The sequence below is a fragment of the Ipomoea nil genome, unplaced genomic scaffold (assembly GCF_001879475.1).
Source record: "Ipomoea nil cultivar Tokyo-kokei standard unplaced genomic scaffold, Asagao_1.1 scaffold3314, whole genome shotgun sequence".
Lineage (NCBI taxonomy): Eukaryota > Viridiplantae > Streptophyta > Magnoliopsida > Solanales > Convolvulaceae > Ipomoea > Ipomoea nil.
Window position 1 is genome coordinate 2222324 of NW_017619742.1, and position 72089 is coordinate 2294412.

Genomic DNA, 72089 nt, shown 5'->3' on the forward strand with positions numbered 1-72089 from the left:
ACTTTTAAGACTTATATTATAAAGGTAAATTCTCATTAATTCCCAAAGGTATAATATAAGAGTATGGGCTGCTATGCCACACCTGAGCTAAAAAACTCAGGTGCACAGGCTAACTATCTAAAATCCTCAATAATGTCAATACATAAGCATAACACGCAGGGCGAAAGGGAACTATCTACTCTACGCTTCCAATCTCTAGCGCGCTCCCGTGTCTACTAATCCGTGCCTGAAAGCCAAATATATCTGTTCAGCGAGAGATGCTGGTAACCCACTCCAACGCGTTGAAATATATTATAGATAGATATATATATAGATATACGAAAACCATTTTGAAGCAGGAAGATATATACTTAAGAGACACTAATTTTAAAAGCTGGGAATAGACTCAGCAAATAAGAACAACAAACAATAATAATCAGTTAAGTAGAGATATCATCATAAGGAGTACACATTTAAGTTCACAGATCACTTTCCAATTCCAAAACACATCATCATCCAATCACCATTCATATCACATAATCATTGATGGCACCACGGGACCAATCGCATGCCCCGAACATGAGGGTTAATGCTTATAGCATTAACATGGCCCCGCAGCACCCTACCTCAGTACCGCGGTACGAGGGGAGTTGATCGCAACCAACCCTTTGAGAACCGCTGACGAAGTCTACGTCGGACCACGATCCGACACACCGCTGACGCACACAGTCGGTGGACCGTGATCCCCTTTACAAGGGGGGACTTACGACCCTACACACCGTCGATGCGCACAGTCGGTGGACCATAGCGGATCAAGCCCGGCTTACCGCTGAGCTATACTCAGTCGGTGGGCGAAGATCCTCGAACACTATGGCCCTACACACCGCTGTCCCACCATTCGGTGGATCGCAGCCAGTCGTAGCCCTACACAGCGCCTGATTACTCAGGTCGGTGGACTACAGTCTTCCTCGGCTTATTGGCCCTACACACCGTCCTGGCGCGTTCAGGTCCGGTGGGTCATAGCACCGAGGCCCATATTTGGACTTGTAGTCCAAGAAGTGTATCAATTTGGCCTTAGCCACTTCTGAGCCTTAGCTCAGGAACAATCCATTGGCCTTCAGCCACTTCTGACCCTTCAGTCCGGGAACAATCCATTCGGTCTTCAACCGACATCCGAACCTTAGTCCGGGAACCACCCAATTGGCCTATAGCCAAAATGGGGGATCATGCAACACATAACACGTAGGAGCACGTAATAGCACATTTAGAGGGGAAAGACATATAAATAAACTTACGTGTGATCATTCACATACTAAGAATAATTCCTAAGGGCTCATACAACTTCCTCCTAGGTCTACGGGTTACCAATTCAACTAGCATGCGATTCCTAAGACTCTTTTATCCTACGAAGGGTACCTGAAACATCAAACTAGACTCAGGCACGACAAACGGGGTCCGTTGGGACACCACGGGGGATGGGGAACAACAAACGGGGAAGCCAGGGACCCGGGGTGGGGTGCAGACCAGCGGGTAGCCGGTGGGTGGGGGTCACCCGCCGGCTGCCCGCTGGTGGGCACTGTTCCGGGCAGCGGGTTGCCAGCGGGCAGCCAGCTGCCCGGTGGCTGCCCGCTGCCGGGCAGTGCCCTTTGGGCAGCGGGTAGGTGGTGGGTTCCCCCACCCCCATCTACCCCCCACTGACTCTTTACTCGTATACTCGTCCCGAGAACCTTTGTGGAACCCGAAACCTTGCTTAGACACTTTTAAACGCAAATAATGACATCACGTAAGCAATTAACGGATCAAAAGCAAGAATCATGTAGGACTTATCCTATTATGACTTCTAAATATAAACAACACCCGAACATGCGAAATCCCACCCAAATATAAATCAAGATCATCACAATACAAATTTCCAATCCAACCTAGGGCTCTAATCTCACCCAAATCATCAAGAACATATTTTATCTTTAACATCAAGAAATATCAAGATCCGTAAAGAATCGTCATATCATAATCAAGAACTTCTTTTTAACATCAAGATCATCAAGATTAAGAAAGCATATAAATCATCTTATCAATCATCAAGAACATAACATCATTATCATAGAAGAATTCAATCAAGACACAAGAATTTAGAGGGAGGCCAAGGAAGGAAATTATAGCGAAGAAAATAGGTTTTGTTGAGACATGGGTTTCCTCTTAGCCTTAATTAATCATCCCTTGGCTATTAAGGTCATTCCCTAAGATTTCTGTCCGTTTTGATCTCCCTAGGCTTGGTGGTGGGGAGTCCCTTGGGAATTCTTGTGTGATGATATCTATTGTGGTTGATTTCTAGGTGCCTCCTATGTCCTTATATATATATATATATATATATATATATATATATATATATATATATATATATATATATATATATATATATATATATATATATATTTAGGAGTCCTAATTAGGGTCTGAATGGTATGAGTTTACTAATTCTATTCCTTATAGGACTAAGGACTTGTTTTAGGGATAAGGGTTCATGGTCCATGGTGGACCATATTAGTTAATTAAAGAGAATCCTAACCATAATCTGAATAGTAAAGGTATACTTTCTTTATTTCTAATAGGCTTATGACTCTAGTTAAGGCAAGGGTCCACGATCCGTGGTGGACCACATTAATTAATTAAAGGGATTTCTAATCAAATTAAATCCTTTTTAATTATTATTAATGGAATTAATTAAATAATTAATTCGGGATTAAAGGCCATAACACACTCCCCCCTTACAAGAAGCTTCGTCCCCGAAGCTTAGAAATCATTTTGGGGTAAAGAGCCCGAATTAGTATAGTAGTTTATAAGGAAAGTATCGTATGGGAAATATATACACATACACATATAAATTTACTGGGTTTAAGCCTAACTATTGTTCTAGCAAAATGCACTAAATAACAAGATTACGAATATGCAACACACAATACGTAAGTTTTACGGGTGACTAATACATAACATAGAAGTCTTTACACATGGCATGTTCTTTATTTAATTATTTTATAATGATTTAACATACAGGATCACAAGTTGTACCGAACATATAATTATTCATGTACCTAAATGAGAGGCAAATACCACGGGGGTGCATCCTCAGATAGCCACATAGTTATTATAAAGTATATATGCACACGTATCAACACAGGCGAACTTCATTTACGAATGTATGTAGGATCTATGTCTAATCTTTGTGTTTAGCAGATTATACCAAGTATTCACAGTTACGAAATAACAAGCTTATCATGTATGATAATTAACTATTTATGTTATATGCGAAACCCGCAAGTTGGCATGCCTATATATGTTTAATGGTAATTATGCTAAATATGCAATTTCTTAAGTCTATAGGCATAAAGTGTGAAGGCATGTGGACCTATTTCAAGTCTTACATAATAACTAGTCCTATGGAATCATAAAGCACACATATGTATTATTCCTCATGTTAGTCTAGGACATGATTAACAATTAAATTCACGTACCTAATATCGTGGCATAACCAAACTTTTGTCATATAAATTCAGGAAGGTTATAAATCATATAACAATTTTTCAAATAGCGAAAGTTAGGTTGTGAGGAAAAGATTGTAAGTAATTAGGAGGAAGGCTCTTGCTTCTTATGGGGTAAATAAATTCTAGGGAGACAATAGAATTAGGATCTTCATTTTGTATATCATGGATATCGGTGGGTGATCACATAACAAGTATTGACACTTATATGCAGATTGTTTGTAATTAATAATATTGTATATATGTATAGTGGGATGCCTTATAACATACTGTTTTTTGTCTAATATGCTTTGTATATGTACATGAATGCGTGTAAGTGTGTATTTTAACATAAACGTGTGAGCTATGTGATTTGTCATGTAATGCACATGAAAAATATAAATTTCGACCTATAGTTTGGACCATGCAATTTGCATAAAGATATTCTTTAATAATTACGAGTAAGATAGCCTGGGTCCACAATTACTAAAGGTTTTGTCTTGAGAAATCACACAAGCACTTAGGGAAATTAGTTTTATCTCGGTGGTAATTAGATTTTAGGTAGGCATAAATCTTACCTTTAGGGGCCCGAAATACCTAAACAACTTAGAGTTGAAGACCCTTGATTCCTAATTCTTAAATCAATTGATGACTTGATGGTGAGGCTAAAGTTTTTAGTCATTTAGGGAAGGTAGGAGTGGTAACAGGGAAGTCATGCGAGGGGAAAAATGTAGGATTAGGGTTATCCCAGGGTATGTGTATATATATATATATATATATATATATATATATATATAAGAGTGATGTAATTTGTATGGAACGATATTTCAGGGTTAGGATATGCTAAGGGCAAGCTTATAGGTGTGCATAAGATTATCGTAGCTAGGGTACATTTGATGGTTTGGGGGCTAGGGATTTATTGTATATATTGTAACAATTTATATGAATACGTATGAATAAGGGAGGATGTTCTATAGGCTCACAAGTTTATCTATTATATGTATATATATAAGCATACAGGGACGTACCGTTTATGACGCAACCATGAAAGATTTAAGATTAAGCAAGGTGATTAGGTTTAGGGTGCAATAATAATGAAAATAATAATAATAATAATAATAATAATAATAATAATAATAATAATAATTTGGTGTAAGTGTAGCATATGAATGTAATTGGGATTTACTAGATATATATATATATATATATATATATATATATATATATATATATATATATATATATATATATATATATATATATATATATATATATATATATGATAGGAGTTTTAGGGGAATATATTTTAGAATAGTAGTGATATACCTATTTATGTATAAATGTTTGTTTAGGGGGGTCCTTGTCTTAGTGGTAGAGGGTTCTAAACAAGGTATTGGAAGCCTGTGGTCTATTATGCAACAGGGACCAAAGCCTAGAGGGATAGTTTAAGATAGTTTGGGGACACAATATATTTTTCCAAGGATAATTTCTAGATGACCACTTGGTTTAGGTTCCTCAGATTTCTATCGGTCTCTCTCAGATTGATTTTCAGGTCAAAACTTAATATGCAATGTATTCGAGGTTTTAGATTTCTAAAAACAGAATCAGTCCCTATAATTTCTATGTAACTTATAAATAAATCAATTAGGAGGATAATTCAACTTTCATGTTCAAGCATTTGATTGTTATTTACATGTTAAGCACATAAGAAGTATCAAGGAAGACACACAAAGGCACAATGGATCAATAAAAATGAGAAGTCAAGAAAACATACCGGACCAGTGGGCGCGAGGTGGGCGGTCGACTGCCTGTCAAGTCCCCACTGGGATGTGACAGTGGGCACGTGGTGGGTGGTCGACCTCCTGCCAAGGCCCCACTGGAACGTGACTGTGAAGGAGGAATCACTTCGGGAAAAGCCCCGCGAATGCACAATTTTAAGTTCAAGGAATTCCATACTTATGTGAACAACGAAAGGGGTTTGAATACATGGAAAAACTCAAGGGATCACGTTATTAATAAGGAATATGGGAGGCTTCAGTTAAATATCATAAGGATCCCGCGCCCCATTCTTTCTCTTCTTAATTAAAGCTATGTTCCCCAAAATTTCCCTATGTAAGTACTTATCGGGCTATTTAGTGAGTTAACTATATTGGTCAATTATGATTAGGATAAGTGAGCCCTTATAAGTTAAATAAAATTACAAATTGCAAGTTTCAAAATACTTTATCAAGTATCAGATATCCGAATAACGCATGTTTGATCAAATAGTTAAGCAATAATATGCAGTTCCTAACATGGTCTAAAATCAATTAGGAACATATATGCTCAAACAAGTATGATAATCGAAGAGTGATAAGCAACAAAGCAGGTAAAAGCATGCAAGGACATAACAAATTCCTAGGGCCAGTATGTGGAATGAAGAGTCAGTGTGTTGTACCCTTACCTTGATGTGATAAGCGAAGGGGGAAATACTTTAAATTAATGTGGGGTAAAGTGAGGGGCGGTTATGTGATGATAGGTAGGTTCACAATCTCACCGCGCGTCCAAAGATTCCTGAACCCTATGTTCCTAAATACCTAGAGTTCAAGCCTAATGTCCTAAAGTCTGGTCTTAAGAGTCTTATCCTAGGGTCAAGCTTAGGCTCTGACACCATCTGTAACACCCCGAAATATTTTCAACTTTTAAGACTTATATAATAAAGGTAAATTCTCATTAATTCCCAAAGGTATAATATAAGAGTATGGGGTGCTATGCCACACCTGAGCTAGAAAACTCAGGTGCACAGGCTAACTATCTAAAATCCTCAATAATGTCAATACATAAGCATGGCACGCAGGCCGAAAGGGAACTATCTACTCTACGCTTCCAATCTCTAGCGCGCTCCTATGTCTACTCATCCGTGCCTGAAAGCCAAATATATCTGTTCAGCGAGAGATGCTGGTAACCCACTCCAACGCGTTGAAATATATTATAGATAGATATATATATAGATATACGAAAACCATTTTGAACCAGGAAGATATATACTTAAGAGACACTAATTTTAAATGCCGGGAATAGACTCAGCAAATAAGCACAACAAACAATAATAATCAGTTAAGTAGAGATATCATCATAAGGAGTACGCATTTAAGGTCACATATCACTTTCCAATTCCAAAACACATCATCATCCAGTCACCATTCATATCACATAATCATTGATGGCGCCACGAGACCAATCGCATGCCCCGAACATGAGGGTTAATGGTTATAGCATTAACACGGCCCCGCAGCACCCTACCTCAGTACCGCGGTACGAGGGGAGTTGATCGCAACCAACCCTTTGAGAACCGCTGACGAACTCAACGTCGGACCACGATCCGACACACCGCTGACGCACACAGTCGGTGGACCGTGATCCCCTTTACAAGGGGGGACTTACGACCCTACACACCGTCGATGCGCACAGTCGGTGGATCATAGCGGATCAAGCCTGCCTTACCGCTGAGCTATACTCAGTCGGTGGGCGAAGAGCTGTCCCACCATTCGGTGGATCGCAGGCAGCCGTAGCCCTACACACCGCCTGATTACTCAGGTCGGTGGACTACAGCCTTCCTCAGCTTATTGGCCCTACACACCGTCCTGGCCGTTCAGGTCCGGTGGGTCATAACACCAAGGCCCATATTTGGACTTGTAGTCCAAGAAGTGTATCAATTTGGCCTTAGCCACTTCTGAGCCTTAGCTCAGGAACAATCCATTGGCCTTCAGCCACTTCCGAACCTTCAGTCCGGGAACAATCCATTCGGTCTTCAACCAACTTCCGAACTTTAGTCCGGGAACCACCCAATTGGCCTATAGCCAAAATGGGGTACCATGCAACACATAACACGTAGGAGCACGTAATAGCACATTGGGAGGGGAAAGACATATAAATAAACTTACGTGTGATCATTCACATACTAAGAATAATTCCTAAGGGCTCATACAACTTCTTCGTAGGTCCACGGGTTACCAATTCAACTAGCATGCGATTCCTAAGACTCTTTTATCCTACGAACGGTACCCGAAACATCACACTAGACTCAGGCACGACAAACGGGGTCCGTTGGGACACCACGGGGGATGGGGAACATCAAACGGGGAAGCCGGGGACCCGGGGTGGGGTGCAGACCAGCGGGTAGCCGGTGGGTGGGGGTCACCCGCCGGCTGCCCGCTGGTGGGCACTGTTCCGGGCAGCGGGTTGCCAGCGGGCAGCCGGCTGCCCGGTGGCTGCCCGCTGCCGGGCAGTGCCCTTTGGGCAGCGGGTAGGTGGTGGGTTCGCCCACCCCCATCTACCCCCCCCCCCCCACTGACTCTTTACTCGTATACTCGTCCCGGGAACCTTTGTGGAACCCGAAACCATGCTTAGACACTTTTAAACGCAAATAATGACATCACGTAAGCAATTAACGGATCAAAAGCAAGAATCATGTAGGACTTATCCTATTACGACTTCTAAATATAAACAACACCCGAACATGCGAAATCCCACCCAAATATAAATCAAGATCATCACAATACAAATTCCCAATCCAACCTAGGTTTCTAATCTCACCCAAGTCATCAAGAACATATTTTATCTTTAACATCAAGAAATATCAAGATCCGTAAAGAATCGTCATATCATAATCAAGAACTTCTTTTTAACATCAAGATCATCAAGATTAAGAAAGCATATAAATCATCTTATCAATCATCAAGAACATAACATCATTATCATAGAAGAATTCAATCAATAGGTTTTGTTGAGACATGGGTTACCTCTTAACCTTAATTAATCATCCCTTAGCTATTAAGGTCCTTCCCTAAGATTTCCGTCCGTTTTGATCTCCCTAGGCTTGGTGGTGGGGAGTCCCTTGGGAATTCTTGTGTGGTGATATCTATTGTGGTGTGACTTCTAGGTGCCTCCTATGTCCATATATATATATATATATATATATATATATATATATATATATATATATATATATTTAGGAGTCCTAATTAGGGTCTGAATGGTATGGGTTTACTAATTCTATTCCTTATAGGACTAAGGACTTGTTTTTGGGATAAGGGTTCATGGTCCATGGTGGACCATATTGATTAATTAAAGAGAATCCTAACCATAATCTGAATAGTAAAGGTATACTTTCTTTATTTCTAATAAGCTTATGACTCTAGTTTAGGCAAGGGTCCACGATCCGTGGTGGACCACATTAATTAATTAAAGGGATTTCTAATCAAATTAAATCCTTTTTAATTATTATTAATGGAATTAATTAAATAATTAATTCGGGATTAAAGGCCGTAACACGGGGTGTTACAGAAAACGTATAATGAAACCTATGCGTGGTCATCCACATACTAGGAATGGTCGTAAGGGGTTCATACATCCTTCACCTAGGTTGCGGGGTACCAATTCAACTAGCATACAATACACAAGACTCTTTTATCATACGAACGGTACCCAAAACATCAAACTAGACTTAGGCACGATAAACAGAGTCTGTTGGGACACCACCAGGGTCGGTGAAACATCAAACGGGGAAGCCAACATCCCGAGTTGGGGAAGAACCACCACCCGCCGGCGGTAAGTCTCCGGGCAGCGGGTGCCCGGCGGGCAGTCGTCTGCCCGCTGCCGGCGACGCCAATTTGGGCAGCGGGTAGGTGGCGGGTCCCCCTACCCCCACCTACCCCTCACTAACTCTTTTTCAATATTTTGGTCCCGAGATCTTTCGTGGAATCTGAAACCATGTTTAGACACTTTTAAACACAAATGACAACACCACGTAGTCACATAATGGATCAAAACCAAGAATCATATTGAACATATCCTAACATGACTTCTAAACATAAATAATACCCGAACATGCGAACTCCCACCCAAATATACCAAGAATATCACATTACGAAATTCCCATTTCAACCTAGGGCTTTAATCATATTCAAATCATCAAAATCATTGTTTATCTTCAAAATCAAGAACATCAATATTTATCAAGAACATCACACAATTATCAAGATCCTCTATAATCATCAAGATTATCAAGATCAACACATAAGATCATCTCATCAATTATCAAGATCATATCATCATCATCGTCATAAAAGATTTATCAAGACACAAGCATAGAGAAGGAGCCACAGAAGAAGATTATAGCAAAGAAAATAGGTTTTGTTGAGACATGGGTTACCTCTTAGCCTTAATTAATCCTCCCTTGGCTATTAAGGTTCTTCTCTAAGATTTCCATCCGTTTGATCTCCCTAGGCTTGGTTTTGTGGAATCTCCCGGGAATATTTTCGTGTAATATAACTATGGGTGGTAAGGGTTCTAATTGCTTTCTAATCCCCTATTTTTAAAATCAGGAATCCTAATCATAATCTGAATAATAAAAGCCTACTTTCTTTATTCCTAATAGATATATAGGTCTAGGGTTCCTAATTAGAATCTTACTAGTAAAAGGTTTACTCTCTTCATTCCTAATAGGCTTAAGACTCTAGTTTAGGCAAGGGTCCACAATCCATGGTGGACCACATTAATTAATTAAAGGGAATCCTAACCAAATTAAATCCTTTTTAATTATTATTAACGGTATTAATTAAATAATTAATCTGGGATTGAAGGCCGTAACACGGGGTGTTACAATCTTAGCATACATGACAGAAGGAAACTCAAAGCTGAAGCGAAGTACTACTTCTGGGATGAACCTCATCTATTCCGAGTGTGTGCAGATCAAGTTATTAGGAGATGTATACCGGAGCAAGAAGGGTTTGGAATTGTGGCAGAATGACACAAAAGGAGTTACGGGGCCACCACTCGGCTAACTGTACAACAAAGAAAATTGTTGGAACCAGGTTTTTATTGGCCGAGCATATTCCGCGATACCCAAGCATGTGTGAAATTTTTTTTATCGTTGCCAGCGGGTCGGAAACATCACGAAACGAGATGAAAAGCCTCTAACGTTCATCTTGGCGTGCGAAGTTTTTGACATATGGGGATTAGATTTCGTGGGGCTATTTCTGGACTCAAAGGGGTTCAAGTACATTCTAGTAGCGGTTGACTATGTTTCAAAAATTGGGTAGAGGCCGAATCATTTAGAACAAATGATGCCCGGAGCGTGGTCAAATTCATAAAAAGACTCTTTGCAAGATTCGGAGTTCCAAGGGTGATCACAAGTGATAAGAGAATACATATTCGAAACATCCCAATGGCAAAGATTCTTCAAAGACATGGGGTTCAAGTAGGGAGACGTGCCTTACCACCCCCCAAACAGGCGGTCAAGTTGAGAATTCGAATCGGGATATCAAAGCCATCTTGGAAAATACGGTGTCAAGACAATAAGCTCGATGATGCACTATGGGCTTTTCGGACCGCATACAAAACATTAATCGGAACTATACCATACCAGCTAGTATATGGAAAATCGTGCCATATTCTAGTTGAAATTGAGCATAGAGCATATTGGGCATTGAAGAAATTGAATGAAGATTTACAATCGGCTGGGAAGGAAAGGCTATGGAAACTTGATGAGCTAGAAGAATGGCGAATGCTTACCTATGAAACATTGAAATCCTACAAGGAGAGAACAAAGGAATACCATGACTTGCATGTGAAAAGAGGGAAAGAGTTTAAAATTGGTGATCAAGTGTGTAACACCCCGAAATTTTTAAAATTTTGAAGCTTATATAATAAAGGTAAGTTCACATTAAATCCCAAAACGTAATATAAATAGTACAGGGTGCTATACCACACCTGAGCTAGAGAACTCAGGTGCACAAGCTAACTAACTAATATCCTCAACAATGTAAATGCATAAGCATGGCACGCAGGCCGAAAGGGAAACTATCTACTTCTACGCTCCAATATTCTAGCGCGCTCCAGTGTCTACTCCTCTGTGCCTGAAAGCCAAATATATCTGTTCAGCGAGAGATGCTGGTAACCCACTCCAACGCGTTGAAATACAATACATATAGATATATACATAGATATATGAAAACCATTTCGAAGCATGAAGATATATCCTGAGAGACTCTAGCTTTCAAAACAGGGAATAGACTCGACAGATAGGGATAAGCACAACCAACAGTCATAATCAAGCATGCACAATTCACAAGCGTAGGGAACAGATTCGACAGATAGAGATAAGCACAGCTAATAGTCATAATCAAGCATATACAGTTTACTAGCGTGTATCCTATGGTCACGCTTTCATAGCAATCATAACATCAAACCATCCATATCTCATCACATAGCACACTTTGTTGGCGCCACAGGACCAATCGCATGCCCATACATGAGGGTCAGCGCATATAGCTCTGACACGGCCCCGCAGCACCCAGCCCCGTATCGCAACACGGAGGGGTCGATCGCAACCGACCGATGAACCGCGGCTCATCATAGTGTTTGATCGCAACCAAACAGTGGACCGCAGCCCAAGAGTAGTCATCTGACCTCAGCCAGGAATATGAACCGCAACTCATGTAAAACGTTTGATCGCAACCAAACGGTGGACCGCAGTCCAAGAGTGTAAATCTGACCGCAGCTAGCTTCTGAACCGCAGCTCAGGAATAACCAATTTGATCGCAACCAAATTGGGGTATCATGCACACATAACACATAGCAAACACATGCAACCCACATTGACACATTGGGAAGGGGGGAGAAATCGTATAACGAAACCTATGCGTGATCATCCACATACTAAGAATAATCCTAAGGGGTTCATACTTCTTACACCTAGGCCAACGAGATACCAATTCAACTAGCATGTAATATATAAGACTTATTCAACCTACGAATGGTACCCGAACATCAAACTAGACATAGGCACGATAGATGGAGTCCGTTGGGACACCAGGGGGGTCGGGGGAACATCAAACTGGGAAGCCGGGATCCCGAAGTGGGAGAATTTCCAGCGGGTAGCTGGTGGGTGAAGGGTCACCCGCCGGCTGCCCGCTGCCGGCGATGTCCGAACTTGGCCGCGGGTAGGTGGCGGGTCCCCTACCCCCCACCTACCCCCCACTGACTCTTTTTCACAAATAACGCCCCGGGAACCTTTGTGGAACCTGAAACCATGCTTAGACACCTTTAAATGTTATTGACGATAACACGTAGACAGTTAACGGATCAAAAGCAAGAAACATACGGCACATATCCTATCATGCTTTTTAAACATAATTAACACCCAAACATATGAATTCCCACCCAATATATCAAGGATAACACCATACGAGTTTCACGATACATCCTAGGGCTCTAATTATATTTAAATCATCAAGAACGTAATTCATCTTTTAACACTAAGAAACAATACGATTTATCAAGAATATCACACAATCATTAGGAATCTAGGTTTATCAAGAATATCACCCAATCATCAAGAATCCCTTTCCATCATCAAGATTATCAAGATTACCCAAGAAAGCATAACATCAATTATCAAGATCACACCGCCAATATCATAAACGAATCATCAATACACAAGAATGTAGAGGGATTCCTAGAGGGAGATCATAGCTAAGAAAATAGGTTTTGTTTAGACATGGGTTACCTCTTAGCCTTAATTAATTCCTTGGCTATGAAGGGTCTTTCTTTAAGCTTTCTTCTTTCTTGATTTCTCCTAAGGGAATTCTTGGAACTTCTTGTGTGGTGAGGGATTATTGTGGTGGGGGTTCTAGGTTCCTCTTATGTCCCCTATTTATATACTTAGGAGTCCTAATTAGGATCTAAATACTATAGGCTTGCTAATTCTATTCCCTTTAGGGCTAGGGGTTGGGTTTTAGAGGTGGGGGCCCACGGACTATGGTGAGCCTTTTCCAATTTAATTATTGTAATTTAATTCTTTCTTTGGATAATTGGTTAAATGATTAATTGGTTTTAGGGGTCGTAACACGGGGTGTTACACTCTCCCCCCCTTACGAGGGGCTTCGTCCCCGAAGCTCGGTGTGTTAATCCATTCTTTCACCCCTGGACATCCCGCATTTTGGCCTCCTGGTTAGGAACGTGGCCCCACATGTTGTCTTAGCTGGGGTAGACTGCATTTTTGGTGTTGTGGTGATAGGAAAGTTTGGGTCTACCTAGGTCTCTTGCCCCGGAGCTGGACGCCCTGCGAGTGCCCAAGGTGGCCTCGATTGCTGCCACCCTCTGATCTAATGCGTGCATCATGCGGATTAAGGTCGAGAAACCCTCCTCCATGATTTGGTTTTGCCGGTTGAGTTGCGCTTGGATGCGCTCATTGACCGAGCCCTCGTTTTGTTCCCTTGGGTTCCCTCCTGATCGTGTGTGTGCCGACGGGTTAGGCTCGCCATCCTCCTCCTGACCCTCATCTCCCTCCAGACCCCCACAATCTTGCATTGCTCGTTTGAGCTTTTCGTTGGAGATGTCCAATTGGTCGACCAGTTCTCTTCGCTCCTCCTTGGGTTTTAGGCAAATTTCTTCGAGGGTGAGGTAATGTCCCCCTTCGGTGTAGTAGATATCATTGCGGCAGAGGTTCATGGCGTTGAAGACCATGCCGTTTACAGTCTTGACCTCGGTGTGGCTTAGGTCCACCCCTTTTTTCTCCATGATCCAACTTAGGATCATCCCGTAGGGTAGGCTAAGTCGGTTGCTCGTCTTGCAAAACTCCATGTGTTTTAGCATGAGGGCCGGTAGGTTGAACTTGATTTTGTGTTTCAAGAGATAGGCAAAAGTGCATTCTAAACTCCCCACGTCTTTGCTCTTATTGTTCGTGGGCAAGAGGCTGTCGGTTACAATCATAACCAATATTTTTTGCTCCGCCGTTAGCCACTTCCTATTTGGTCGTGTGGCCGAGGTGAACCCTTCCTCTTTCCCGAGTAAGTACCCGAGGTAGTCTTTGTACCCCGTGTTTTGGGTATCAATCCACCCTTTTCGGTCGTAATTTGACACTCCCGTGGTGGTCAATTTCAAGAGCTTGGCCAAGCGGCCTTCGGAGAGTAAGATTTCTTTACCGCGGACCTTGGTGGTGATTTCTAGCTTATCACCCCATTTGGTGGCTACTAGATGTTGATAGAATTCTTTCACCAATTCGGGGTACATATCCCCTTTGATGGTGAGGTACGTATCCAAAAGGCCTTGATGATTAAGCATATCGACCAATTCCGGAGAAAATTGGTCGGGTTCAAGGGCTTTACCTCCTATTACGGTGTAGCCGGTGTTACTCCATTCCGGGGCACGAGTTCCGAGGGGTTTCTTTGGCATTGTGAAGCTTCCCTTGGTGACGATGTTTTTCCGGCGAACTTTCCGGTGAGACTCCGGCGAGGCTCGAGCGGCGGTGGGTGTTTCTGTTGGGTTTGAACGGCGAGGAGAGGGGGCGTACGATGGTGGTAGCTGGGTGTGCGACCGGCGGTGCTGGGCAGTGGGTCGCGGCTGGGCGCGGCGTGGGCGATCTCCGGGCGAAGGCGGTGCGGTCGGTTGGGCGGCAGCTCGGCGGTGCGAGGTCGACGGCCGGCGTTCGGATGGTGGCGGCGTTCGGCTGGTGGTGGCGGCGTGTGGCCGGTGGGTTTTTCGGTGGGGCGTCCACCGATCTTAGGGTGGGGTGCGAAGAGTGAGAGGGTGAGGGTGAGAGTGGGAGGGTGTGAGGAAGAAGAAGGGTTTTTGATTTGGGGATTTTGTGGGTTTTAGGGATTTGTAGGGGTTTTAAGATGGGAGTGTCCCCTTGAGGTTTCAAGAAACACCTTTAGCCTAGTGGTCAAAACCTTGGTCTTGTAAGTGGGAGGTTAAGGGTTTAATTCTTATTGGCAACACTACTTTTTGATAGTGTGGCCTTTGTCCTTTTCCTTCTTTTGTCTTCTAGTGGTGGGAGGCTTGACTTGTTTGTAAAATTTTAGTTCCACCCCCGTAAGTAGGATCGAATTTCGATCTAATCTTTTATTTATAATAATTCCGAAGTAATTAAGCTAAGTAAGTAGTCCTACTACGAAGGTGGTTACAAGGAAATTGCGGGTCTATCCTAGACAGAATTCGTCTTCTTGGTTCTCTTCCGCGGGGTTTGTGTGGTCCTCGTCTTCTGGGGTTAGGTTCCCTTCTTCGCGGTTGCTCTCGTTCCCGAGTTCGGCCTGGGTGCTGCTCATGATGAATATCTTTCCGGGAGCGCCATAGTTTCCTTGGTGAGTGGTGCCCCCGTGTTGACCCGTGGTGGTGGTGCGTGGCCTTTGGGGTTGAGTGCACTGGAAGGCCTTGTGTCCTTCTTCTCCGCAGTTGAAGCATCACCAGGGATTGCCCATGTAATCCTTGTCTCTATGGCTTTTGTTGCATTTCGGGCAAGGGAAGCTTCTTGTGCTAGCGTCATTGTTCCCTAGGGGTGGCTTTTGGCTGGCCAGGTTACTTGGTCTTGTGTTGGTTATTAGTCAGGGTTATTTATTTATATTATATGGTTTTATTTTGTGGCTTAGGATAGGTTGACTTGAGCTTCTCTGTCTGTTAGGAGAACTCTCGTTAACTTACTCTTTATATATATTTTGTAATTGCATTCTGTTAGAATTTAATTAATGAAATTAATATTCTAATTTGGTATCAGATAGGTAACGATCTCTTCGCTTATCTCTCTACCTTACCCACCCAATTCGCATCGCAACGTTTTTTTTTCCTCCCGACGCCATGTCGCAATCGTCCGAGCGAACGATTTCTGCCGGTGCCACACCTTCGCCGGCGACGTCCAACCAACTTTCCGGCGCGCATCATCACGTCTCCATCAAGCTCAACAACAGGAATTTCCTGTTTTGGAGGACTCAACTAATTCCATTCCTAAGAGGCCAAGACCTGCTGGGCTACGTTGACGGCTCTACGCCATGTCCTCCGGCCACAACTGCCGCGACCGCGGCTGGCGACTCCGGCTCAGGTGCCACGCCGGCGTCCGGCGTCTCTCCCAATCCAGCCTACAAGGCATGGATTCTTCAAGATCAATCCATCCTCTCGATGTTGATCTCTTCTATGACCGATGAGGTGCTCCACCTAGCGATCGGACGAGAGACTGCCGCGGCGTTATGGACGTCGATCAACACGGCTTTGGGCTCTTCCACACAGGCGCGTTGTCTAAGCCTCCTTGGACAGTTTCAGGCGTTGAGGCAGGGCGGTTCGTCGACAGCAGAATATCTCGGCCGTGCCGAGGTGATCGCGGAGGCACTAGCTCAAGCTGGGAGACCACTCTCCTCCTCCGAGCAGATGTTATATGTGATGCGTGGATTGCGGCAAGATTTGAGGATTATGGCGGCTTCGTTAACTGCAACCACCGCTGCTATTTCCCTCCCGCAATTGGCAGATTTCCTCCAAGCCCAGGAGTTTATCATCTCCGACGATTTCGGCGCTGGGGGTGACAACACTGCAGGGCCGACTGCCATGCATGTTGGGCGAGGCCGAGGACCGCCCGGCGGGCAGTCCGGCAATGGTCAGCAGTGGCGTGGAGGACGCGGCGGCAATGGACGGAATAATCGGGGCAGAGGCAACCGAAACGGGCGCGGGACTCCAAAATGCCAAATTTGCCGTGCTCAGGGACATACGGCAGTGTATTGTTATAAACGATACACCACACAACCACCGGCTGAAGCACATGTAGCTACCGCCGGCGAGCCTCCCGTGACGCCATCGGCAGTCTCCTCGGATGGCTGGTTCCCGGACACAGGCGCCACCGCCCACGCCACTCCAGATGCGAGCATGTTGACGCGCTCAGATGAATACACCGGGCCCGATGTCCTACGAGTCGGGAACGGCGCAGGTTTGACTATCTCTCGCGTCGGGCATGCATCGATTCCTTCCGAGTCCAAAATTCTTAGTTTGTCTAATGTGTTACATGTCCCCACTTTATCCGTCCCATTATTATCGGTTAACAAATTTACAAAAGAAAACCGAGTTTATTTTGAATTTCACAGTGATTTTTTTGTTGTGAAGGATTCCAAAACCAGGGTCACTCTGCTTAAAGGACCAACCTCCGGGGGATTGTACAAGCTTCCGCTCTCTCACACCCACATTGCCTTTGTCAGTTCCTGGGCCACTCCTGAAATATGGCACCGCAGACTAGGACATCCGCATGGTGTTGTCCAAGATAGGATCCTAAAGAATTGTCCAGTTTCTTCCAATAACAAGAAATCAATAAAATCGTGCGAGTCGTGTCATCTTGGCAAATCATGTCGGTTCAAATTAGATAATGTAACGCATACTAGTACAAATGTGTTAGACTTAATATTCACGGATGTATGGGGCCCAGCTCCTGTAGTGTCAAGTACTGGTCATCGCTATTTTCTTCTGTTTGTAGACGACCATTCCCGTTTTTGCTGGTTTTATCCGTTACGGGTAAAATCAGACGTTTATAAAACTTTTTAATTGTTCCGTGTGATGGTAGAGCGACAATTCTCGCGCTCTATCAAAAATATACAATCAGATCTGGGGGGTGAATATCAAAAGTTAACCACACGTTTCCAAACACTGGGTATTAATCATCGAAAGTCGTGTGCATACACACATGAACAGAACGGACGAGTTGAGCGCCGTAACAGACATATAGTCGAAACAGGCCTTGCTTTACTCGCCGAAGGGTCCGTCCCAATGGAATATTGGGACTTTGCGTTTGAAACCGCAACGTGTCTAATTAATTATCTACCAACTCCCGTCCTAAACTATGAAAGTCCCTACTCTATTCTTCATAAAGTGTCACCACCATACACGTTTCTTAGAGTTTTCGGGTGCCTGTGCTATCCTTATCTACGGCCCTACAATCGCCATAAGATAGAATATCGCTCAGCACCCTGTGTCTTCCTTGGATACCCCCCGTCCTTTAGGGGATATCGATGCATGGATCGCACAACGGGGAAAGTTTATATCTGTCGTCATGTCCGGTTTGACGAGACGGTGTTCCCTTTTTGCCTTGGGACCCCCGCCCCGTCTGCTACTCCGGAGTCTACATCGTGGGCCTCTGGGCCCATAATCCCGAGGCTGGCTCAGCTGGCCCCACGCCCGCATGTCCCACCGGGGGTCTCAGAGTCTGAACCTATGCCGTTAGCCGTTGAGCCTGGGCCGTTAGCCATCACCCGGCCACCACGGCGCAGGGCTAAACGGCAGCGCACTGAACCTCAAGAACGAGGCCACACTATGCGTCTTCGACATCAGACTAGGGGCACGGATGAGTCCTTTCAGGCACTTACTGTAACTATTGATCCTACGTGTTATTCCCAGGCTGTAGGGCATCCCGAATGGCGTGACGCCATGGACCAGGAGTTCAACGCCTTGCTACACAACAGCACCTGGCGTTTAGTGCCACCGACCCCACACATGAACATCATTGGCTGTAAGTGGGTGTTCCGCACCAAACGCAGGGCAGACGGTACAGTTGAGCGCTATAAGGCACGCTTGGTGGCCAAAGGCTTCAACCAGGTAGCCGGCGAGGACTTTTTTGACACCTACAGCCCGGTGGTAAAGCCGACTACAGTTCGGCTGCTGTTTTCTCTTGCTATCTCCTCCAGTTGGACGATGCGTCAGTTAGATGTCCATAACGCCTTTCTAAATGGGCATCTGGCTGAGACAGTCTACATGAAACAGCCACCAGGATATGAAGATCCGACACACCCGGGCCATGTGTGTCACTTGCAGCGCTCACTATACGGGCTAAAACAGGCCCCAAGGGCCTGGTTTAAGAGATTACATGACTTCTTGATTCTTGCAGGGTTCAAAGCGTCGAAAACTGATGTCTCGTTATTTCACTACACTGCCGCTGCATCTCGGGTATATCTACTTGTCTATGTAGATGATATCATCATGATGGGCAACGACGAGACATTGATGCACACCTTGCTACATCGACTTGCCTCGGCTTTCAAGATTCGAGATCTTGGTAAACCGGGCTTCTTTTTAGGGATCGAGACCATATCAGCAGCTGGCGGAATGATTTTATCCCAGAGACGGTACATGACAGATCTACTTAATCGTGCCGGGATGCTCGACTGTAAACCGCTCACCACTCCAGCTGCTGTCACAGTATCAGTGTCTTCGGATGCCACTCCCTTCGACAACCCCACTCAGTACAGACGCATTGTAGGGGCACTCCAGTATTTAACGATTACGAGGCCAGACTTGTCCTACTCGGTAAATCGTTTGTGCCAGTTTATGCATGCGCCAACAGACAACCATTGGGGTTTGGCTAAAAGAGTGTTGCGTTATATCAAAGGCACTCTAGACTATGGCTTGCGTATCTCTCCGTCCGCGTCCGCGACTATCCAGGCATTCTCAGACTCCGACTGGGCAGGTTGTCCGGTTGACCGGAAGAGCGCAAGCGGTTATGCTGTGTTCCTCGGGACCAACCTAATTTCATGGCTATCCAGGAAGCAGCGCACGGTGGCACGCTCCTCCACCGAGGCAGAGTACAAAGCCCTAGCCGATGTGTCCGCGGAAGTAACTTGGGTCGTCTCTCTGCTGAAGGAGCTTGGACTGCATTCCTCTCATCCAGCCACTTTGTGGTGTGACAACCTAGGTGCGACATATTTGTGTGCAAACCCGGTCTTTCATGCACGGACAAAGCATGTTGAGATTGACTTCCACTTTGTTCGGGACAAGGTTGCCTCGGGAGACTTCGTCGTCAATTTTGTGTCAACTAAAGACCAGCTTGCAGACATCTTCACCAAACCGCTGGCAGGCCCACGGTTCGCGCAACTCCGTGACAAGCTCAATGTTGTCTCGCACCAACCTTGTGCTTGAGGGGGTGTATTAGTCAGGGTTATTTATTTATATTATATGGTTTTATTTTGTGGCTTAGGATAGGTTGACTTGAGCTTCTCTGTCTGTTAGGAGAACTCTCGTTAACTTACTCTTTATATATATTTTGTAATTGCATTCTGTTAGAATTTAATTAATGAAATTAATATTCTAATTTTGGTGTCGTTTCTCGTCCTTTTTACGGGTGGTGTTCCACCCCCGGTGCTTCTTTTCCGTATCTGTTCTTGGACCCCATGTTGTAGCAGTTGGATCCGATAGAGATTTGCGGCACTGGCGTAAGCCTCGTTGAGGGTCCGGGGTCTGCTTACCACTAGTGCTTTTCGGGCTTCGAAGTTGAGGCCCGATACGAACCTCTCTATTTTGGTCACCTCAGTGGGGACTAGTTCCGGTGCGAAGCGTGCTAGTTCCAGGAATCGTTTATGGTATTCCATGACGGTGGTCGCCCCTTGTTTAAGGTGGAGGAACTCTTCGTGCATAGATGTTTTTACGTGTGTTGGATAGAATCGCTCTCGTAGACGTGTTTTGAGGTTCTCCCAGTTGAACCCTGGTTCTTTTCGGTAAGCGGGTCCCTCGTGGACCCACCAAAGGTCTGCCTCGTGTCCGAAGTAGAACGAGGCTATTTCCACGCGACGCTCTTCTGGGCATTCTACTAGCCCTAGGATCTTGTCGAGGGTCCGGATCCATTCCTCGAGGATCACGGGGTCTTCTTCTCCTGAGAATATGGGGGGTCGATGATTCGAAACTTGTCGGGTGGCGTCCGAGTTCGTGTTTGATGGAGGTGGTGGGGGCCTGTTATTGCGATGGGCTACGTCGCTTAGTGCTTGGGCGACTTGTGTTAGTTGCTGCAGGGTTTGGGTTAGCGGGTCGTGCGTGTCAGGTTCCGGTGTCCTTGATTGTCTTCTGTTTGGTGCCATGTCGTCGCCTTTCTGGGTCAATGTTTATAGGGATGTTAGATGAAAGTTTTGTATTCTTCCTTTGGTGTGATAAGTGGAGGGGAAAGTCCCCTTCAAATAAGTGAGGGGGTTATGTGTAGGTTTCACCGTCTCACTGCGCGTCCTAAAGTTCCTGAGTCCTATGTTCCTAAATACCTGAAGTTCAAGCCTATTGCCTTAAGGTCTTGTCTTAAGAGTCTTATCCTAGGGTCAAACTTAGGCTCTGATACCAACTGTAACACCCCGAAATTTTTAAACTTTTGAAGCTTATATAATAAAGGTAAGTTCTCATTAAATCCCAAAACGTAATATAAATAGTACAGGGTGCTATGCCACACCTGAGCTAGAGAACTCAGGTGCATAGGCAAAATAACTAATATCCTCAACAATATAAATGCATAAGCATGGCACGCAGGCCGAAAAGAAAACTATCTACTTCTACGCTCCAATATTCTAGCGTGCTCCAGTGTCTACTCATCTGTGCCTGAAAGCCAAATATATTTGTTCAGCGAGAGATGCTGGTAACCCACTCCAATGCGTTGAAATACAATACATATAGATATATACATAGATATATGAAAACCATTTCGAAGCATGAAGATATATCCTGAGAGACTCTAGCTTTCAAAACAGGGAATAGACTCGACAGATAGGGATAAGCACAACCAACAGTCATAATCAAGCATGCACAATTCACAAGCGTAGGGAACAGATTCGACAGATAGAGATAAGCACAGCAAATAGTCATAATCAAGCATATACAGTTTACTAGCATGTATCCTATGGTCACGCTTTCATAACAATCATAACATCAAACTATCCATATCTCATCACATAGCACACTTTGTTGGCGCCACAGGACCAATCGCATGCCCATACATGAGGGTCAGCGAATATAGCTCTGACACGGCCCCGCAGCACCCCGCCCCGTATCGCAACACGGAGGGGTCGATCGCAACCGACCGATGAACCGCAGCTCATCATAATGTTTGATCGCAACCAAACAGTGGACCGCAGCCCAAGAGTAGTCATCTGACCGCAGCCAGGAATATGAACCGTAGCTCATGTAAAACGTTTGATCGCAACCAAACGGTGGACCGCAACCCGAGAGTGTAAATCTGACCGCAGCCAGCTTCTGGACCGCAGCTCAGGAATAACCAATTTGATCGCAACCAAATTGGGGTATCATGCACACATAACACATAGCAAACACATGCAACCCACATTGACACATTGGGAAGGGGGGAGAAATCGTGTAACGAAACCTATGCGTGATCATCCACATACTAAGAATAATCCTAAGGGGTTCATACTTCTTACACCTAGGCTAACGGGATACCAATTCAACTAGCATGTAATATATAAGACTTATTCAACCTACGAATGGTACCCGAACATCAAACTAGACATAGGCACGATAGACGGAGTCCGTTGGGACACCACGGCGGTCGGGGGAACATCAAACTGGGAAGCCGGGATCCCGAAGTGGGAGAATTTCCAGCGGGTAGCTGGTGGGTGAAGGGTTACCCGCCGGCTGCCCGCTGCCGGCGATGTCCGAACTTGGCCGCGGGTAGGTGGCGGGTCCCCTACCCCCCATTGACTCTTTTTCACAAATAACGCCTCGGGAACCTTTGTGGAACCCGAAACCATGCTTAGACACCTTTAAACGTTATTGACGATAACACGTAGACAGTTAACGGATCAAAAGCAAGAAACATATGACACATATCCTATCATGCTTTCTAAACATAATTAACACCCAAACATATGAATTCCCACCCAATATATCAAGGATAACACCATACGAGTTTCGCGATACATCCTAGGGCTCTAATTATATTTAAATCATCAAGAACGTAATTCATCTTTTAACACTAAGAAACAATACGATTTATCAAGAATATCACACAATCATTAGGAATCTAGGTTTATCAAGAATATCTCCCAATCATCAAGAATCCCTTTCCATCATCAAGATTATCAAGATTACCCAAGAAAGCATAACATCAATAATCAAGATCACACCATCAATATCATAAACGAATCATCAATACACAAGAATGTAGAGGGATGCCTAGAGGGAGACCATAGCTAAGAAAATAGGTTTTGTTGAGACATGGGTTACCTCTTAGCCTTAATTAATTCCTTGGCTATGAAGGGTCTTTCTTTAAGCTTTCTTCTTTCTTGATTTCTCCTAAGGGAATTCTTGGAACTTCTTGTGTGGTGAGGGATTATTGTGGTGGGGGTTCTAGGTGCCTCTTATGTCCCCTATTTATATACTTAGGAGTCCTAATTAGGATCTAAATACTATAGGCTTGCTAATTCTATTCCCTTTAGGGTTAGGGGTTGGGTTTTAGAGGTGGGGGCCCACGGACTATGGTGGGCCTTTTCCAATTTAATTATTGTAATTTAATTCTTTCTTTGGATAATTGGTTAAATGATTAATTGGTTTTAGGGGTCGTAACACAGGGTGTTACAAAGTGCTATTATACAATTCAAGATTAAGGCTCTTTCCAGGAAATCTCAAATCAAGTAGGAGAGGTCGTGTGTGTTATGGCTTTGGAGGACTTTTGAGATCAAAATTGGCATTACCGTTGGGGTAAAGACGTTAAACATAGAGCTTCTTGGGTGGCAACCCCTGGTCTTTACTTTTGTTATCCTTTGTTTTTCACGTAGGTGGAATGATGGAATAAAGCACAGAAGCTAGGAGTGGATCCCATATAAGTAAGAGGGAAGAATTCTTAAACCTTGTGCTCCAACTTGAAGACCTTTATACACTTCTAAATTTTGGAAAGGTCATATTTTGTGATCTTATGCTATATATCTCCCCTAAACATTGCATCTAAAGTGTGGAAATCTTGTTTTTGTTATGTACGTTTACCCCAAGTCCCGTGCCCATTTCTAAAGTGTGGAAAGGGACGTTTACTTCATTTTAACCCGTGATCCTTTTTCCACCTAGTACTCATGGTAAGCATCGAGAACAATCTTTGATCTAAAGTGTGGAAAGGTTGCACTTCGTGCTTTTATTTTGAAAATCTTGACCTTTGAATGATGTTTGTGTATGTAGATGGACAGTGTGTCATTGTTTATATCATCTTAGAAATGTGAGTTAATGGTGTGCCAAAGAGTTTAACTTGAGGAATATTCTTTGGAAATTGTTCCTTTACACCAAGTGAGGATTGCATAGAAACCAATTAGGTTTATATTTTTGTATGCGTGCTTAGACCTTAGTCAAGGATCTCTCGAAGTGGGAGTGTGTACATTTCAACTTGAGAAAGATAAATGAAGCGAGACCCAGAATTGGACAATTTTGATATGACATGGGCAAAAGGTGAGCCTTTTGTGAGCTTTTGAGTGATCCCCTACTCCTAAGAAAAAGGCATGAGGGGTTTTCAAGGGAAGAAAAAAAAAAGAGCCAAAGGAAAATGAATGACCACCCTAATGAGATGAAAGATATGAGGGAAGCCGTCTCACTAGGATTTCGGGGAACTATTGCACCGTCTTCGAAAAAGTGTAGATCTCTACGTGAAATCGGTTTTCCCAACGACATTATCCTAGGAGATGAGAAAACAAGAGAGGAGGTGAGCCTCCCCGTTGGGATTCGGACACCCATCGCACTATCTTCAAAAAAGCGTAGAGCTCCACATGAAGTCGGGTCGCCCGATGATGTTATCCTAGGGGGTTGAGAAGAAAAGAGAGCCTGCTAAGCCAAGTGCGGGGAGTAGTCCATGTCCAACTTTCACTTTATTTACATGTTGGGTCTTTGCATTTTGGGAGGATGATTGGTTGTTATGTGCACATCGTTCCCACTAGTGGCATCGACTTGAAGACCCTTGCAAAATAGAATGTGAACCACTTTTGGAAATGCATGTTTGACTAAATGTTTACAGAGAGTGTTCCCTTTGAGCTTAATCATAAAACATTTGATAGGGGTTTTGTTTCCTTGAATATTCCTTGTGTTGCGAAAATGTCACATGGTTATCACATTTGCGTGGTGATATGAAGGATTTCCCCCTCTCTATTTTCTTACACAACTATCTTGATTGACCATTTGATGGTTGAGAGTATTTTGAGCTATATTCTGGCACTTATGAACCTTTTATTGATTGATAACTTCCTTGAGGATAATCAAGGATAAAGTGTGGAAACTTTTGATAAGTGCCAAAAGATGCTCGATTTAGAGGTTTATTTTGTATATATTTTGGGTTCATTAACCACGAAATGGTTGCTAAAAGAAGTGGTTTTGGGTAAAAGACAATTTAGAGAATGCATATGTCTAGTGGGATGAATATTGCTATGATTTGAAGGGTTTTGGAGCCAAAACGATGAAGAATCGGAGCAAAGTTGCGAAAAATGGCTGAGGAACTATCACGCTCGTTACACCATCGTGACATTTAACGTCGCAAGCCTCAGATGTTCAATCACTCTATTGTCATGCGCGTGACAAATTTCGTGATCAGCTACAGAAGTTGAATCACTATATTGTCACACGCGTGACACCTAGCGTGGTTGCTTGTAGGAACTGAACCACACCGGTGTCACACACGTGACACCTGGTCACGCGTGACAAGTTTAGCGCGGATTGGTGGAATTTAACTCTATAAATAGGAGGAATTTTTAGAAATTAGGGACTCCCAACTAGCCACTTTCATATGTTCCAATTGTAGAGAGAGAATTAGTCTAGAAGAGAGTAGATTTGCAAGAAGTCTCCTTGGTCTAGGAAGATTCCTCTCAAGTTTGTAAAGATTGGATACAACTTTGAAGATTTAAGTTATTAACTTTTCCAATTCAAGTTTGTTTCTAGTTTGTGATCAATTCTTACTTGGTCATTGTACTAGCTTAATTCTTTTAAGTTTTTTTATTCCAATTTGTGATCATGAGTGGCTAGGCTATCTAGAAGTTGGAAGTATTGATCTTGTGAATATGCATTAGTAATCTAAATTGTTGTAGAGATTAGGTTTGTGCTCTTGTGTTCTAAGAACTCTTGTTGTGAACAATGTTGTGTTGTGATCCTTACTTTGTTGACGGCCACAACGAGTGAGGTGGTTGAGATACAGGAATCGACAAGATATTGTGATTACTCGTAGTCTAGATTGTTGACGCTTCCCGTCCTTCAATCCAGAGGCCAAGGCCCGGGAGGAGGCATAGGCAATGTGTTCGAAAAAATGCCATTGCCAAATATTTGGTCTAGGAGACTAAGTACGAATCGACTTAGTGTTTGCAAAGCGGCTACTTAAGTCCGCCTAATGCATAGGATCAAGATCGTTACTCCAACATCTCATTCTACTTGTGTGTTTCATTATCTTACTTTGCACTCAACCTTCATTTCCAATTTGTGAACATGCTTTCTTACTAACTGTCTTGGGCACCTAAGTGTCTAAAATCCAATGGTTTTGAAGGAAATTGAAAAGAAGAAGGTTCTGTCTAGCCAAGGATGTAAAATGTGGCGCTTCTTAGAAGGCAAACCAAGGGTTCTTGTAAATATTTTGCTTTGTCAAAAGTGTTCCATATTTGTGTTGTTGTTTGGTACTTTGGGAACTAACTTTTGCAGGTGTTCTTGTTGGAAAAATCATGGTAAAATTTGAACAAAAGGTTGAAAAGTTGGAGGAGATAACAAAAAGAAAGAAGGAAAAATTCTGGGAAGTAGACTATTCCCAACCCACGCACGTGGGGGTTCGTGGATTGGAAACAGAATGTTCAATGAAAAATCAGGGGAAATCCCACGAAAGTGGAGGGCCTCGTTGATTGGAACCAGAAGGTTCCACGAACCCAATCCACGTGCGTGGGGGGGGGGGGGGGAGGGGGCGTGGATCAGTTCCAGAATGTTCCACACTTGAGGTCCACGAAGCAGCAGAGTCCGTTGTAGAAAGCCATACCATCCACGAACCCCATCCACGTGTGTGGGGCTGCGTGGATTGGTTCCAGAACCCTACGCGGGTTTTGCTATTCTATTTAAACCCCCCTCTTCATTTTTCCATTCCCATCTACGAAGAAACTCTCTTCCACGAAAGGTAACCATTGTTCTTGCTATTTTCTTCCATCTTTAAGGGCTTCTAAAGGCCAAACTCTTGTTGGAAACACCATCAAAAGAGGTAAGAGCTTCAATTTACAATATTCCATTAACATGTTCTTCAAGCTTTCTCTTTCTAAATTTTTGAATGCTAGTCTACATTGTGTTATGAACATTGATACTTGAAATTTGTGAATAGTGACTAGTTTTGCATGATAGAACATTGTGTTTGTGGAAATTTGTGGATCGATGCTATGATTTGTGAATGTGAAATACTCGGATGAACCCTAGGTTTTGAATTGGGAAATTTTCAATTGGGTTTGATGATAAGTATTAGTTTGTGTGAAATTGATGGTAGAATTGCATTGATACATGTTCTCTAGGATGAATGTTGATGGAATTTGTTCATATGCCACACTTGTTGCTTGAAATTGCACACACCCACATTGTTGAAACTCCATTGTTGAGTTGGAGAAGATGAAGTTGACCTTTTTGACCATGAATATACATTTCTTTGACTTGATGAATTTGATATAATGATTCGTTTATCTTGTGAGGAAATTGATAGAAATATAGGGGAGACCACGCCAAAATTTTGAAAAAAAAGAAAAGAAAAAAGAAAAAAAAAAAACAAAGAGAGAAATAGTGGGGAGTTGTGTGTATATTCTTTGGGGAGTGTGGTGAGATTTAATGCTTTGTTTTAACTTGTGTAATCATGGAGAATGTGTGCTTTTCTTGAGAAATTGTAGGAATCATGAGGCATAAGGAGCTTTCAATGAAGAGGAAGCATAATCACTGTAACACCCCAGATTTTCAAGAAATTTAAAACTTATAGAATTAAGGTGAAATCTCATTAAATCCCGAAACATAATACAAGAGTACGGGGTGCTATGCCACACCTGAGCCAGAGAACTCAGGTGCACAGGCTAACTAACTAATATCCTCAATAATGTAAATGTATAAACATGGTGCGTAGGCCAAAATGGAAACTATATACTTCTACGTTCCAAGTTCTAGCGCGCTCCAGTGACTTATTCTTCTGTGCCTGAAAGCCAAATATATCTGTTCAGCGAGAGATGCTGGTAACCCACTCCAACGCGTTGAAATACAATACATATATATATATATATATATATATATATATATATATATATATATATATATACATACATACATAGATATACGAAAAGTCATTTCGAAGCATGAAGATATATCCTACGAGACTCTAGCTTTCAAATCAGGGAACCGACTCGACTGATAGGGGTACACACAATCAACAGTCATAATCAAGCATATACAATTCTCACATAGGGAACAGTTATAGATAAGCACAACCAATAATCACAATTAAACATTACTAGTAAGAGTCCCATGGTCACGTTTCCATAACAGTCATATCATCAATTCTTCTCATCTCATCACATAGCACACTTTGTTGGCGCCACAGGACCAATCGCATGCCCATACATGAGGGTCAGCGCATATAGCTCTGACACGGCCCCGCAGCACCCTGCCCCGCCTCACAATACGGAGGGGCCGATCGCAACCGACCGATGAACCGCAGTTCTATATAATATTTATATACCTGACCGGTCTTTACCAGCCTGGTTAACAGTTGAGATGGTTCTCAACCCATTCAACTGCCCGTACAGTGAACCTTTGTCCTATATAATATTTATATACCTGACCGGTCTTTACCAGCCTGGTTAACAGCCGGTATGGTTCTCAGCCCATCCGACTGCCCGTATACTGGACCTTAGTCCTATATAATATTTATATACCTGACCGGTCTTTACCAGCCTGGTTAACAGCCGGCCATCCGACTGCCCGTATAGCCCGATTGATCTCAACCAAATCGGGGTGACATGCACACATAACACATAGCAAGCACATGCAACCCATATTAGCACATTGGGAAGGGGGGGAAACATATAACGAAACCTATGCGTGGTCATCCACAACTAAGAATACTCCTAAGGGGTTCATACTTCTTATACCTAGGTCAACGGGATACCAATTCAACTAGCATGCAATATATAAGACTCATATAACCTGCGAACGGTACCCGAAATATCAAACTAGACATAGGCACGATGGACGGAGTCCATTGGGACACCACGGGGGTCGGGGGAACATCAAACGGGGGAGCCGAAATCCCGAGGTAGGGTGTAAACCAGCGGGTAGCCGGTGGGTGAGTGTTCACCCGCCGGCTGCCCGCCGCAGGCGATGCCCAAATAGGCCGCGGGTAGGTGGCGGGTCCCCTACCCCCCACTGACTCTTTTCATCACAAAACGCCCCGGGAACCTTCGTGGAACCCGGAACCATGCTTAGACACTTTCAAACGCAATTGACAACAACACGTAGGCAATTAACGGATCGAAATCAAGAAACATACGGCACATATCCTATCATGCTTTTCTAATACAATTAACACCCAATCATGTGAATTCCCACCCAATATATCAAGAATATCACCATACGAGTTTCACGATACAACCAAGGGTTCTACTTGCTTTTAAATCGACAAAAACACAAATCATGATTCGGTAGTAATATCTCATAAACTTCAAGAGTATCATGCCATTAATAAGAACATCATGTAATCATCAAGAACGCCACATATACATCAAGAACGCCACATATACATCAAGAACGCCACATATACAATTAACCCTCAGGGAAGCCTATGCCAAGGCATCCCAACTACAACAAGTGCCAAACCAACCCCAGGAAACACGCCTGGGAAACAAAAGGAAATCAGAAGGAAATCACATGAACCCCACCCGCGGCCTTAAAAGCCCCAGGGCCGCCTCGCCCCGCCAAGTCACAACGCCAACCGCTCAAGGAAGAATCCTTACTCTAAGCAAAGCCAAAATTGGGGATAGCAACATAGTCTCCGGAACCTTCCTAGTACACGCCACCCTCGCCACAGTGTTATTTGACTCGGGGGCTACGAACTCGTTTATAGCAACCGAGTTTGCCACTCGGCTCGGCCTCAACACCAGCACCAAGGTCCGACTCCAGGTCAAAGTGGCCTCCGGCGAAATCCTAGAATGCGACCGCATGTACGAGAATATAATGATCACCATACAAGGGGCGAAATTTCCCAGCAACTTAATCCGATTCAAACTGGATGGGGTACAAGTGATTTTGGGCATGGATTGGTTAGGGAAATACCAAGCACAAATCCTATGCGGAGAACAAAAAGTGGTCCTACGGGGACCAAACGGTAAGAGGGTATCTTACCATGGAACCCACCAGGAAGCCGGGATCAAAGTGGTGAACATGATGAAAATGAAGAAAAACCTAAACAAGGGAAGCGAGGCCTTCCTATGTTCGGTCGAGGACCTCAGCACCAAAACCCCCGAACCACAAACCATCCCAGTGGTAAACGAATTCACCGACGTCTTCCCGGACGAGATCCCCGGAGCACCCCCAGTCAGAGAAGTCGAGTTCACCATAGATCTCGTACCGGGCGCTGCCCTAATTTCTAAACCTCCCTACCGATTAGTACCAAAAGAAATGAAGGAACTAAAGACGCAACTACAAGAATTGCTAGACAAGGACTACATCCGTCCTAGCACCTACCCATGGGGAGCGCCAGTGTTGTTTGTTAAAAAGAAGGATGGGAGCATGCGCCTATGCATCGACTACAGGGAACTTAACCAAGTCACGATAAAGAATAAGTACCCCCTTCCCCGAATCGACGACTTGTTCGACCAACTTAAAGGGGAAGGGGTATTCTCAAAGATTGATCTAAGATCCGGGTATCACCAAATACAGGTGGCCAAACCGGACATTCAGAAAACAGCCTTCCGGAAACGTTACGGTCACTATGAATTCACCGTAATGCCCTTCGGACTCACCAACGCGCCTGCCATATTCATGGACCTCATGAACCGAGTATTCCGACCCCACTTGGATGACTTCGTCATTGTTTTCATTGATGACATCCTAGTCTACTCCCGAAACAAGGAAGAATATGAAAGAAACCTCCGCATAACCCTGCAAACTCTAAGGGAGCACCAACTATACGCCAAGTTCTCTAAATGCGAATTTTGTAAAGACAACGTGGCCTTCCTGGGTCACGTGATAACCAAGGAAGGGATTAAGGTGGACCCTGCCAAGATCCGTGCCGTTAAAGAATGGACCACACCAAGCTCACTCACCGAAGTCCGAAGCTTCCTAGGCTTGGCGGGCTACTACAGGAGATTTGTACCCGACTTCACCGGGATAGCCCAACCCCTCAACAAGCTCATGAAAAAGGAAACCCCCTTCCAATGGGACAACGACTGCGTCTCGGCCTTTCAAGAATTGAAGGATAAGTTAACCACGGCACCCGTACTCGCCATCCCCTCCGGGGAAGAAGGATTCGAGGTCTTCAGTGACGCATCCAAGAAGGGGTTGGGGTGCGTGCTAATGCAAAAAGGCTAAGTAATAGCCTACGCATCCAGGCAGATCAAAACCCACGAGGAAAACTACCCCACCCACGACCTCGAGCTAGCCGCCATCGTGTTCGCACTAAAAATTTGGAGGCATTACTTATACGGGGTGCAATGCAAGATTTACACGGACCATAAGAGCCTAAAGTACATCTTCACCCAAAAAGACCTAAACATGAGACAACGGAGGTGGTTAGAACTCATAAAGGATTACGACCTGGACATCCAATACCATGAGGGAAAAGCTAACGTGGTGGCGGATGCACTAAGCAGGAAGACTAACCACTCCCTCAACACCACTTGGATCCTACCGGACCAACTGTACAGGGACTTCCAAAGACTGAATTTGGAAATACTAAAACAAGGTCAAAACCACCCCGACATCCACTTATTCAACGCACAAGTCGTGCCTACGCTCTTCGAGGAAATCAAAATAGGGCAACAGCAGGATCCGGAACTAGATAAAATCCGCCTCGACCTAACCCAGGGGAAGGAAGGACCCTTCCAAATACACGAAGACGGCAGTCTCCGTTACCAAGATAGGTGGTGCGTGCCCTCAACGCACCCCCACTTGAAGCAACAAATCTTGGAGGAAGGACACAACTCCCCATACTCGGTTCACCCAGGGGGTGACAAACTATACCAAGATGTAAAAAGGTCATTTTGGTGGCCCAACATGAAAAAGGAAATTGCGGATTTCGTGGCCAGGTGCCTAAATTGCCAAAGGGTGAAGGCCGAACGATGCAAGCCCAAGGGACTCGTACAACCCCTTGAGATACCACAAGGAAAGTGGGATTCCATATCCATGGATTTCATCGGAGGACTACCCCCAACGAAGACCGGCAAGGATAAGATTTGGGTCATAGTGGACCGACTAACCAAAACAGTGCGATTCATCGCCATGAAGGAAACGTGGACAATGACACAACTGGCCCAAGCCTACTTGAGCCGGGTAGTGAAGTATCACGGAGTCCCCCGAAACATCGTATCCGATAGAGACTCCAGGTTCCTCTCACAATTCTGGAAATCACTGCAATTAGCCTTGGGGACACAACTAAAACTAAGCACTGCTTTCCACCCCACCACGGACGGCCAAACTGAGAGGACCATTCAGACCCTCGAAGACATGCTAAGAGCCTGCGTGTTGGACTTTCAAGGGACATGGGAGGAACACCTAGACCTTATTGAATTCTCATACAACAACAGTTACCACGCGAGCATTCGTATGGCACCCTACGAAGCTCTATACGGACAAAAGTGCAGAACCCCCTTATGTTGGGAAGACATGGTCGACCCAATAACACTAGGGCCCCAACACCTACAGGACACAATCACCAAGGTCAAGCACATCCGGGAGAGGATGAAGGCTGCCCAGGACCGCCAAAAGTCCTACGCCGACCTAAAGAGGAAACAAGCCGAATTCAACACCGGGGACAAGGTCTGGTTGAGAATCTTGCCCACGCGAGGGGTGATGAGATTCGGGAGGAAAGGAAAGCTCAGCCCTCGATTTATCGGCCCCTATGAAATCATAGAAAAAGTTGGGAACCTAGCCTATCGCCTCGCCCTACCCGTCGAACTAGAACGAGTACACAACGTATTCCACATATCCCAGCTAAAGAAATACGTACACGACCCGAGCCACGTGCTTCAACCCGAGGTCATGAACCTCGACGAGTCACTAGTATACGAAGAAAGACCCGTGAGGATCCTGGACACCAAGACAAGAAACACCCGTCGCCGAGCCATAGAAATGGTGAAAGTCCTCTGGACCAACCATGGGACCGAGGAAGCAACGTGGGAGCTGGAACGCTACCCCGAACTTTCCACACCAGGTAACTAAGAGAAAGTCACTCGGCAATGACCAAGCTTCGAGGACGAAGCTTCCCGATAAGGGGGGGAGAGTGTAACACCCCGTGTTACGACCCCTAAGATCAATTAAATCATTTAATCAATTACCCCAAAGAAAGAATTAAATCACAATAATTAATTAGGAAGGCCCACCATAGTCTACGGGCCCTTACCCCTAAACCCAATCCTTAGTCCCAAAAGAAATAGAACTAGCAAGCCCACAATATTAGTTCCTAACTAGGATTCCTAAATATATAAATACGGGACTTAAGAGGCACCTAGAAACCCCCCCCACAAGAATAACGCCCCACCTCCCCAAAGAGCTCCAAGAATCCCCCTAGAAGAAATCAAGAAAGCAAGAAAGCCTAAAGAAAGACCCTTCATAGCCAAGGAATTAATTAAGGCTAAGAGGTAACCCATGTCTCAACAAAACCTATTTTCGTAGCTATGATTTCCCCCGTAGGATTTCCCCATATTATTGTGTATTGATGATTTGTGATGTTATTATTGATGACTGATGGGATAATTCCATGGGTGATCTTGATATCGGGAGATTCTTGATAATTATGGCGTTCTTAATGATTACGTGGAGTTCTTGATAATTATATGTTGTTCTTGATAATTAGATGTTGTTCTTGATAATTATATGTTGCTCTTGATAATTGTATGGCGTTCTTGATACTTATGTGTTATTTGTACCGGATCTTGTAATTAGAAGACGAATCGTATTCTCGTTGGCATAAAAGTGATTAGAACCCTAGGTTGTATCGTATGGAATTATTCTTGGTATATTGGGTGGGAATTCGCATGATTGGGTGTTTATTATGTTTAGAAAAGCATGATAGGTTATGTGCCGATTGTTTCCTGATTTTGATCCGTTAATTGTCTACGTGCGTTATCAATTGCGTTTGAAAGTGTCCAAGCATGGTTTCGGGTTCCACAAAGGTTCCCGGGGCGTTTCTTGATGAAAAGAGTCAGTGGGGGGTAGGTGGGGGTAGGGGACCCGCCACCTACCCGCGGCCTCCTTGGGCAACGCCGGCAGCGGGCAGCCGGCGGGTGATCCCTCACCCACCGGCTACCCGCTGGTTTGCACCCCAATTGGGGATTTCGGCTTCCCCGTTTGATGTTTCCCCGACCCCCGAGGTGTCCCAACGGACTCCGTCTATCGTGCCTATGTCTAGTTTGATGTTTCGGGTACCGTTCGTAGGTTGTATGAGTCTTATATATTGCATGCTAGTTGAATTGGTATCCCGTTGACCTAGGTGAAAGGAGTATGAACCCCTTAGGACCATTCTTAGTATGTGAAGGATCACGCATAGGTTTTGTTATACGTTTTCTCCCCCTTCCCAATGTGTTAATGTGGGTTGCATGTACTTGCTATGTGTTATGTGTGCATGTAACCCCGAGTTGGTTAAGATCAATCGGGCTATACGTGCAGTCGGGTGGGCTGAGAATCATACCGGCTGTTAACCAGGCTGGTAGAGACCGGTCAGGTATATAAATATTATATAGGACTAAGTTCCATTATACGGGCAGTCGGATGGGCTGAGAACCATACCGGCTGTTAACCAGGCTGGTAGAGACCGGTCAGGTATATAAATATTATATAGGACAAAGGTCCACTATACGGGCAGTTGAATGGGCTGAGAACCATCCCAACTGTTAACCAGGCTGGTAAAGACCGGTCAGGTATATAAATATTATGTAGGACAAAGGTCCATCAGTCGGTTGCGATCGGCTCCTCCGTAATGTGAGACGGGGCAGGGTGCTACGGGGCCGTGTCAGAGCTATATGCGCTGACCCTCATGTATGGGCATGCGATTGGTCCTATGGGGCCAACAAAGTATGCTATGTGATGAGATATGGAGGAGTTGTGTTTATGAGTATATTGGGGATGTGACTAAAGGATTTATGCTGGGGATCGTTTATGTTGGGTTATGATTATTAATTATGCTCAGCTTTATCTGTCTTGCCTGTTGTGGATTGTATACGCCTGTTATAACTGTTGCTTGTGTCTAGCCTTATCTGTCGAGTCATTCCCGGTTTTAAAAGCTAGAGTTTCATAGGATATATCTTCATGCTTTAAAATGGTTTTCATATATCTATATATATCTCTATACGTATTGTATTTCAACGCGTTGGAGTGGGTTACCAGCATCTCTCGCTGAACAGATATATTTGGCTTTCAGGCACAGAAGATTAAGTCACTGGAGTGCGCTAGAGCTTGGAACATAGAAGTAGTTAGTTTCCCTTTCGGCCTGCGTGCCATGTTTATGCATTCATATCATTGAGACATTAGTTAGTTAGCCTGTGCACCTGAGTTCTCTAGCTCAGGTGTGGCATAGCACCCCGTACACTCGTACTCTGTTTGGGATTTAATGAGATTTCACCTTTATTTTATAAGTTTTAAATATCTTGAAAATCTGGGGTGTTACAGTAGCGTTCTTGAGGCACGTGATCGACAGCAAAGGTATTTCAGTGGATCCGGACAAAATTCGGGCGGTGAAAGATTGGGCTGTGCCGACGACAGTAGCAGAAGTGAGGAGTTTCCTTGGGTTAGCCGGATATTACCGCAGATTCGTGTTGGATTTTGCTAAGGTGGCCCAACCTCTAACCAAGTTGTTAAAGAAGGATGTGGCTTTTCATTGCGACCAAGATTGTGAGACAGCATTCCAGGGATTGAAGGATAGGCTTATTACCACACTCGTGTTAATCTTGCCATCTAGGACAGAGGGATTTGAAGTGTACAGCGATGCGTCCAAGAAAGGTTTAGGTTGTGTTTTGATGCAGAATGGAAAGGTGATTGCCTATGCTTCTAGACAACTCAAGGTGCATGAAGAGAATTACCCAACTCACTATCTAGAGTTGGAAGCTGTAGTCTTTGCTTTGAAAATCTGGAGACACTACTTATACGGAGTACGATGTAAAATCTTCACAGACCACAAAAGCCTCAAGTAAATTTTCACGTAAAAGGACCTAAACATGCGTCAAAGACGTTGGCTGGAGCTATTCAAGGATTATGAGCTGGACATTCAGTATCATGATGGGAAAGCAAACGTTGTGGCTGATGCTCTAAGCAGGAAATCTAAGCACGCTGTCAGTTCAATTTGGGTGGTGGCTGACTAGCTTTATAAAGAGCTTCAAAGAATGAACTTGGAAGTAGTGGAGCAAGGCGAAGTGGAGGCGGAAATCCGTCTATTCAACCTGAGGATTGTGCCTACTCTCTTGGAAGAGATTAAGGAAGAACAGTTGATAGACACTGGCTTGATGAAGACAAGGAGTGAACTGGTTAAAGGAAAGGGAGGATCTTTTGAGTTATCTACTAACGGAGGGTTGAGATACAAGGGTCGTTTATGTACACCCGCGTCGTGCGACCAGTTGAAGTCCCAGATTCTTGAGGAGGGTCATAACACACCCTATTCGATACACCCCGGGGGTGAAAAGTTTTACAAAGACATGAAAAATCTCTTTTAGTGGCCCAAAATGAAGAAGGAAATAGCGGAGTTCATGAGGCGATGTTTAAACTGTCAAAAAGGTCAAGGCGGAGCGTTGTAGAACCAAAGGTTTGGTGCAGCCGTTGGAAGTACCGCAAGGGAAGTGGGATTCTATCTCCATGGATTTTGTGGGAGGTCTACCAGTGACCCGCACCGGCAAGGACAAGATTTGGGTAGTGGTGGATCGGTTAACCAAAATGGCTCGGCTCATTGCAATGAAGGAAAGGTGGACGATGATTCAGTTAGCCTGAGCTTATGTAAACCAAGTAGTGAAGTACCATGGTGTGCCCGGTGATATTGTCTCCGACCGAGACCCGAGGTTCCTATCCCAGTTTTGGAAGTCTTTGCAAGCGGCCATGGATACAAAATTGAACCTTAGTACCGCTTTTCATCCTGCCACGAACGGACAAACCGAAAGGACCATTCAGACAATTGAAGACATGCCAAGGGCGTGTATGTTGGATTTTCAAGGGTCGTGGGAAGAACACCTGGATCTAATAGAATTTTCTTATAATAACAGCTACCATTCAGAAGTGTCGTAGCCCGTTGTGTTGGGAAAAATTGGTCAACCCGGTGATGTTAGAACCCCAGTGGAGAAAATCAAGCACATTCAAGGGAGGATGAAAATGGCACAGGATCGCTAGAAGTCATATGCCGATTTAGGAAGGAAATAGGTGGAGTTCGCGGTTGGGGACAAGGTGTGGCTGAAGGTTTCTCCCATCCGGGGAGTTATGAGATTCGGGAAAAAAGGCAAGCTAAGCCCTCGGTTCATTGGGCCTTACGAGATTCTTGAAAGGATAGGAAGTTTGGCTTATCTCCTAGCGCTACCTATGGAATTGGATTGGGTGCACAACGTCTTTCATGTGTCCCAACTGAAGAAGTATGTGCATGATCCGACGCATGTAATACCACCGGAAGTGGTCCCGCTGGATGGTACCATGTCTTACGAAGAAAGACCGCTTCGGATTTAGGATTTCAAAACCAGGGAGACTCGCCGGAAGTCTGTAAAGATGGTAAAAGTTTGGTGGTCTCATCACGGTGTAGAAGAAGCAACCTGAGAGTTGGAATCGGTTATGAGAGAGCGTTACCCGGAGTTGTTCACCTCAGGTACCTCGTGTTACCTTGTTGAATAGTTCTAGGATTAGGAGTAGGCTTTTGGTTGTTGTCTTCGCTTCAGTGTTTGTTTTGCTCAAGGAATTCCTTTTGTGATCTCTTAAAATCTTGCAATGTCTTAACTTCTTAACAATTTTACATCTTTTGGATTCTTGAAGTTTTGGTCAAAAGGTATTCTTGTTTCCATTTGTGTAACACCCCGTGTTATGATACCTAAAACCAATTAATCATGTAACCAATTACCCAAAAAGAAAGAATTAAATTACAGTAATTAATTAGGAAAAGACCCACCATAGTCCATGGGCCCCCATCTCTAAACCCAACCCCTGGTCCTAGAAGGAATAGACCCTAAGTAAGACTCTTAGATATATAAATAGGGAACTTAGAAGGCACCTAGAATCCACACCACAATAATCTCTCACCACACCAAGAATTCCAAGAATTCCCCTAGGAGAAATCAAGAAAGAAGAAAGCTTAAAGAAAGACCCTTCATAGCCAAGGAATTAATTAAGGCTAAAAGGTAACCCATGTCTCAACAAAACCTATTTTCATAGCTATGATTCCCCTCTTAGGATTTCCCCCATATTCATGCGTGATTGATGATTCGTGATATTGATCTTGATAATTGGCATTGTGACTCCATGGGTGATCTTGATGATCTTGAGAGGTTCTTGATGATTATATGGTGTTCTTGATGATTATATGATGTTCTTGATAATTTTATGATGTTCTTGATGTTTACGTGATATTCCTACCGAATCTTGACATTAAAGGATGAATTGTGTTCTTGTTAATTTAAAAGTGATTAGAACCCTAGGTTGTATCGTGAAATTCGTGTGGTATTATTCTTGGTGTATTGGGAGGGAATTCAAACGTTTGGGTGTTAATTATGTTTAGAAAAGCATGATAGGATTGGTGTCGTATGTTTCTTGATTTTGATCCGTTAATTGTCTACGTGTGTTATCAATTGCGTTTGAAAGTGTCTAAGTATGGTTTCGGGTTCCACAAAGGTTCCCGGGGCGTTTTTGGTGAAAAAGAGTCAGTGGGGGGTAGGTGGGGGTAGGGGACCCGCCACCTACCCGCAGCCTATTTGGGCAACGCCGGCAGCGGGCGGGCAGCTGCCCGCTGGGCACCCGCTGCCCGGAGTCACGCCACCGGTGGGTAACCGGCGGGTGAACCCTCACCCACCGGCTACCCGCTGGAAAATACCCTACCTCGGGTTTCCGGCTTCCCCGTTTGATGTTCCCCCGACCCCCGTGGCGTCCCAACGGACTCCGTCCATCGTGCCTATGTCTAGTTTGATGTTCGGGTACCATTCGTAGGTTGAATAAGTCTTATATACATTGCATGCTAGTGAATCGGTATCCCGTTGGCTTAGGTATGAGAAGTATGAACCCCTTTAGGATTATTCTTAGTATGTGGATGACCACGCATAGGTTTCATTATACGATTTCTTCCCCCTTCCCAATGTGCTAATGTGAGCTGCATGTACTTGCTATGTGTTATGTGTGCATCTTACCCCAATTTGGTTGCGATCAAATTGGTTATACGGGCAGTTGGATGGTTTGAGAACCATACTGACTGTTAACCAGGCCGGTTGCGATCGGTCAGGTATATAAATATTATATAGGGCTGCAGTCCACCGTTTGGTTGCGATCAAACGTTCTACATGAGCTGCGGTTCATTTTCCTGGCTGCGGTCAGATGGCATACTCTTGAGCTGCGGTCCACTGTTTGGTTGCGATCAAACTATGATGAGCTGCGGTTCATCGGTCGGTTGCGATCGACCCCTCCGTGTTGCGATACGGGGCAGGGTGCTGCGGGGCCGTGTCAGAGCTATATGCGCTGACCCTCATGTATGCGCATGCGATTGGTCCGGTGGCGCCAACAAAGTGTGCTACGTGACGAGATCAGGAGGATTGATGTTATGACTATTATGAAAACGTGACCATAGGATACATGCTAGTAAACTGTATATGCTTGCTTATGATTATTGGCTGTGCTTATCTATCGTATGCTTGTGAATTGTCTACGCTTGGTTACGTCTGTTAGTTGTGGTTACCCCTATCGGTCGAGTCTATTCCCTGATTTGAAAGCTAGAGTCTCTCAGAATATATCTTCATGCTTCGAAATGGTTTTTCCGTATATCTATGTATATATCAATATGTATTGTATTTCAACGTGTTGGAGTGGGTTACCAGCATCTCTCGCTGAATAGTTATATTTGGCTTTCAGGCACAGAAGAGTAGACACTGGAGCGCGCTAGAACCCTGGAGTGTAGAAGTAGATAGTTTTCCTTTCGGCCTGCGTGCCATGTTATGCATTCTCTTTATTAAGGATATTAGTTAGTTAGCCTGTGCACCTGAGTTCTCCAGCTCAGGTGTGGCATAGCACCCCGTACTCTTTGTATCGTATTTTGGGGATTTAATGAGATTCTACCTTTACTATATAAGTTTTAATAGTCTTGAAAATCTGGGGTGTTACAATTTGTCACATTATTGATTCATGTTACTCGTTTTGTTTGAACTCGTCGTACCCAAGCTTCGGGAACGAAGCTTCTTGTTAGGGGGAGAGGATGTGACACCCCGTAAATCCAAACTCTAATCAAGGATTAATTAGAGAATTAATCCTAGCTCCCCTGTTAATTTATTCCAAAAAGTCCTGAAAATTCAATAGTCGGAGGACTAGAATTTGACTAGTCAACCAAGGTCAAAGGGTTGTACCTTATGCTTGTTGGGTTGTTCCCTTGTTTCCTTATTCTTCTAACTTTAGTAAGGGCAAAGGTGTCTTTCTACCTAAAGTTTGTGCTTCAAGCTAACCTAGCAACATCTCTTCATTTCATCCACCAACACTCTAAACACAAAATCTCTACCTTATCTCTAAGAATTTGGTAGCTTCTTCTCCAAGCCAAAATTTGGGCATCCTAAATCTTGCAAGTTGTCTTCCAAGATTCCTACTTTCCTAATCTTGAGCATAGGGGGGGGGGGGGGGGGTAAGATCCTTGATCTCTTGGTGTTTTAGCATCCTTTTAGTTGTCTTTTTCTAAAAATAGAATCTTTGTTGTCTTTTGGTTTGTTTATGAAGTTGGTGTGGGAGAAGAGCTTTAGGAGAAGCTTTCTAAGGGTGAGAAAGTGAAGTGTTAGGCTACAAAGGTAACCCATGCTTTACAAAACCTATTTTCTTACTTATATGATGATTTCTTGGCTTCTACTTGTGATTCTTGTGTTGAAATGTGAGATTTGATTCATTGTCTTGTGGTAATGCATGTTTAGAGCTTGTTAATAGGGTTCTTGTATGTCATTGCTTGGATATTTCTTGGGTTCAAGTCATATTGTTGTACTGTGTGAGATTTTGGGTGTTTTGGACTTGAATTTGGACTTGTTGATGAAAATCCCCGAAGGGATTATTTTGGAGTACAAGGTGTACCCGCGGGCGGAACGGCGGGCAGGGCACCACCCGCCGCCCCACCCGCAGGGAACAATGCCTCGTGGGTTCTGTACCCGCGGGCGGAACCACGGGTGGTTGTCCACCCGTGGCCCCACCCGCGGGGAACATGTATGGGATGTCGCGGGGATTTGTTCCCCGTGATTCTTTTGACTCGGTATTGATGTTTTGACCTCCCGATATTGTTGTATTGGGCTATTTGTGAGTCTTCTTGATGTTTCGTATGTCTAGAACGGTATGCTAAGAACCCATGTAGGATTTGGTGTCTTGAATCGTGCTAAGGGTCCGACTTTGTGATTCGTTGGACTATTGTGAGTCTTGTATGTTCTTAGGAACTACTTTTGGTTTACCCATTTGATAAGCATGCTAGTTTGATGTTGAAATGCTAGTGTGTGCGGTTTGTTCTTTCCTATTGAGATTGGCAACTTGTGTTGACCATCGTTTGGTGTCGGATTGTAATCATTCTTTGTTGAGTATGGTTTCATATCTTTGTTGTGATCCATTGATTGATTCCTATGATGTGAACGTATGTAATCGTTTTACCCTTTGATTGATGCTTGATTAAGGTCATTGTGGAACCTTAGTCTTCTTGGTACTGATGAGGTCATCGTGTGGCCATGATTGAGATTGGTGGTTTGTTATTTGAGCTTTGCTCATGAGATTGGCGGTTTTGTGATATGATATTGAATGGTACCCTCGTGTACTAAGAGATCAGTGGTGAATAGGAGTGTCGGCGGTGGGGACGACGGTCCTCGGAGGCAAAAGGTTGGACTCAAGAAGTACAGGATGGCACTAGGAGGTAATGGTTGGAACTGAAATAAGGGCGGGGGTAGCCATAAGGTTGGAACAGGGCATAAGGTTGGAACTATGACATGTAGTTGCCAATATGTGAATGTGTAGTCTTTGCTATTGAGCATGTCTTGATGTATTCTACTTTGTGATAAGTAGAATACATCTCGATTTGTATTGTTTACTGTTGGTATTCTTGTCTTGTTGCTGTCGTAGGGATGTTGATTTCCCTTTTCCTTTGAGAGTGTGAATAAGTCTTTGAAGTTGACTTCTCTCTATGGCTTTTGAAATGATATATACTGTATTCCATTTCGAAAATGGTTTTGACTTATACTATTTATATATGCTATTTAACGCGTATTGATGGGTTACCAGTAATGTTCGCTTACCGGGTGTCATCCCCTATCTTTATGTTGCTTTACAGGTTTTGAGTGGCATATTGGAGAGCGCACTAGCAGATCGTTAGTTAGTGTAGCTCCTTGTGACTTGTTTTAGTTAGACTTGTGGCCTATGAGCCGTGGATTTTTAATAGTATGACTATGACGTTTTGTTTAGACTTAGCCTGTGCACCTATAGATGTGTAGGTGTGGCATAACATCTCCCGTACTTGTTTATTAGCTTCCGCTTTAATTTAATCTTAATGAGTAGACTTTATCTCTTCCTTTAGCTTTGATTGGTTTTAAAAGTTGTTGATAATCGGGGGTGTTATAGACATATCCGATGGGACAAGCTTCAACTCAAGCAACACCAACACCAAGGCCATTGAATTGAAAGAGATGAAGGTCGTAAGGCATACTTTGGCGGTCACTTTCACAGGGAGGAGGACCAACTTGCACAAGGTGTATCGTTCGGATCTATTTCACCTGTAGAGTATGCAAAAGTGCAAGGAAATCAACATGGGGGTAAAATGCAAGACGTGGATGGCTACCCAAAGCCATACTAGCTCCCCAAACATCTTCATTGGTCCATTGCTCACTCGATTGATCCAAGGTATGGGTTTGGAGTCCAAACTAAGAAAGGAAAGAAGGATTTCTAGCCTGACTCCGTTGACCATTGACAACTTCAAGCAAGCTAAGATGGTCCGATTGGGAGAAACCGCCCTAGAGGAGGAAGAAGACGAAGTTCCACCACCACCTTCACCACATACTCCACCGCCACCCATGCCCGAGGTTCCATCCGACGTGCCCCTAGTCAACAATTGGCCATCCATGAGAACTCTCCAATACCACTCTCATCAAGAGCAAATGGCCATTCTAAGGGCCCATGGAGAGCAACTCGAGTGGCATGGCCTAGCACTTGCGAGGCATGGAGAGACACTTGAGAGGCAAGGTCAAACCATAGAGATGCAAGGGCAAGCCATCAATAGGCATGGGCGAGCCATTGAGGATCTTCAAGCTCAGTTTTCCCGGTACTTCCACCCTCCATCCTTCGGTGACGATATGTCTTGAGCCACACCCCAACAAGAAGAAGAAAGAAAGAAGAAAAGAAAAAAAAACACATGAAAGAAAAACATTGAGTCCCTTGGTTACCAAACTTTGTGATTGAACACTCATTTACTTTCGCGCAATTTACTTTCACGCATTTTACTTTGCATGCACTTTTTAGTTTCTTGCAATTTTTTTTTAAAAAAAATAAAAAATTCCCTAAACAATGTGAGGGTTAGCATGAGAAGCCTAATTGAACTCCACTTTCTTTTAGGTGTCATTTTCTTTTTAGTAATTTCATGTTTGATGTTTTTCTTTAGCCATTGTATTGTTATCGTGTCATTCACATTGGGCTAAAGACGTTAAACGTGGCGCTCTTGGGAGGCATCCCAAGACCTATAAAAATCCAAAAAAGTAAAAGTAAGAAAAGAGTGTAGATAGTTAGGGAGTAGCTTGACTACTCCATTGCACTTTTTGATTTAATATCATGCACATATGCCACTAACCACTTTTGTGTAGCTTGGATATGATGGTGTAAAGTGAATAGGATGCTACATGTCATGAAAAAGGGGAAATGTTCTTCATTGGGTGACATTATCTATTCCTTTTACATTTTGTGTTAGGAATAAAGTGTAATGGTTTTGATATGCCAAATATGTATTTGTAGATCCCCCAATTTTATTTCTTAGGTCTAGTAGAGTCTTAGACCATGATCAGGAAATTATTTAAATTGGAAAAGAGAAAAACAGAGGAAGATGCATGAAACACTACAAGAAAATTGCTCATTAGTGAGAGGTAAAACCGTCACTAAAAACTCAAAAACCATCATAAAAGACTTTTAATGACGGGAAATTTACCGTCACGACCCGTCATTATTTCTTCCGAAGTTAAAAACAAATAGTGACGGGATATGATACCATCATTAGTAAACATATAGTGATAGTATATTTACCGTCACTAAAACGTTCTTTTTGTGACAAAGAATCCCGTCACTAATACAACTACTCACTAACATAATTTCCTCTCTTTATATTATTGTAATGATGAAAAATCCCGTCATTATATTAGATTTTTCCCGTCACTAAAAATTATAATTTAGTGTTAAATATTATTTTTCTAATTTTGTATATATTGTTACTTCTCATTAAATATTAATTTTTATAACTCCCACTAATCGTTATTATGTTATGTTGTAATTATAGATATTGTGTTGGCCAAAGTAAACTCAATCAATATATTAAAAGACTTCATCATCACTACCAAAATGAAATGTTTCATACAACTTTGTAAAGACTAAAGGTAAAGAAACTAATTATAACAAATAGCCATAGTAATGTATCTATTGGCTATTTTGAAAAATGAGATGGTACAGATAAACATGTTTAGTTTAGACAAAAGCAGCCCCAAAGCAAAAATGTCTAGTCTACTTCATACAAAAAAAAAAAAAAATTACTTTCTATGTGGTGTTTGGTATGCCCTTTTTCATCAATAGCTTTGCCACCTGTAAATAAAAATAATCAAGGACAATATACTCAGTATAATTGAATATGCAATTAAAGATCATGCATGCACATTTAACTCACAATTCAACCAACCCAACCAGATAGATGAAGGGCCAAGAAATACTAGTGTGCAACTCAAGTTATATATTCCCAAATAAAACTCACAACTCAAGCTAAAAGACATTTATAAAACCTTAACTCAAGAAAAAATCAGCAAACTTTAAATGCAAAAGTGAAGTGAACTTACATCATTGACAGGATACATAGCTCGTGAGAACAAACACATATTCATTGAGATATTTTCACAAACACATGAGGAACAAAAACATTCTCTTATTGCAACAAAAGCCATTTCAATAGTTATTAACTCATCAAACAGAACAAAATTATAAAACTAAACCTGCAAACTTAAAATTCTTCCAATGTCAACAATTAAGCCAATTAGGCACAAAATTCCCACACCGAAGTTAGCTTTAATAATTCCACAAATCATAATGACAGCAATTGAGAACATTAAAATCAAATCTAGCAACTTGAGTAAACCATAGCGAATCAAATTAAACCTAAAAGATCAAAGTAACGAAAATTACAACAAACAAGATGATTAAATGCTAAGATTATGTTCTGAAGAGTTGTTACCTTAAGTAATATGGAAAGTTATCAAATGAAGAATCTATATCCCGTCTATCAATCATCTTTCCCTGGATGTCTTCTTTGAATACTGCACACTGAAAGACATCCCTGATGTGGATGCTTGGGTCGAATCTATGGTCCACTCTCTTTCTTCTACCTGTTCACAGATACCCAAGTAAAATTGTGTATAGAATATATCACTTTCATTAGGAAGAAAGCTAAAGGATACATAAGCATCGCTTCCCAGCAAACCAAAGATAATCTCATTGTGTCCCTATACATTTTACTTACAAGAATGTGAAACAATGGTATCAACATGAGATGGGAGACTAAGGCCAAATGCCAGCCTATAAACTGAATGTCTGAAAGTGGTTTTTATACAGAATAGTAGTTGATCTACCAAAAAAGCACACTACCCTCATAATCCCTAAACCAACAATTCTTTAATATTGCGAATACAAGAGAAGTGCCTTCAGGCATTAGTCAAGTCCATGAAACAGCACAAATGTTAAAATGCACTATTGCTAAGCATCAAGGGTACATAAGGAGAGAACTAAAGAATTGAAATTTTAAAAGCCATACCTGTGTAAGTCTTATTGTACACAAGATCCCACTAACTGTTTGGTCCTTTATTAAAAGATTTGCAGACTTGTTGGAGCCAACAGAGAAATTTGACATAGTTGAGTTCTAAGAAATAAAAAAAAAAAAAGAAAGAAATGAATTGCAGATGATATTATTTAGATTATTATAAGAGTGGTAATGTAATACATAGGAGTGTCAAATATTTACAAATTTTACAGCCCATTCCATATCAACAACTAATCCAGCCACATCAACATAGATGCTACCAACAAATTTCCATAATTACAAAAATATGAACCTGGCAGGAATTAAGAGCCAAAGGATTCTTCCCTAACACTTTACCCCTATGAATCTGTAGCTTAATCAACATCCCAAGCTACCATCTCCCACCAGTCACTCTATAGCAAACCTTCCCTCGTCCCTTTCCTACTGGGCTTCTCTATGATGTCACCACTACCCACTCAGTCAAACAATACAATTCTCTGTATAAGAAAACTAGTATACATGTGAAAAAAATACAATTCTCTGTATAAGAAAACTAGTATACATGTGAAAAATAGTTTTCTTTCTTTCAAAAAACTAACAAACTTTTAATCTAATTACATTTAGCAAAACCAGTATGAGACATGATTAATCAAATAATTAGAATATTAAACTCTTCATACCTCATAAGACATTACATTTAGCAAAACCAGTATGCAACTATGCATCCCAATTCCCAGCTTTAAAGCTTTTCAAACTAACCAAATTAAACCAAGTGGACATTTATGCATATATAATAGCTCAAATTATGCAATAAACCAGATTTAGACAAAACTACATGCTGCCCATAACTATATAAGTCCAGATGCTTCCTATTAGGTTTCTTCTTATTAAACTTTATGCAGTACATCAGCATAACACAACGGATTTAATATCTACAAAATGAATTCAATTAAAATTCACAACTTAATCTGCAAGGTAAAGTTATCAACTTTGCCAAATTCAAATATTTACAGAACAAGGAAAGACCTCAACCAATTTTTTGGTCAAAACAACACAATGCACTAATTTACAAGTTTCAAATATAGCAAATTCACTAATAAAATTACAATAAAAGAGAAACATAGGGATTTAGGGCTATAATGGGCTTAATGAAATTATGATTTAGGGACAAATGGAATTAGGAATTTAGGGATTAGGGTTTAAGATTTGAGTAATAGAACGAACCTTAGCTCAAAAGAAATGGCTATGGCAAGCGACTGTGATGGCGAAGACCCATGCGTGCACTGCTGCTGTAGGCTGTCGGAGTTGGTCAAGGAACGGCGGGAAGAGGTGGCTGTCGTGATGGATTTGGTGCGGCGGGAAGTGTACGAGCGGCGATTTTTTGTCTGAACAACGGGAAGATTATGAAGTTACTGGAGAAATACTGCAAAAAAAATAATAATAAAAAAAAAAAAAAACACTAAATCTAAGAAATTACCTTATGGTTAGTCAATAATGATACCTGAGAAAAACCCACAAGTAATTTATGGTGAAGAGAAGGGAAATAGATAGTGAACAGAAAGAGAGATGGGGAGATAGTGAGAGCGGGTGAGATACTGAGATGCACGGGAGGTGGAAAGAGAAAAGATGAAAGACGTGTGGCTGTAAAATTTTATTTATAAGAGGGCGCCAACAATAAAATTTTGGTGGGAATTAAATTTGAATGAAATAATTTTTCAACATCAATAGTGAGAGTAACAACATATTTTGTACCAATAGTGAGAGTATATTTTTAAAATAAGTATAAACATAAAATTCCGTCACTAAATGATAAACCTTTAGCTAGAGTAATTGTTAACCCTCACAAAAACTATGCAAATAATATATTTAGTGAGGGGTTTTTCTACCCGTCACTAATTTTTTGTCACTAAAAATGGTTTTTCTTGTAGTGAAAATAGTATAAGAAGATATCAAGCCGAAAATCAAGAATTTGTCTGGAGAAAATGACAAATTGAAGAAGAAGATGAATGATACAATATTCACGTCAATGCTACTCAAAGAAATATCCCAGAAGAATTTTCGTGAAGAAAATTAAGATTGGAAGAATGCATGAAATTGACTTGGAGATCAAGCATCTATGGAAAGAAAGGAGTAGATTAAAGAAGATTGGAGATTTAATCAATAGTTGTACGGACGAAGTGGATGATGCTTGATATGTTATGTAAAATGGCTCAAGTTCAAATCTCACCATCAACAATTTTACAAAGTAAAATTTGAGAAGCCAAATCTAATTAAATCTGATGGAGTTGGGCGCTAGTTTGACTTTGGGCACCAATTACAAGTGGAATTTGGGAAGCAATTTCACTTGGGTGGCAATTAGAAGCAATTGCATTTGGGAGCCAATTCAAAGGAATTGGGAGCTAGTTTCAGAGAAATTGAAATTGGGAGCAAGTTTCACAAGGAGCCAATTGAGATAAGGGATTCAATTCAAGAATTCAAGTTGGGAGCCAATTGAGCCAATGTAGAATTGAAAAATTGGGGGATTCAATTCAAGAATTCAAGTTGGGAGCCAATTGAGCCAATGTAGAATTGAAAAATTGGGAGCCAATTGAGATTGTAGTATGGGATGCAATTTCAAAATGGGGACCAATTAAAAGAAGACATGGAGACCAAATTGAATTGAGACAAAATTCAATACCTGGAGAAGTCTGGAGCCAATTTCGAAGTCAAAGGAAGTTTGGGAGCCAATTGCAAGTCAAAGTCAATTGGGAGCCAATTGCAAGTCAAAGTCAATTGGGATTAAATTGAAGAATATTTTTTAAATCCCAAAGATACAAGGACCACTTCAGAGCTAATCAGAGAAGCCGTTCTACACCCAGATATTTCCACTCAACATAAAACCAGAGGAATATCATATGAAGTTTGAGAAACCATTCGCATGAAGTTCAAGCTCTCAAACGGCTAGCTTATCCTTTCTGACATCTTTGCAGAAGATAAGATAAGATCTCTGACAAAAAGATACAAGATTTCAAAAATGAGAGCGTCTCTTTCCAACGGACAGATTCTCATTACCAGCTATAAAATGATGAAGATATGAAGACTTGAAGAACATGAGCAGACAACGAACTAGAGAGCAGAAAATACGAACTCATCAAGGAGATCGAATAGAACAATTAAGCTTAAAAGAGCATAGAGCAAAAATCTCATTTTGGTACAGAGCATACCAAAAATCTTCAAGTGAGAAGTGAGAAAAGAAAAAGAACTCAGAGAGCTTCAAAAGAGAAATATTCTGAGAGTTCTTAAACAGAGCAAAACAGAGCAAAAATATCAAGTGCTTTACTTGATATATTCAAAGAGAGAAAACACTCAGAGCTATCAAGAGAAATCATTCCAGAGTGTTTATCTTCATCAAAGAGACCTGCGCATCATTGAAGATCAACTACAGAGTCTCAGAAGTTGGAAGCAAGACAACACTTGTTTTGGAGCAAAACAAGAGAAGGGAGGAAAGTAGCACGGAGCTGTGAAATCCTGGATTGTCACACGGAGCTGTGAGATCTGAAGCAGCAGTGTCGGAGGCACTGGGCGTGATTAGTGCGGGCTTTGTGATCAAAGCACTAGATCACGGAAATTCATTGTATCTTGGAACCAAGGAGTGGTAGATATAGTGAATTGCTCTTGGAGATAAGAGCAAGTGGAGTAGGAGGATTACACCACCTCGCGAACCACTATAATTGTCTTGTGTTCTTTACTGCTTTCTTTACTTACTGCTCTTTACATATTCGCTCTACACGAGATATACTGCTCACACAATCTCACACACACTTTATGTTTATTTATTTCCGCTGTGCACCATACTCTAACAATCTAGTTAAGAGTTTTGGTTTATCTCTGGCTTAGCAATTGTTGTGCTGTGCGAAAAAGTTAGAAAGTCTATTCACCCCCCCCCCCCCCTCTAGACTTTCTCCTTACCTCTTTTGGGACCAACATTTTGTGCCCCAATTTTTGCACACATTCTTTAATTCTCCATTTATCATTCACAATGGATTTTGTCTTGCACCCCAAATCCCCGACAATACTTCTAAAGTGTGGAAAGGGATATGTAGTTTTATAGACCCGTGCTCCTTCTCCACCGAGTACTCAAAGTAACATCGATGACGATGTTCATTTAAAAGTGTGGAAAGGACGCACTTTGTGCTTTAATGGTTTTATTGCTCAATTGATTGAATGGTGCTTTATTGATGAGTGTGTTTGATGATGGAGAGTGCGTCATTGTTCATATCATGTTGGAAGTGTGTTAGTTGTGTGCCTAAAAGTTTTTATTCTTGGAATATCCTTAGGAAGTTACCTCTTTACACCAAGTGAGAAATGCATAGAAACCATTATGTTTACATTGTTGGATTCTTGCATGTATTCACCTCCTATTTTGCTTGGACCTTAGTCAATGATCTCTCGAAGTGGGAGTGTGTACCCCTGAACCTTAAAAATATAATTGATAGCGAAGCCCGAAAATTGAATTAACCTTGGTAGGGCATGGGGCAAAAGGTGAGCCTTTGGTGAGCATTGAGAGTAAATCCCTAAATCCTAGAAAAAAGGCATGAGGGGGTTGAAATGAAGAAAGAAAGAAAAAGGCTATGACCAAAAATAATAGTCATTCTATGACGTAAGAAACGAGGTGAGCCATCTCGCTAGGATTTGGGGCAAAGCAATTGCACTGTCTTCGAAAAAGCGTAGAGCTCTACGTGAAGTTGGTTGTCCCAACAACATTATCCTAGGAGACGAGAAGAGAGAGAGGAGGTGAGACACCCCACTAGAAATCGGGCATCCATAGCACTGACCTTCGAAAAATTATGGAGCTCCATGTGAAGTCGGGTCGCCCGATAACCGTTATTCCAGGGGGTTGAGAAGAAAAGAGTGCCCGCCTAAGCCAATTGGCGGGGAAAGGCGCAAGCCGCACCCTCACTTTACCTTTAATGCTTTTGGGCTTTGGCGTTTTGGTTGGATGCTGGGTTGGGGTGTGCACATTGTTCCCACTAGGTGGATCGACTTGAAGGCCTTTTCAAAATAGGAGGTGAACCCATATTTGGTTGTATGCTTGGAAAAGTGGTGTGAATAGTGTGTTCCCTTTATGCTTCCATTTTATCATTTTGCTAAGGGTTTTTTCTTCCTTTGTATATTCCTTGAGTTACATAGTAGGGCACATATTTAACACACTTGCTTGATGATATGGGGGATTTCACCCTCTCCGTTTTCTTACACATTCCTCTTGGTTGACCATTCGCTTAATTGAGCTATCTTTGAGTTAACCTTGAAAGTATCTTTGGCACTTACTTATTCTTGAAATGATTGAGAACTTGCTTGGGGATAAGCAAGAGTTAAAGTGTGGAAACTTGTGATAAGTGCCAAATACACTCATATTTAAGGGTCTTTAAGAGGGTGTTTTGTACTAAATTGATATCCTTTGTTTGTGATTTATGGTTAATTATGCTTGAATGTGCTGGAAAACTCCACCATACTTTGTATTTTTGTGATTGTGTAAGGATTTAAGCTTAAGAGGAAGGCATATGGGCATGGACCGGAGCATCCCGAGCCAAGAGTAAACCGGAGCAGTTTAGAGGATAATCCACGCTCGTGGAGCCTCGTGGATTGGAAACAGAAGATTCCACGAGGAAGATCCACGAGCATGGCATGCTCGTGGATTGGAGACAGAAGTTCCCATGAGACACATCCACGAGCGTGGACCTTCGTGGTTTGGAAGCTGAAAAGCCGATGAGTCCTATCCACATTCGTGGAGCTGAGTGAGAAACAACATAAGTGAACAATCCACGAGCGTGGGAGCTCATGGACCAGCTCGTGGATTGGAGGCAGCGCATGGTTGAGATGCAATTGGAGGGGAAAAGCTATTTGAAGGCCTAGATTAGACTTAGATAGGGCGTTCCGATCATTTTTACATTAGATACATTTTCATTTTCCCAATTTGGGAGTTCTTGGTTCTCTCTAGCCCTCTTGCATTGATTGAAGAACTCTTGGAGAAGGAGGCTTAACAATCTTCCAACTCTTGGAGCTAATTGTAGGAGTGAATCACCTTTGCAATCAAGTTTTGGTACTTTTACTTACTTTTTGTCTTTAATTGCTTTGTTAATTCTTGATGCAATGTGGATTTTCCTAGCTACAATGAGTGGCTAGATTCTTGTTAGGAATTGAATTGTGAATCTTGAGCATGATGCTACGCCTAATTAGGTTAGATGTTGCAATTGTGTTTGAATCTTGTTGTAATTGTGTGTAATTTATGCATCTTATGGAGTCCGACCAACTCCATGGGTAGTTCTAAACAAGTGATCTAGGCAAGAGATTGCTAGATCACTTGAAGCTCCAAGCCAATTGCATTTCCTAGCTTTAAGATCCAAAAGGCCTAAGCTAGGAATGAGGTGAAGACTAAGTGTTCGATAAAAAGCCTCTTAGGCCTATAGTCACTTAACGGTGTTCTATACCAAGAGTAAGCCTAGTAAACCAAGAGGTGAACGGTCCTTGTAAAGCCTCACTAGATTCGGCTAATTGCAATATCATAACCTAAGTCCTAAGAAACTAGAAGCATCGTGCAAGAGATGAACAATTCAATCCTAATTTCTTTCAATTGAATTTCAATAATTGTTTTTGCTTTGCATACTATAACCTCGACTCTTTGCATCTAATGCTTTCATGAACATGTATTTGACTAGCATGATTCTTGTTCTTTGGGTCAATATCTACCTAATGCTTCCAATTTGCCATCCTTGAGAACGATAACAATCCGGGGAGTGATCCCGCAAATCTTTTGACACTCAAAAAGGAAAAAAATCACCTTGTCATGCAGCGTCCCTTCTTACCTCCAAGAAATTCTTTTCAATCTGCTGCAGGCTCTCCTCATTGCCTTCATCAAAGGGGTCTCAGCAGTCGCCCAATGAGGAGTCATTCGGTAGGCTCACAATACCTTATCTAACTGCTCAACCCAGGTTCCTCCCAATTCTTCTAGCCTTTTACTTAAGCAATCAAGGATGGTTCGATTTAAGTTCTCAATTTGTCTGTTCGTTTGAGGTTAGGCCACAAATACTTTGGTGTGGCGGATTCAGTGTTGGACGTAGAATACCGTGAACGCCCGGTTGTCAAAATACCGGTCGTTATCGCTGACCAGCTGCTCGAGCAGCCCGGACCTAAAAATCATGTTCCTCCATACGAACAGATGAGATTGATACTCGGTGATAGTTGCCAAAGGCTCGACCTCGACCCATCTGGTGAAGTAGTCTATCGCTGCTATACAGAACCACACGTGCCCCGGCGCTTGGGGCACGGGCCCAAGCAAATTGATTCCCCATTTCGCAAAGGGAATTGCCGTAGTGACCAGTGTGTAGAAAGTGGCTGGTTGGATATCCCTCTTGGCGAAAGACTAGCAAGTCGGGCAATTCAATACATATAGGCATGCCAAACTTGCAGGTTCCGCATATAACATAATAGTTAATTGTCATACATGTTAGGCTTGTTGTTTTGTAACCGTGAATATTTGGTATAATCTGCTAAGCACAAAGATTAGGCATAGACCCTACATATGTGGCATTTAGACTCACGACATGCTACACTACATAATTAAACATCTGCATCCATTCGTAAATGAGGTTCGCCTGTGTTGATATATGTGCATGTGTACTTTATGATAATTATGTGGCTATCCGAGCTTGCACCCGCGTGGTATTTGCCTCTCATTTAGGTGCATAGATAATTATATGCTCAGTACGACTTGTGATCCTATATGCTAAATCGTTATAAGATAATTAAATAAAGAACATGCCATGTGTAAAGGCTTCTATGTTATGTATTAGTCACCCATAAAACTTACATATCGTGTGTTGCATGTTCGTAACCTTGTTATTTGGTGCATTTTGCTAGCACAATAGTTAGGTTTAAACTCAGTAAATTTATATGCGTATATGTATATATTTCCCATATAATACTTTCCTTATGAACTACTATACTAATTCAGGCTCGTTACCCTAAAACGATTTGTAAGCTTCGGGGACGAAGCTTCTTGTAAGGGGGGGGGGGGAGGGTGTAACACCCCGTGTTACAGCCTTTAATCCCGAATTAATTATTAAATTAATCCTGTTAATAATAATTAAAAAGGATTTAATTTGGTTAGGATTCCCTTTAATTAATTAATATGGTCCACCATGGACCTTGGACCCTTATCCCTAAACCAAGCCCTTAGCCCTATAAGGAATAGAATTAGTAAACTCATGCCATTCAGACCCTAATTAGGACTCCTAGATATATATATATATATATATATATATATATATATATATATATATATATATATATATAAGGACATAGGAGGCACCTAGAAGTCACACCACAATAGATATCACCACACAAGAATTTCCAAGGGATTCCCCACCACCAAGCCTAGGGAGGTCAATCGGATGGAAATCTTAGGGAAGAACCTTAATAGCCAAGGGAGGATTAATTAAGGCTAAGAGGTAACCCATGTCTCAACAAAACCTATTTTCTTTGCTATAATCTTCTTCTTTGGCTCCTTCTCTATGCTTGTGTTTTGGTAAATCTTTTATGATGATGATGATATGATCTTGATGATTGATGAGATGATCTTATGTGTTGATCTTGGTAATCTTGATGATTATAAGAGGATCTTGATAATTGTGTGATGTTCTTGATAAATCTTGATGTTCTTGATTTTGAAGATAAAGTATGATTTTGATGATTTAAAGATGATTAGAGCCCTAGGTTAAAATTGGGAATTTCGTATTGTGATATTCTTGATATAATTGGGTGGGAATTCGCATGTTCGGGTGTTAATTAAGTTTAGAAGTTACGTTAGGATGTGTTCAATATGATTCTTGGTTTTGATCCATTAGTTGAATACGTGGTGTCGTCGTTTAGGTTTAAGAGTATCTAAACATGGTTTCGGGTTCCACGAAAGATCCCGGGACCAATATATTGAAAAAGAGTCAGTGGGGTGTAGGTGGGAGTAGGGGAACCCGCCACCTACCCGCTGCCCCAATTGGGCGTTGCCGGCAGTGGGCAGCCAGCAGGTGGTCCTCCACCTGCTGGACTTCTCCCACTTTGGGACTTTGGTGTCCCCGTTTGATGTTCCCCGACCCTCGTGGTGTCCCAATGGACTCCGTTTATCGTGCCTAGACCTAGCTTAATGTTTCGGGTACCATTCGTAGGATAAATGGATCTTAGGCGTTGCATGTTAGTTGGATTGGTACCCCGTTGGCCTAGGTGAAAGAAGTATGAACCCCTTAGGACTATTCCTAGTTGTGGATGACCACGTATAGGATTCGTTATACGTTTTCTCCCCTTTCCCAATGTGTTAATGTGGGTTGCATGTGCTTGCTACGTGTTATGTGTGCATGATTTCCTGCGGTCAAATTGGTTTTACATGAGCTACGGTTCATGATCTAGTTGCGATCAGAATTAAACTTTTGGGCTACGATCCACCAAATGGGCCTCGTGCGCTGTGGTCCACCGACTGAACGCGTCAGCAGTGTGTAGGGCTACAAGCCATGAGGAAGGCCATAGTCCACCAACTAATCTCGTCAGCGGTATGTAGGGCTATGATCGGCTGCGATCCACCGAATGAGCGTGCTAGCGGTGTGTAGGGTCGTAGTCCCCATAAAGAAGGTCATAGTCCACCGACTGAGCCATCAGCGGTGTGTAGGGCTATGATCGGCTACGATCCACCGACTGAGCCCGTCAGCGGTGTGTAGGGTCGCAGTCCCCAAAAGAGGATCACAGTCCATCGACTGGACGCGTCAGCGATGTATAGGGCTGTGGTCCGGTTTTAAAGCTAGAGTTTCCTAAGTATATATCTTCCTGCTTCAAAATGGTTTTCCTATATATATATTCCTATATATATATATATATATATATATATATATATATATATATATATATATATATATATATATATATATATATATATATATATATATATGTATGTATATACATACCTATATTGTATTTTAACGCGTTGGAGTGGGTTACCAGCATCATTCGCTGAACAGATATATTTGGCTTTCAGGCACAGATGATTAGCTTCCGGAGCGCGCTAGAGGACCTCGAGTTAGATAGTTAGTCTTTCCTTTTGGCCTGCGTGCCTTGTTGATGTAATGACAGTATTTGAGGATAGATAGTTAGAATAGCCTGTGCATCTGAGCTCTCCAGCTCAGATGTGGCATAACACCCCCGACTCTATGCTTAGAATGCTTCATTTGATATCTATTTAATAGAATTTCTTTCATATTATAAGATCAAAAAGTTTTAAAAATTTCGGGGTGTTACAAAGAAGGTCAAGGCACTCTTATCGTCTAAGCCCTCGACTGCCTAGGCTTCCTTTTGCCAACGCACTATATACTTTCGCAGGCTCTCTCCTTCGTCCTGATGCACTCCGTCCAAGTCTGAGATATATTTCTTGGGCTTCATACTCCTAAAAAAAATGCGTCAAACACCATTCTGCCAACTCCTCAAAACTGGCAATTGACCTTAGGGATAAAGTAAAAAACAAGTGCTACGCGAGCCAACCAGGGTGGGAAAGAACGCCCCTCAGCCCCGACCACTTGCATCTTATCCTGGAAGTTGATGACATGATCACGCGGATCGCCAGTTCCATCGTAAGTCGGGTGCTTAGGAAACATGAAGCCAGTCGGGGCCTTGTAAACTAGAACTTATGCCGAGAACGGGGATGCAGTTAGCAAGATTTTAGTGGTCGATTTATCTTTCCCTTCTAACTTCTACCGTAGGTTTTTGATCTCGGCTGCCAGGTCAGGTGTCGGTTGTGCTTTCCTGGCTGGTGACTCTACACTACTTTCTACTCCATTCGCCTCAGCGGCTTCCCGTCCACGCTTGGAGGCTATCCGCCTTTGAATGAATGCTCGCAACAGTTTTCCCTCAAATCGCTCCCTAACCCCCCCCCCCTCCCACCCCCTCGGCTGGACGGGTGGGCAAGCGGTATCTGGCTCGACCGTCCAAACGATCCAAGGTTGACCGGGCCAGAGCTGCGGGGCGCAATCGTGAATGTACAGAATGAACGCACTGAGGATGACCTAGTGAGCGTCCTTTTGAGCGCACGAAATGCTCCGAAGCAAATGAATCAACATGACCCCCTACCCTAGAGGGACTGACTGCATAGGCCGAGGTTGTGTGACGTTTGCTGCTTAGCCTGCCCCACGTGGGTACGCATAAAAGGCTTGGGCCAATAACTCTGCAAGAGTTGGGGTGACCTAAGCGGCAGGCGGTGGGGGTGGGGGGTTCTCCCTTAGCGTGTCATGAGTTGGCGCGATAGTACCCTCGGTACGTGCGACCGACCTCTCACCGGAATTTCGGTTACTAAGTTGTTCTCTAAGATCTCCCACTGAGGCGCGGCTACCAGCGGGCCGGTCTCCTGCACTAACAACGACAGCAATGTGTCCGTTGACCGCGTGAGCGGCGCCGTCGTGGCCGGCGTTACCTGATCTTCTACTTCGTCTAGTTCGTGCCATTAACAAAGTTTAGGGACAGAATGTTTTGTATCGTTCCCCACGGACTGCGCCAATGTTGGTTTTACGGCTTAATGGTAGCCAATCAGCGAGCCAACACTACTGTAAAATATCAAATAAAAGAAAAAATATGTGAGAGAATAATTGAAGCATAGTAATGTCACGTATCTTGAAAAATCGGATCCCCCATAGTGTGACCCCAAGGGGGTATTTATACAAGGAACAGAGCCTTGAAGAAGGCTAGAGAGGAGAAATTAACTAAAATTGACTTAAGAAAGCTTCCAAAAGTGCTGGAGTATCTTCTTTATAATGTGAGAAAAGTAAGTTACTTGGCGCACAAGAAACGAAACTCCGCTAAATCTGCCCTTAACCGCCTGTGGAGTGCGCACTCAGTCAGGGACATGCCGACTGCCTAGCCTGGTCACCCAACCTAGATGACTAGGGACTTAGTCGGGAACACACCGACTACAGAGCCTGGTCGCCCCACCGAGTCGACTAGAGGACCGCCCGAGTGCTACGCGATCATTAGGATAGTAGAGGCCTTTTCTTTTGAACTGCTAAGTGTCATAGGTGCCTTTGCCTCACTAGGTACATTGTTCTCGATTGAGTACCCGCCTAGGGGTATCTATAACATACCTTGATTAGATTTTTCCATCGGAAACCAATCGCCAATAAACAAACAAATTTTGCCTAATTTTTACGTATTGAGAAAGAAAGGAAGAGTTCTAAAAACGTAACAATGGAAATTAGGAAACTATGATGTGAAGAAGATATTATTGAAGTTTGTTAACAAAATCGATTATATATGGATATTATGAAAAGACAGAAAAGCCTTTAATTATCATTATACGTTAAAAAAGGTGCTCATCATTGGTCCATTCGATTAATCCCTATCAATAGCTTAAATTTCACCCTATTTTTCATAAGAACACCACTTTGTATGGGCCATATATATATATATATATATATATATATATATATATATATATATATGTGTGTGTGTGTGTGTGTGTGTGTGTGTGTGTGTGTGTGTGTGTGTGTGTGTGTGTGTGTGTGTGTGTGTGTGTGTGTGTGTTTGGGGGGTAATTAACTGCAAAGAGTCTACAATAAAAGATAAACCTTTTCCATGATATTATTTCCAACAGAACCGCAGTGGGCTGGGTCTTAGCAGCTTAGAAAACGAGCTAGCATTGACACTAATCCCAAAAATTAAAAACGAAGTAAATAATGGTATAAGTTGTAATCTTTTACCGAACCAAGCTTGTAACACCCCGTGTTACGACCATTAACCCAAACTAATTATTTAATTACTTACCCTAAAAAGAGAATTAATTTCCATTAATTAACTAGGAAGGGTCCACCATAGACCATGGACCCTTATCCCTAAACCAAACCCATAGTCCTATAAGAAATAGAATTAGCAAACCCGTATCATTCAGACCCAAATTAGGACACTTAGACTTATAAATAGGGACATAGGAGGCACCTAGAATTGACACCACAATAGATATCACCACACAAGAATCCCCAAGAATTCTCTTATCACCAACGTAGGAGAAATCAAGAAGAAGAGATCTTAGAGAACGAACCTTAATAGCCAAGGAATCTAATTAAGGCTAAGAGGTAACCCATGTCTCAACAAAACCTATTTTCCTTGCTATAATCTTCTTCTTTGGCTCCGTATTATATGCTTGTGTCTTGATAAATCTTTTATGATGATTATGATATGATCTTGATGTTGATGAGATGATCTTATGTGTTGATCTTGATAATCTTGATGATTATAAGAGGATCTTGATAATTTTATGTTGATTCTTGATAAATTTTGATGTTCTTGATTTTAAAGATAAAGTATGATTTTGTGATTTAAATATGATTAGAGCCCTAGGTTGAATTGTGAATTTCGTATTGTGATATTCTTGGTATATTTGGGTGGGAATTCGCATGTTCGGGCGTTGTTTATGTTTAGAAGTCATGTCATGACATGTTCAATATGATTCTTGATTTTGATCCGTTATTTGACTACGTGGTGTTGTCATTTGCGTTTAAAAGTGTCTAAACATGGTTTCGGGTTCCACAAAAGATCCCGGGACCCAAGTATTGAAAAAGAGTCAGTGGGGGTAGGGGAACCCGCCACCTACCCGCTGCCCCTATTGGGCGTCGCCGGCTGCCAGGCGACTACCCGCCGGGCACCTGCTGCCCAGTTGCCTCGCAACCGGCGGATGGTCCTCCACCCGCTGGTTTTTCCCAATGTCGGATGGTGGATTCCCCGTTTGATGTTTCCCCGACCCTCGTGGTGTCCCAGCGGACTCCGTTTATCGTGCCTAAGTCTAGTTTGATGTTTCGGGTACCGTTCGTAGGATAAAAGAGTCTTGTGTTTGCATACTAGTTGAATTGGTATCCCGTTGGCCTAGATGAAAGATGTATGAACCCCTTAGGACTATTCCTAGTATGTGGATGACCACGCATAAGTTTATACCTTCCCCCCCCCCCCCTTCCCAATGTACTAATGTGGGTCGTATGTGCTTGCTATGTGTTATGTGTGCATGATACCCCAATTTGGTTGCGATCAAATTGGCTATACGGGCAGTTGAATGGGTTGAGAACCATACCAACTGTTAACCAGGCCGGTTGCGATCGGTCAGGTATATAAATATTGTATAGGGATGCAGCCCACCGTTTGGTTGCGATCAAACGTTTTACATGAGCTGCGGTTCATAATCTGGTTGCGATAAGAAATACACTTTTGGGCTGCGGTCCACTGTTTGGTTGCGATCAAACATTATGATGAGCTGCGATTCATCGGTCGGTTGCGATCGACCCCTTGTGCTGCTTCGGGGCCATGCCAGAGCTATATGCGCTGGCGCTTCATTTATGGACACGTGAAGGGTCCTGCGGCACCACCAAAGTGTGTTTATGTGACTGAGATGATGATTGAGCGATGATATGAATAATGTGAAACGATCTTGTGACCTTAAGAAATATGCTAGTTTCTTTATATGCATGATTATAACTGTTGAATGTGTTTGTCCCTACTTGTTGAGTCTATTCTCGGTTTTAAAAACTAGAGTCTCCTAAGTATATATCTTCCTGCTTCAAAATGGTTTTCCTATATATATATATATATATATATATATATATATATATATATATATATATATATATATATATATATATATATATATATATATATATATACCTATATTGTATTTCAACGCGTTAGAGTGGGTTACCAGCATTATTCGCTGAACAGATATATTTGGCTTATAGGCACAGATGATTAGCTACCGGAGTGAGCTAGAGGACCACGGCTTAGATAGTTAGTCTTTCCTTTCGGCCTGCGTGCCTTGATGATGTAATGACGTTGTTTGAGGATGATTAGTTAATGTAGCCTGTGCATCTGAGTTCTCCAGCTCAGATGTGGCATAACACCCCAGACCCTTATGTTTAGAATGCTCGGTTTGGGTTTGATTAATAGAATTGCTTTCATATTATAAGGTTTAAAAGTTTTAAAAATTTCGGGGTGTTACAAAGCTACTAACGTTGACATAGCAGAACCGCAGTTGACCGAGTCGTTGCACCTTTATTAATATTACAAATTAAATTAAATTAAAACTTATTGATGATTCAGTCACTTTCTGCCGCTATATAACATGGGTACTAGCAAGTGCATTACACCACCGCATCCACATATCATAAATCAAACTAAATAGCTACATACATACCAATACCAATGGCTTTTATTCCCGTAAAATCTCTGATGACTACTTTAGAGCTTAAGTTTCTACACCCCCAACCACGAGTGATTCTCACAAACAAAAACCAGATTATGTCTCTTCATGAAAAACTTGGGCATTTGCTAGATTTTTTTGAGAAGTGTGAGACGAAAGATAACATTTGTGGGGAGACGATGAAAGAAGTCACAGAAAAAATTAGAGAAGTGACTGCCAAGGCTGAAGATGACATTGAAGCGGAGGTATTAAATGTTCATCATTATCACAATCTGGATCAAGCGTTGCAGCGTGTTGTTGAGGACATTGAAGAGCTGATGCAGACTACAAGAAACACCAATCTCCACCTTGTCAACAATCTCACAGTTGGAGGTACCTCTCAACCTACCTCAAATATGGTAGGACAGTCAGAAGAACTGGATGAGGTGAAGTTGTTAACACATACAGGAGGTTCATACAAACAAGCAAGTGGAAATAATAAAGATCAGCCAGTTAGCTCATTAGCAGTTAGTTAGGCTTGTTATGAAGCAGTTAGTTAGTTTCATCTTTAACTTCTTTTCCCTCCTATCTCTCTGTACTAGCTATATAGAACCAAACCTGCAATGTGTAAAGTTTGATCATTCAGTTTCAATATGTATCAGAGCTATAGCTTGGAAAACACCATTATTGAACACGATTCGTCCAACAATGGCAGCAAACTCCGGCAACAACACCACACCAAATCCAGTACCCAATCCTGCTCCTTATGATCCTAAAGATCGAGTTGATCCTTTACACCTTCATCCGAATGAAAGTCCTTCATTGCAACTCGTGACTGCTCAGCTGGAAGGGAGATCCAACTACCATCCATGGGCGAGGGCCATGGAAATGGCCTTGAGGTCAAAGAACAAGATGGTTTTTGTAGATGGCACTATGGAGATTCCAAGTAGAGCAGATCCACGTTACTTCTACTGGGATCAATGTAATACCATGGTCTTGTCTTGGATCCTTAGAGCTGTGTCACCTACCATTGGAAGGAGTGTTCTTTGGATCAATACAGCAGAGGGAATCTGGAAAGACTTGAAGAAGAGATTCAGTCAGCAAGATGTTTTTCGCATTGCTGAAATACAGGCAGAGATCTATCAAATAAAACAAGGTAACTCATCTGTTAATGATTACTTCACTCATCTGAAACTTCTTTGGGATGAATTGTCTGTTTTAAGACCTACTCCTTCGTGTGAGTGTTCACCAAGGTGTGAATGTGGAAGGAAATTGGTTGAGAAAAGTAGGGATTATTTAGAAAATGATATGTTGTCTGCTTTTCTCATTGGATTGAATGAAAATTTTTCCAACACCAAGTGTCAAATAATGTTAATGAAGCCTTTGCCTGATGTTGGAGAAGCTTTTGCTATGGTCTCTCAACAAGAGAGGCAAGTAACTGATGAACAAGGAAATCTGGGAGAAAGTTTGACAGGAGCAAGTGCCTTTTTCACAAAATATGAGAACTCAAGTAAAAGACCTTTTTCTGGCCAAAAACAAAAACCAGTGTGTAGTTATTGTGGGTACACTGGACACACCATTGACAAATGCTATAAAAAGCATGGGTATCCTCCTGGCAGGAAACCAAGGAATAAGAACTCAGGGGCTGTTAATCAGGTTCAAACTGCTGTGCAAGGGGATGATTCATCTCAAACCATATCCTTTGTGCATCAAGAAGACTTCAAGAGATTTCTGGAATTTATGAAGTATGAGAAAGCCAACAATAGTTCTCCTCTCGATGATAATTCTATTTATTCCCCCCAAGCCAATGCCATAGCAGCAAGTTTTATTCCAGATAGCAGATCGGAAGGTAAATCTATTAATCCTGTCTGTAACCTGGTTAGTTCTAATTCCTTATGGATTCTGGATAGTGGTGCAACACACCACATTGTCTGCAATATGAATTTGTTGCACAATCCCAAAGAAGTTAAGGGGGTCCTTGTTGATTTACCCAATGGAAATCAGGCTCAAGTTTCCCATATTGGGACTGCTCAATTGTCTGCTGACATGGTACTCTTGAATGTGTTGTGTGTGCCTATCTTTCATTAAAACTTAATCTCCTTGGGTGAGCTTACCTCAAGATCACAGTGTCACATATTATTCCACTCTAATCAGTGTATTATACAGGATCAACACCATGGGAAGATGATTGGTATGGCTGAATTGAAGAAGGGCCTCTATTAACTTATTTTTCCTGTTTTCAATTCTTGTAAACCTACTGTTAATATGTGTGGCCATTGGCATGCTAGGTTAGGTCACCCTTTTGAGGGGAAAGTTAGAATTCTGCACACAAGTTAGATAATAACATTTGTAATGACAAGCCAAGTGCTTGTGAATATTGTCACTATGCAAAGCAAAGAAGACTCCATTTTCAATATAGTTCTTCTGCTTCTACAAGTTTCTTTGATCTTATCCATGCTGATATATGGGGACCTTATCACACCCCCACAGTTTATGGTCATCAATACTTTCTAACTTTGGTAGATGATTTTAGTATAGCAACCTGGATTTATCTAATGAGGAAGAAAAGTGAAGTCAGACAAATTTTGCAGATCTTTTGTGCATGAACTGGCTAATACACAATTTGGAAGGCAATTTAAGTGCATAAGGTCAGATAATGGCAAGGAATTTTCCATGACAGAATTTTTCCAAAGCAAAAGGATTTTACACCAAAGATCTTGTGTCAACACTCCTCAACAAAATTGTGTTGTTGAGAGGAAACATGGTCATATTCTAGCTGTGGCAAGGGCTTTAAAATTTCAAGCAAATCTACCTGAAAATCTCTGGGGTGACTGTATATTGCATGCAGTTTATATAATTAATAGGCTCCCATTAGCAGCCTTGGGAAATAGAATCCCTTATCAGGTTTTGTTTAATAAGATTCCCCAGTAACAACATCTTAAAATTCTTGGCTATTTGGCCTTTGCTGTTATTCCCAGCTGCCATAGAGATAAGTTGTCACCAAGAGCTAAGAAATGCATCTTTTTAGGCTTTGCCAATGGAGTGAAAGGATATAAACTTCTTGATCTACAAACTAAAGAGGTTTTTCTGTCTAGGGATGTATGCTTCTATGAGAATATATTTCCCTTTCAGGTCTCAAATAGCAAACAGTCAACTGATTTGGTTCTACCATCTGAAAGAACATCCAGCCTAGATTATGATGAACAACCATCTGAAGTCTGGACACCAGCTGATGCTCATGTTCAAGATCACATTGAAAATCACTCATAGCCAGAATCACCAACTTCAGACCAACACATAGAGCCTGCAGAACCGGTGCATATACCACAGCCCAGGAGATCAAATAGAACAAGGGTACCCCCTGCATATCTAACTGACTATACTTGTCAAAATGCAGCTGTCAGAAGAACATCCCCACATGACATTTCCAAAGTTCTTTCCTATGATAACCTGTCACAAGGTTTCAGAGTCTTCAATATTAATGCTTTGCAAGCCAAAGAACCAAAGAACTATAATGAAGCCATCAAAGAAGAGTGTTGGAGAAAGGCCATGGAAGGTGAGATTAAATCTTTACAAGCCAACAATACCTGGGTAGTCACAGACCTACCCCCAAATAAAGAGCCTATAGGGTGCAGATGGGTGTACAAGACTAAACTTAAAGCTGATGGGACCATAGAAAGACACAATGCCAGATTGGTTGCTAAGGGATACACTCAAACCCCTGGGGTAGATTATCTGGACACCTTTAGTCCAGTAGCCAAGATCACTACCATCAGAATGTTACTTGCAGTTGTCGCAATAAAAGGATGGGCTCTTCCTCAGTTAGATGTCAATAATGCTTTTCTACATGGGGACTTAAATGAGGATGTCTACATGAAATTACCACATGGCTTCACCCCTCTAAAGTCTGGACAGGTATGCAAATTGATAAAATCCCTCTGTGGTCTTAAACAAGCTAGTAGACAGTGGAATCTCAAACTAACTCAGGAATTGGTGAACATGGGTTTCAAACAAGCCACATCTGATTCATCCTTATTCATTAGAGAAAAAGGGGACAGTTTTGTAGCTCTTCTGATTTATGTTGATGATGTTGTGGTTACAAGTCCTGACATGCAACAAGTCCAGCAGATTAAGAAATATTTGGATGATGTGTTACATATCAAAGACCTAGAGTCACTAAGGTTTTTCTTAGGGCTGGAAATTGCAAGGACCAATAAAGGTATCTCCATGACACAAAGAAAGTATGCCTTGGAACTTCTTGAAGAAACAAAATTCTCTCTATGTAAACCAGCAAAAACTCCCATGGTCACATCTGTTACGTTCAGCAAAACTACTGGAGAAAGGTTAGAAGATGCCACTCAATACAGGAGGCTGATAGGAAAGATACTCTATCTCACCATCACAAGACCTGACATTAGTTATGCTACTCAACAATTGTCTCAATTCTTAGATTGCCCTACCAACATACATATGCAGGCAGCTCACAGGGTTCTAAGATATATTAAAGCCTCCCCAGGTCAAGGTCTTTTCTTCTCAACAAATTCTTCCCTGCAGCTAAAGGGGTTCACTGACTCTGACTGGGCAGCATGCCCAGACACTAGAAGATCTATCACAGGTTTTTGTACCTTCCTTGGCACATCCTTGGTCTCATGGAAGTCCAAGAAACAAGTCACTATATCAAGGAGTTCATCAGAGGCAGAATATAGGGTCTTAGCCACTGCAGCTTGTGAGATCCAGTGGTTAGTTTACATTCTGCAAGATTTGGGAATATCTGATTGTTCCCCAGATACCTTGTATTGTGACAGCATATCAGCTATAGCTATAGCAGAAAATCCTGTGCTTCATTAGAGAACAAAACACATAGAGATAGATTGCCATTTAGTAAGGGAGAAGCTGCAAAGAGGGGTGTCGAAGCTTCTTCATGTCTCTACAACTAGTCAGCTAGCAGATGTATTTACAAAGCCACATGCCCAGACTTCCTTCTATGGTCTGATCTCCAAGCTGAATTTACATAGCTTGTATAATCCAGCTTGCGGGGGGGGGGGGGGGGGGGGGGGAGTGTTAACACATACAGGAGGTTCATACAAACAAGCAAGTGGAAATAATAAAGATCAGCCAGTTAGCTCATTAGCAGTTAGTTAGGCTTGTTATGAAGCAGTTAGTTTGTTTCATCTCTAACTTCTTTTCCCCCTTATCATGGCTAAGCAAGAAACAGAATTCAATCTCTCTAAGTACTGCAGAGGCAGAATATATAGCAGCTGGAGGATGTTGCACTTAGTTGGTCTGGATGAAGCAAATGCTTCTAGATTATGGCCTCACACAAAGGACTATGACACTCTACTGTGACAATGTCAGTGCAATAAATATTTCAAAGAACCCAGTTCAACATTCCAGAACGAAGCATATTGATATAAGGCATCACTATATCAGAGACTTGGTAGAATCAAAGGAGATAGAGTTGGAATATATTCAAACAGATAAGCAATTGGCTGACATACTGACTAAGCCTCTGGACGCAAATCGGTTTGAGATTCTCAGATCTGCTCTGGGAATCTGCAGGATTGATCAATAAGGCAGAATAATAATACAGAAGGAGAGTGTATGGTGGTCTCAATCATGGGTCAATATTACATCTTTGACTTCCTTTTTAATCTCTCTTCTGTTTATGTTAAGATAATATCTTAACCTTGGTTACCAAAATTAATTCTTCTTTTCAAAATTCAAATCTTCCGTTTAATCCCTAAAAAGGAGCTATACCGTTGCGTCAATCACATCAACTGCATGCATTCTGACAGCCGCATTAAATAGTGTTCATCACCCTTGGGATTATATATTTGATCGGGTCTATTTTGATGGAAGAAGAGTCCTAAATACTACTTTCCTCACTGTTATTTGCTTACTGATCCTCCACCTAGGGTTTCTCTCATTTCATTCCCAAATCACACAACTATGGCAGATGCAGTGAGAAATATTATCATCAAGCTGGGAAGGAAACTCCATTCACCAGAAACAGCTACGAAGCATGTAAAAACTCTTCTCCAACTCGCAATGAAAAAGAAGTTGAAGCTTGACTCTTCTCTCCTCAACAAAATCATAGTCACAGTGATTTCAGACTACCCGGAGTTCTATGCGGATTGGTCAGACGATGATACAAGTGATCTTTTGATGTTGGCCTCAGAAGCGAGTGATGATGTTAGCCCTGCGTCCATTCCTGAGCCTGAAGATGGAAACCGTGATGGGGCTTTCCTCCAATATTTTACCCAAAGGGCTCTAGAATCCGAAGAAGTCTCGCGTCGACGGGCAGTAGCTCAACCTATCTATCTTTAAGCTGCACATAACGAAGCCAAACATCGTCTTGAGATTCTTTGTAACAGGTCTAATACTTCTGAAACTCCTATTGAGATTTCTCATGATAAGCCTGATGATTTAATTTCTGATGATATTGAGTCTGCTCTGCCCATTGCACAATCTGATAATGAGAATGCTTTACTGTCTACGAAATCCTCTGTGTCTGATGATCCTCATAGTTTATTTTCTGAAAAAATTGAGTCTACAAAAGTTTCCCTTGACAGTGAGTCTGAAGAAGAAGTTCAACAATCTTATAAGGTAGAAAATTTGAGTCTGGTTGTTTACTATGCTGATATTGCGCGATCTGCAATTTCTGTTGTGCCTGTATCTGATGCTGCTAAGTCACCGATTGAAGTTTGCCCGGTTGATGTTTCTCCTAAGTTGTCTATTGAACTTGAAGCTGTCAAACCTACAAGCCCTCGTCCCTCTGATTCGATTGATGGAGTTCCAGTTTATACATCCTCTACCTTGGCTGAAAGTCTTGACCACATCCGACATTTTGCGGGTTTACCCTCTACCTCTGTACCTGAACCATATAGAGTTATCCACCCTGATGATCTCTCTATGCAGATAGACAGTGATGATGAGAAAATCCTAGCTGAGGTTTATGATCCACAAGCCCCATTGTCTGGTTCCCCTAGATCCCTCACAGTGGAAAAGACAGCACATCCAGACTCCACCACATTCAAGATTAAGGAAGTTTCCAAGCTACTTGCATCTTCATCTGCCCCAGTGTCTGAGACAAGTAATTCGGTTTCTCCAAGTCCTACTGATCATTCTCCTGCTAGAGAGACAAGGAAATCTAAGCGCAAAGGCACTCCAGAAAAAGTGTCTGTGGAAACTGGTGATGACAATCTTGATTCTGTTCAACCAGAGAAGAGACGAAGATCAGCTGAGTCGGTTAAGGCTGAAAGTGACCCACATGTCCAATAGGTGTTTAAAACCCTGAGATCATCAGTCAAGAATAAGGCCCCTGCGACTGTTTCCACCACTGCTCCCAGAAAAATGAAAGCTTCTACAAGGTCAAGAGCAAGGAGTGTCACTCCTGATGTTCAAGCTGCTTCTAACAGTCCTGACACCACTATTTACAAGCACAGTTTGTTTTTGCTACAGCTCAAGACAAATGGTCGACTATGGTGCGACGTGAACTCATTGTTCAGCGATCAGTTGATGAGAATCAGTTAAATTCTGTTTGTGATGTTTTACCCTTGCTGAGTGAGGTTGGCCTCATGAAGACTGTAACCTCAATTTGCCCCTACTTGAAGCTGCTGACCTACGAGTTTTACTGTAATCTGAATGAAGAAATTGACAACCTTACGGGGACCCGGTGCATGCAGATTTTCATCAGAGGAAAGTGGTATGTTTTCGGTCCAGACATGATTAATGACTACTATGGCTTGAAGGCTGTTGATGAAGAAGAGATTACGGACTGGGATTTAGTTGCACGCACTCTCACTGGTGGTCAGTCTCCAGTATGGCCTACAGGTGATCCTGACACCTTGTCAAGCTCGGTGGTCACCTCTAAGTATGTTATCCTACACCGTATTGCGCTGCACAATTGGCTTCCATCTGCACACTTTCATACTGTAGGCAAGCAACTGGCTGCGCTTCTATTCAGAATCGGCACCAAGATGAGCATTGATCTGGGAAAATGGATATTCTATCATATCTCACCCTCATTCATCCAAGGAAACAGAAGGTAAGACTGCCTTATCCAAATCTCATTTATGGCATTCTGACGTCGCAAGGCCTGGTACCTATGCCAAGCGAGATTATCACTCCATCTCTGCTCTATATTGTTGATCCGCGTCTATTGATCGGCAAGCATATCCGGGATGTTACACCAGTTCTTGCTCCATCATCATCTGAAGCTTGTCCTAATGTTGACGACTCGCCACATGCTAGAGATGTGCAGCTATCCCTCCGTCTGAAGGCTCGTGTGTCTGAGCTTGAAACCGTGAATGGCATTATCACGAATCAGCTGAATGCAGCCCGTACTGAACTTGCCACTGCTCTGCTTCGTCTGAGCTTGACTGAGTCTGCTGCTGCTGAGAATGTGAAGTCTGATAGTGAAGGTCCGAATGCTTAAATGTTCATTTGTCTATCTTTGGCAAAAAGGGGGAGTGCCTAAACTCAAGGGGAGTTTTTTTTTTTTTTTTTTTTTTTGTGTTAACTGTTCGTATCTTCTGGCCCTGTCTGGGCGTGTGTTTGTGATGGCCCCATGCTTTGTGAAGAATGTTACTTGTTTTTGTCCAGCACGACTTGTGTGCTGTGTTATTTCTATTATGGGTTGTAATTCAGACTTATGTCCTTTATGCGACAGTTATCTTCCTTTTTATCCCTAGTTTATTGGTTTATCTTAGTCGAGTTGTTTTACCAAATAATAGCCAATGGGGGAGTTTGTTAGTGTTTTAATTTTCTCCAAAAAAAAACCCCAACATATAATTGGCAATATTATTATGGCAAACTAAGATAGGGTTTAGCTTGGTGTCTGTTTGTTATTACAGAAGACTGATTGATCAGGTTCATCAACAGACGCAATGACACTGAAGATCTGATAAAGGAAGATGTTTCCAAAATGCTGAACGCGTTTTGAGAAAACAGTTTTGGAAAGATAATCAGCAGATCTGTTTTGGAAGGTATGGACCGAATCTTTAAGATTACATTCTTCACAATATGTCCTACCATCTACAATCAAAGATATTTTTGGAGAGTGTTCTTACCAAGGAAGTATAAGTATCCTTATTCGGTCAAGAATTAGGGTTACGGTTTTAAGAAGAAGAAAACACTCCATGCTACACAGAGAATCATATCTTTGATTATCATGCCTCTTCTCAAGAATATAAGTTCTTGGTAATTATGATGAAGAACTTGAGAAGAACTATCGTTGCTTAAATGAAAGGACGCGAAGATCACTCAGTTGTGGGCACAACGTGGGACTGCGTCATTGAAGCGGACTGCATCAGAGTTAGCTCTCCAATTGAAGGGATTTCATTGGACTTCTGCACGCGTGGCTCTCTGCCTTCAACAATCCACTAAACCTTTGTAGACTGGGTACATACCTTGTGTGGGGCACTTGGGTGAGATAGTTGTTTCTCTACCTTTGTACATTGGATTATGAGTTAGTGGATTGGACGCCTTGGTGATCGTCCCCCAGATGTAGATACACACTGTATCGAATTGGGTAAACATCGTATGTGTTGTTTTATTATCTGCTCTATGTTTTCCTCTACAAACATCTCTACAATCTAACTAACTGACGAACAATTCACGTTTCCGATTCAGTCAGTCCAATCCATCAGTTGATTATCTCTAATAATAATCTTAAAATGAGAAAATGCAAAATTACATGGCCAAAATCACACTTTGAAAGTTTCGCATAAAGTTGATGTTGGCAGAGCGTTTCCAAAACAACGGTGAGATGGTGAATATGGTCAAAAAGAGAACGACTGTAAACCAGAATATCATCTATAAAGACTAACACAAACTTTCGTAGATATGGGTGGAAGACCGAATTCATAGTTTCTTGGAAGGTAGCTGGTGCGTTAGTAAGGCCGAAAGGCATCACAAGGAATTCATAGTGACCCTCGTGAGTTCTGAACGCAGTCTTTGGAATGTCCGGGGGATGAACTCGGATTTGGAAATACCCACTACGCAAATACAACTTGGAAAATATGACCGCACCATGCAGTTCATCGAGCAACTCATCTACCGTTGGCATAGGAAACCGGTCTTTGACAGTGATAGCGTTGAGAGCTCGATAGTCCACGCAGAATCTCTAGGACCCATCCTTCTTTCGGACTAACAAGACTGGTGACGAAAAATGACTGGTAGAGGGTTGAATGATATGATCTCGTAGCATTTCCTGGACAAGTCTCTCAATTTCATTTTTCTGAAAATGAGGGTAGCGGTATGGCTTGACGTTCACCGGAGCCGCTTGAGGTAAAAGGGTAATTTTGAGGTTTAGCACTCGGCTCGGAGGAAGGCCGTTTGGGACGCTAAAAACATCCGGAAACTGGTTGAGGAGTTCTTGTATAGTGGGGTGAGGGTGGTCGAGAGGATCTGTGGGAGGACAAGTGGGTATTAGATTTAACAAGTAGCAGTGGGCTATAGC

At 42.4% G+C, this 72089-nt stretch overlaps 1 long non-coding RNA gene across 1 annotated transcript; it reads right to left on the bottom strand.

Annotated features, from left to right (window-relative positions):
• Positions 1-44924: 44924 nt before the first annotated feature.
• On the bottom strand, positions 44925-47726 carry LOC109169492. Its single transcript, XR_002052226.1, has 4 exons — positions 47635-47726; positions 46426-46530; positions 45850-46000; positions 44925-45209 (listed from the first exon to the last, which is right to left on the bottom strand). It is a non-coding gene; the product is annotated as an uncharacterized LOC109169492 (long non-coding RNA).
• Between the last annotated feature and the right edge of the window lie 24363 nt (positions 47727-72089).